The sequence below is a fragment of the Panthera uncia genome (genome assembly GCF_023721935.1).
Source record: "Panthera uncia isolate 11264 chromosome B3 unlocalized genomic scaffold, Puncia_PCG_1.0 HiC_scaffold_1, whole genome shotgun sequence".
NCBI lineage: Eukaryota > Metazoa > Chordata > Mammalia > Carnivora > Felidae > Panthera > Panthera uncia.
In genome coordinates, this window is record NW_026057582.1 from 121,250,503 (window position 1) to 121,312,934 (window position 62,432).

The following is a 62,432-nucleotide window of genomic DNA, read 5'->3' on the forward strand; positions in this document are numbered from 1 at the left end:
ATATTTATTATTTCCCTTATTCTACTGGTTTTGGGCTTTATTTGCTGTTCCTTTTCTAGCTCCCTTAGGTGGAAGATTAGTTTGTTTGAGACATCTCTTCCTTCCTTTGGAAAACCTAGATTGATATGTACTTCCTTCTTATGACCGCCTTTGCTGCATCCCAAAGGTTTTAGACTGTCATATTGTCATTTTCACTGGCTTCCATGTACTTTTTTATTTCCTTTTTTTAAAATAATGTTTTATTTATTTTTGAGAGAGAAAGAGAGAGAGAGAGACAGAGACAGAGATGAGCGGAGGAGGGGCAGAGAGAGTAGGAGACACAGATCTGAAACAGGCTCCATACTCTGAGCTGCCAGCACAGAGCCTGATGTAGAGCTTGAACTTGTGAACCACGAGATCATAACCTGAGCTGAAGTTAGACACTTCAGTTGAGCCACCCAGGCACCCTTTTATTATTTCCTTTTTAATTTCTTGATTAACCTATTCATTCTTTATTGGATGTACCTTATCTCCAAGTATTTGTGGTCTTTCCATATTTTTTTCTTATGGTTGATTTCATGTTTCATAGCATTGTGGTCTGAAAATATGCGTGAAACAATCTTGATCTTTTTGTATTTGTTGAGCACTGATTTGTGACTCAATATGTGATCTATTCTGGAGAATGTTCCATGTGAACTTGAGAAGAATGTGTATTCTGCTGCTTTAGGATGAAATGTTCTAAATATATCTGTTACATCCATTTGGTCCAGTGTGTCATTCAAAGCCATTGTTTCCTTATTGATTTTCTGCTTAGGTAATCTGTCCATTGCTGTAAGCAGAATGTTAAAGTCCCCTGATATTATTGTATTATAATCAATGACTTTCCTTATTTTTCTTGTTACCTGATTTATTTATTTGAGTGCTCCAAGTTAAGGGCATACGTATTTACCATAGTTATATCTTCTTAGTGAATAGACCTCTTAATTATGATATAATGCCTTTCTTCATCTCTTGTTACAGACTTTGGCCTAAAATCTAGTATGCCTGATATAAGTATGGCTACTCCAACTTTCTTTTATTGTCCACTAGCATGATAGATGGTGCTTCATTCCCTCACTTTCAATCTGCACATATCTGCGTCTAAAATGAGTCTCTTATAGGCATCGAAGAGATGTACCTTGTTTTTTGATCTGTTCTGATACCCTACGTCTTGATTGGGGCATTTAGTCCATTTACATTCAGAGTGATTATTGAAAGATACGAATTTAGTGCCACTGTGTTATCTGTAGATTTCATGTTTCTTTGTTCTCTGGTCTTTTGTAGTCTTTGCTGCTTTCCACTCTTAGGGTCTCCCTTAAAATTTCTTGCATGGCTGGTTTAGTGATCATGAATTCCTTTAGGTTTTGTTTGGGAAACTCTTTATCTCTCCTTCTATTCTGAATGACAGTCTTGCTGGATAAAGAATTTCTGGCTGCATAATTTCCCCAGTCAGCACATTGAATATATCCTGCCACTGCTTTCTGGCCTGCCTAGTTTGTGGACAGATCTGATGCAATCTGATTTGTATTCACATGTAAGTTATGTACTTTTCTTTTACCCTTGTGGCTTTTGTGATTTATTCTTTGTCTGTATATTTTGTGAATTTGTCTAAGATATGCCTTGACGATAGTCAGCTTTTGTTGAATTTAATGGGATTTTAATTTAATTTTAATTGAATTTCTCTGTGCTTCTTAGATTTTGATGCCTGTGTCTTTCCCCAGATTAGGGAAGTTTTCATCTATAATTTTCTCACATAAACCTTATCTCCCATTTTATCTCTCTTCATCTTCTGGGATTCATATGATATGAATATTATTCCTCTTTAATAAGTAGCTAAATTCTCTAAGTCTTGTTTCATTATCTTTTCCTTTGTCTCCCTCTTCTTTTCAGCTTTATTATTTTCCATAATTTTATATTTTGTATCACTGATTTGCTGCTCTGCCCATCCTCACTGTCATGACATCCATTCGAGATTACATCTCAGTTATAGCATTTTTAATTTCAGCTTCATTAGATTTTAGCTCTTTTATCTCTGGAGAAAGGGATTCTCTGGTGTCTTCTATGCTTTTTTCAACCCCAGCTAATATTCTTATAATTATCATTTTAAATTCTAGTTTAGACATCTTACTTATAACTGTTGATTAAATCCCTAGCCATCATTTCTTCCTGTTCTCTTTTTTTGGGATGAATTCCTCCATCTTGTCATTTTGGAGGAAGAAAAATTAATAAAATAAAATAATTAAATTTAAAATTAAAAAAAAATGAAATAAAGGAAACTAGATCCTAGGTGTTTTTTGGTCTTCTTGTTAAGAGAAGCTTGACAGAGGGGCACCTGGATGGCTCATTCAGTTAAGCATATGACTTCGACTCAGGTCATGATCTCACAGTCCATGAGTTCGAGCCCCACATAAGGTTCTATGCTGGCAGATCAGAGCCTCGAGCCTGCTTTGGATTCTGTGTCTCCCTCTCTCTCTGCCCCTCCCCTGCTCATGCTCTGTCTCTGTCTCTCTCTCTCTCAAAAATAAATTTAAAAAAAATAAAAAAAATTAAAGAAGAGAAGCTTGATAGAAAAGAGAAAAAAGAGACAAAAAGTAAAAAAGAAATTAAAAATTAATTTTTAAAATGATAAAGAAAATAAAATATAATAAAACATCTTTGCTTTTGCTGTATCCAAGAAATAAAAAGAAAGGTAGGAAAAAAGTCAATACAGAAAAAAACATAAAAATAGAAGCAAAGAAAATGAACAAAGAAAAAGAAACCTAAATTAAGCTAGATCCAGTTTCCGGTAGAGGTGAGACTTTGCAGCACACTATGATCCATGGACTAAGTGGGTGGAAGGGATTTGTCCTGGTTTTCTGAGTAAGGGGCCTGCTCCTCTGGTTCTGAAGCTAATTTGCCTTGCTGAGATGTGCCTGGAACGCAGAAGTGGGTGGTGCTTGGTGTAAGTGACTCAGGCCTCCACTAGGCAGTGCTATGTTTTTTTCTGAAGTCTGACCATGCTGGTGGGCATGGGGTGGGTGGAAAATGGCGTCATCCTGCCCTCTTAATCTTCTGTGATGGAAACTCAGGTCTGTCTCTATTCAGGAGACCCTCACAGAAAAGTATTCCAGGCTTTCATCAGATTCCTGTCCTTAACCTGTCTGTGCCTGAGAGCACGCCGAGTTCCACAGTGCTCCTGTGTTTTATCTCCGGCAAGCATCTCAGATTCAAAATTCCAAATCTCAAAGGGCCCAGGAAAATGCAGACCCACCTCCCTCCTCCAGAGGGAGACTCATGGAGCACCTTTCACCATTCTGTCCCAGAAAAGTAGTTGTATAGTGCACACCCAGTGGTTGGAGTCTATTGTGGCACACAGTGAAAAGCTGTGACTAGGATATCTTCCATCTGCACATGTCTCTGTTCCCTGCTGTTGAATAAGCTACTCAATGTCTCTCAAGGACTTTTGTCCTTGGAGAGGCAAAAATCATTCTTCCAAATGTATACCTGGAAGGGGAATGATCTCTCCCAGTGTGACCCAGGAGATCCCCACACCACGGAGTCTTGCACATATCCTACAGGTCACTCACTCCCTACCACTCTCACTCTCTCCCTGACCACTCTCCTCGAAAAGGTTTCCCTTCTCCCTGCAACACCGCAGCTTTTCTCTCCCTAATCCACAGCTCTGAAGCTTCCATCTGCCACATTCTGTCCCTCCAATCATGCAGGTTGTTTTCTTAATCCTCAGATTGATATCCTAGTTTTTCAAACTGATTTGATGTTGATTTAGCTGTGTTCCAAAGATTAGGCACAGTTCTTTATCCACTCATCAACTGATGGACATTTAGGCTCTTTCCATAATTCGACTATTGTTGATAATGCTGCTATAACAATCAGGGTTAATGTGTCCCATTCAAATATATATTTTTGCATCCTTTGGGTAAATACCTGGCAGTGCAATTGCTGGATCATAGGGGAGTTCTGTTTTTAACTTTATGAGGGACTGGCATACTGTTTTCCAGAGTGGCTGCACCAGGTTATATTTCCATCAATAGTACAAGAGGGTTTCCCTTTCTGCACATCCCTTCCAACACATTGTTTCTTGTGTTGTTGATTTTAGCCATTCTGACAAGTGTGAGGTGGTATCTCACTGTAGCTTTATTTTAATTTCCCTGATTATCAGTGATCTTGAGCATCTTTTTGTGTGTCTGTTAGCTGTATGTATGTCTTCTTTGGTAAAATGTCTATTCATGTCTTCTGCCCATTTTTTAACTGGATTATATTTGGGGGGGTGTTGAGTTTTTTAAGTTCTTTATATATTTTGGATAGTAGCCCTTTATCATATATGTCATTTGCAAATATCTTCTCCCATTCTGTAGGTTGCCTTTTAGTTTTGTTGATAATTTCCTTTGCTATGCAGAAGACTTTTATTTTAATTAAATCCAAAAGTTCAGTTTTGCTTTTTTGGAGACACATCTAGTAAGATGTTGCTACTGCCGAGGTCAAAGAGGATGCTGCATGTGTTTTTCTATAGGATTTTGATGGTTCCTGTCACTTATTCAGGTATTTCATCCATTTTGAATTTGTTTTTATGTATGCTATAGAAAGTGATTCAGTTTCATTCTTTTGCATGTTGCTGTCCAGTTTTCCCAACACCATTTGTTGGAGAGACAGTCTTTTTGCCACTGGATATTCTTTTCTGCTTTGTCAAAGATTGATTGATCATATAGTTGTGGGTCCATTTCAGGGTTTTCTGTTCTGTTCTATTTGTTTGTATGTTTTTGTGGAAGTACCATTCCATCTTGATCAGTATAGTTTTGTTAGGTAACTTGAAGTCAAGAGTTAGGTTATCTCGTGTTTTTGTTTTCTTTTTCTAAAATTTTTTTTAACATTTATTTATTTTTGAGACAGAGAGAGACAGAGCATGAACGGGGGAGGGTCAGAGAGAGAGGGAGACACAGAATCCGAAACAGGCTCCAGGCTCTGATCTGTCAGCACAGAGCCCGACGTGGGGCTCGAACGCACGGACCGCGAGATCATGACCTGAGCCGAAGTCGGCCGCTTAACCGACTGAGCCACCCAGGCGCCCCTGTTTTCTTTTTCAACATTATTTAGCCTCTTGGGGTCTTTTGTGGTCCCATATAAATTTTAGGTTTATTTTTCTATCTCTCTGAAAAAATGATGGTGGTATTTTGATAGAGATTGCATTAAATGTCTACACATTTACTGTATAGTTTTTGTTTTGGGTACTATAGACATTTTTAACAATTATTATTATTCCATTACATGAGCATATAATGTTGTTTCCATTTATTTTTGTCCTCTTCAATTTCCTTCATAAGTGCTCTGCAGTTTTCAGAGCACAAATCTTTTACCTCTTTGGTTAGGTTACCCTAAGTATCTTATGGTTTTTGATGTAACTGTAAATTGGATCACTTCCTTGGTTTCTCTTGCTGCTGTTTCATTATTGGTGTATAGAAATTCAATATATTTCTGTACAGTGATTTTGTGTTCTGCAACTTTACTAAATTTGTATATCAGTTACAGAAGTTTCTTGGTGGAGTCTTTTGGACTTTTCTATTCAGAGTATCATGTCATCTGTGAATAGTGAAAGTTTGACTTCTTTCTGGGTGATTTGGTTATATTTTATTTCTTTTTGCTGTTAGATTGCTGAATCTAGGATTTCCAGTTCTATGTTAAGTAACAGTGGTGAGAGAGGACATGCCTGTCTTTTTCCTTAGAGAAAAATCTCTCAGTTTTTCAAAATTGAGGATAATATTCACTGTGGGTTTTTCATGTATGGCCTTTATTATGTTGAGGTATGTTCACTCTAATCTTACATTGTTAAGATGTCTGGGTGGGTCAGTAAGTTAAGCATCTGACTCTTGATTTCAGCTCAGGTCATGGTCTTACAGTTTGAGAGTTCAAGCCCCACGTTGGGCCCTGCACTGGCAGAGCAGAGCCCGCTTGGGATTCTCTCTCTCTCTCTCTCTCTCTCTCTGTCCCTCCCCTGCTCTCTCTCTTTCAAAATAAATAAACAAACATTAAATTTTTTTAAAAAGTTAAATTGTTGAGGATTTTTATTATGAATGAATGTTGTTCTTTGTCCAATGCTGTTTCTGCTTCTGTTGAGAGGGTCATATGTTTCTTCTCCTTTCTTTTATTAATGTAGTGTACCATGTTGTTTCATTTGCAAATACTGAACCACCCTTGAAACCCAGGAATAAATTCCACTTGATTGTGGTATATAATCCTTTTTTATAGGGTTATTTATTTTTGAGAGAAAGACAAAGTGTGAGCAGGGGAGGAGTAGAGAAAGAGGGAGACACAGAATCTGAAGCAGGCTCCAGGCTCTGAGCTGTTAGCACAGAGCCCAGAATGGCACTCAAACTCACAAGCCATGGGATCACGACCTGAGCCAAAGTCTGATGCTTAATTGACTGAGTTACCCAGGCATCCCCCCCTCCCTTTTGTGAATGATCTTTTAATGTACTGTTAGAATTGATTTGCTAGTATTTTGTTAAGAATTTTTGCGTTCATGTTCCTCCAGGACATTAGCCTCTGGTTCCCTTGTTTTGTGGGAGTCTTTGTCTGGTTTGGGAACCAGGGTAATTATGGCCTCATAGAATGAGTTTGGAAGTTTTCCTTCAGTTTTTCTTTTTAGAATTATTTGAGAAGAATGGATATTAAGTATTCTTTGAATATTTGGTAGTATTCACCTATGAAGCCATCTAGCCCTGGAAGTTTTGTTGTTGGGAGATTTTTTTTTTTATTACTAGTACAATTTCATTGCTGGTTATTGGTCTGTTCAAGATTTTAATTTCCCCATGTTTCAGTTTTGGTAGTTTATATATTTCTAGGAATTTATCCATTTCTTACAGATTGTCCAATTTGTTGGTGTATTGTTTTTAATACTATTCTCATAACTGTTTGTATTTCTGTGGTGTTAGTTGTTATTTCTATTCTTATTTGTGATTTTATTCACAGAATCATTTTTTTGTTGTTTTTGATATGTCTTCCTAGAGGTTTATCAATTTTATTATTTTTTTTTTCAAAGAGCCAGCTCCTGATTTCATTGATCTATTCTGTTTTGGGTTTTTTTTTTCTTTTTTTGGTTTCTATATCATTTATTTATTCTCCAATCTTTATTATTTCCCTTTTTCTGTGGCCTGTAGCCTCCATTTGTTGTTCTTTTTCTAACTCCTTTAGGTGTAAGTTTAGGTTGTTTATTGGAGATTTTCTTGCTTCTTGAGAAAGGCTTGTATTGCTCTCTTATGACTGTTTTTGCTGTATCACAAAGGTTTTTGGTTATTCATGTTTTCTTTTCTTTTTTTTTAATGTTTATTTATTTATTTTGAGAAAGAGTGAGAGAGAGAGCATGAGCAGGGGAGGGGCAGAGAGAAAGAGGAAGAGAATCCCAAGCAGGCTCCACAGTGTCAACACAGACCCTCATGCAGAGCTCAAACACACCAACTGTGAGATTATGACGTGAGCCAAAACCAAGAGTCCACACCTAATTGACTGAGCCACCCAGATGCCCCCATCATGTTTTCATTTTCATTTTTTCCCATGCACTTTTTAAAAATTTATTCTTTAATTTCCTGGTTGACCCATTCTTTAGTAGCACGTTGTTTTACCTCCATGTATTTGTGGTCTTTCCAATTTTTTTTTTCTTGTAGTTAACTTCATGTTTTATAGTGTTGTGATCAGAAAATATTCATGGTATGATCTTGATCTTTTTGTATTTCTTGAGGCCTTATTTGTGACCTAATATGTGATCTATTCTGGAGAATGTCTCATGTGCACTTGAAAAGTGTGTGTATTCTGCTGCTTTAGGATGAAATGTTCTGAATGTCTGTTAAGTCCATCTGATCCAGTGTGTCATTCAAAGCCATTGTTTCTTTGTTGATTTTCTGCTTAGATGATATGTTCCTTGATTTAAGTGGGTGTTATAGTCCCCTACTACCATTGTATTATTATCATCAAATTTCTTTATGTTTGTTATTTATCTATTTGTGTTCTCATATGTTGAGGGTATAAATATTTACAATTATTATATCTGATGGATATATCATGATGGATAGACGCCTTAATTATTATATAGTGCCCTTCTTCATCTCTTGTTACTCTCTTTGGTTTAAAATCTAGTTTGTCTGGGGCACCTGGTGGCTCAGTCAATTAAAGGGTTGACTCTTGATTTTGGCTCAGGTCATGACCTCACAGTTTGTGAGTTCAAGCCCCACATCAGGTTCTGCACTAACAGCATGGAGGCTGCTTGGGAATGTCTGTCATCCTCTCTCTGTCTGTCCCTTCCTGTCTCACTCTCTCTGTCTCAAAATAAATAAATAAGTGATAAAAAATATCTAGTTTGTCTGAGATAAGTATTGCTAATCCAGCCTTTTTTTTAATGTTCATTTTCATGATAAGTGTTTCTCCATTCCCTCACCTTTAATCTGCAGGTGTCTTTATGTCTTAAATAAGTCCCATGTAGGCAGCTTATAGATTTTTTTAATCCATTCTGACATCCTATGTCTTTTGGTTGGAGCATTTAGTCTGTTTACATTCAGAGTAATTATTAACAGATATGTATTTTGTACCATTTATAACTTGTTTTGTTGTTGTCACTGTAGATTTTCTCTGTTCCTTTTTAGTCTTTGCCACTTTGGTCTTTCCTTCCCTTTGAAAGAGTCCCCTTTGACATTTATTACAGGACTGGTTTAGTTGTTATGAATTCCTTTAGCATTTGTCTGTCTGGGAAACTACCTCTCCTTCTATTCTGAATGATAGCTTTGCTGAATAGAGTATTCTTGGCTGCATATTTTTCCCTCCAGCACATGAAATATGTCATGCCACTCCCTTCTGGCTTTCCAAATTTTGCTGAGAAATCTTCAGTTAGTCTTATGGGCCTTCCCTTGTAATTTAGGGACTTACTATGTCTTGTTGCTTTTAGGATTTTTCATTACCACTATATTTGGCAAATGTAACAATAATATGTATTGGTGTTGGCCTGCTTTTGTTAATTTCGATGGGAATTATCTGTGCCTCCTGGATTTGGATTTCTGTTTCCTTCCATAGATTAGGGAAGTTTTCAGTTATTATTTTCTAAAATAAACCTTCTGATCCCTTTTCTCTCTCTTTTTCTTCTGGAGCTCTTATGATACAATGTTATTCATTTGATGGAGTCACTGAGTTCCATAAGTCTACTTCCGTTATCCATCATTCTTTTTTCTGTTTTGTTCAGCTTCATTATTTCCTATTATCCTGCTTCTGGATCACTTACTAATTTTTCTGTTTCTTCCATTCTTGTGGTCATTACAACCAGTCTGTTTCAAATCTCAGTTATTATTATTTTTCATTTCTGCCTGAGTTTTTAACTCTTTTCTCTCTGTTGTAAGTGTACCCATGATGTCTTCCATGATTTTCTAAAGCCCACCTAATACCCTTATGACAGTTGCTTTATTTTCTCCATCAGGCATATTATTTATATCTCTTTCAATTAGATCTCTGGCCATGAGCTTTTCTTGCTCTTTCTTGGGGATGAATTCCCCCTTCTTGGCATTTTGTTTATGTCTCTGTCTTCTGTGTTTTAGAAAGGCCTTTTGTTTTTCCTTCTCCTCAGAGTAATGGCTTTATGAAGAAGAGATCATATAGTGTCCAGGGGCTGGTGCTTCAGGGAGTGTCTGGTGTGTGCTTCATGTGCTCTGCTGCTGTGTTTTGGCTGCTGTGTCCCTCAGGTCAGTCATCTACAGAGCTTCTCCTTGTCTGCAGTGGACAGTGTTTGGATCTTGGCCAGAGTTTGGTGAGTTTTAACTAAGTGTGTTTTGGTCTGCTGTTTAAAAGATACCTGATGCTATTTCCACTAAAACTGAAGCCTTGCAGGACTCTATGGTCAGTAGACATGGTTTGTGTGTGTGTGTGTGGTGGGGCGGGGGGGTGTTCTTCTGGTCTTCTGAGAGAATGTGGCAACTGTGCTGGTCCTTAGGCATAGTTCCTGAGGAAAACATTGTCAGCAGTGTGCAGGTAAGCAGGACTTGGTGTAAGCAAGTTAGTCAGCCAGTGTTGGTGCTGTGGTATTTACTGCAGTTGGTTTATGCTGAGGGGTGGGGGAGGGAAATGGCACCAGACAGCTCTTTCGTCTTCAGAGAGGGTACTTGTGCTTGCTCCTTTCAGGGAAGCACTCCTGGAAGAGCAAATAATTTCCTTTTGTGACTCCCAGTCATTTTTCAGCTCACTGTTTTCACTCTGTCTGTCTCTGCCTTGCTTGCTGCCTGGAGCAGCATAGTACACTTTGGCTTCTATCAAGCCAAGCCTCCCATTTAAAACTCCAAACTTTATAAACCTTGTGAGGCAGGGACCTGTACTGGTTTTCTGGGGGAAAGTCTTCCCCTGTTGGGATCGATGCAGGTTTGACCAGAAAGGGCAGTCATGCCAGAGGGCAGAGGCATGGTATTTGGAGCAAAGCAGGCTAAACAGCCAATGTCAGATTTAGCCACCTTCAGCAGATGTCTCTGTGCCTACGCTAAAGGGTGGGTAATGGAAATGGTGCCTGAAGGCTTTTTTTTGTTATCAGAGAGGGGACTCTGAGAGTGGCACCTGTCATGGATTCCCTCCAAAAAAAGCAAACATTTCTCCCTGTGTGCCTTAGGTGATCCTTAGATTATGCCTTCTGCCCTAGGGTTGCTTGTGGCCCTTTTTTTCTGGAGTAGGGCAGTGCCCTCAGGGCTCTATCCCAGCCAAACTTGCATATCTCTAAAACTCCAGTCTTTGAGTCCTACTAATGGAAAAAAAAAAATCAGCCCCTCTCATTTTCCCAGCCAGTGGCTTTGGATTAAAGTTCTCCTTGTGAGTATTCCTGTGTGCCCTTCTCTCTCACCATTCTCTGTGATCAGGGCTCCCTCCCCTCTGCAACACCTTCAATCCATTTCTCCCCCAAACCACGTCTCTCACTTCCTGCCTTCCTAGATGTGGCCTCTCCTTCCCCTCTACTTGTGCAGTTTGTTCTTTCAGTCCTCAGGTTAATTTCTTGGGTATTCAGAATGATTTTGATAAATATCTACCTGTGTTCAAGGGAGAAGGCAAGCTTAAGGTCCTTGTACTATTCTGCCATCATAGCTTCCCCATAATTCCAATTATTTTAAAATGTTGTGTGCTACATAATGAGCTATCATAAGATGTGTAATCAGTACCATTTTAATTCTTCTGTCATTCATGGACAGTTCTTTTTTTTTTCACTCTGATGCTTTCATGAAAGCTTTTGCAATTGACTACAATCCAAAAGTGCTTCCTATCAAAGAAATTGATGGAAGAGACTCTGACAAGTACTCTAAAGTATAGGTTTCTAATAACTTAAAAACCATACCAGTAGGGGCGCCTGGGTGGCTCAGTCGGTTGAGTGTCCTACTTCGGCTCAGGTCATGATCTCGCAGTCTGTGAGTTCGAGCCCCACATTGGGCTCTGTGCTGACAGCTCAGAGCCTGAAGCCTGCTATGGATTCTATGTCTCCCTCTCTCTCTTCCCCTCCCCCACTCATGTTCTGTCTCTCTCTCTTTCAAAAATAAACATTAAAAATTAAAAAAAAAAAACATACCACTGAACTGAGTAAGAATTTCCAGAATCTTAATGGAAAACTGATAGATTCATAACTCAATACTGCTAACTCAAAATCAAGCAGAGCACAAATTAATTACAGGGGATTAAATGAACTGAGGAGAATGATCCTTAAGAGTTAAGCTAATCTACTCTGTGATATTGCTGTCATGGCATTGGCGTGGTCTATCTGCAAGGGCCTCAGATTTACACTATCCTCTCCTGGATAACAGACTGTATAGTCACAAATAAAGTCCTGATATGACTTTTCCAAACAGCCTTATGATAAGCATTCTTCCTCACCTCTCAGGGCTCTTTGTGAGCCCCTTAGATGAGACCTCTTTGTAGTTTACTAAAACCCCACTCTTTGAATTGAGAGCCCCTAGGAGCCCCAAATCCCTCTACCCATAAACCCTAATAAAAAAATGAGCTGTGGGTTCTGCCTTTCTCTCTGTGCAGCCTGCCTTGACCTTCTAGTGTGGCCCCAGGAGGTATACTGTGTACCCCCTCTGGGATTTATAAGTAATACACTTGTGTTTTAATCCCCTGTGGTCCTTTGTTGAACCACAGCTCACAACCCAACATGTGGGGGATTGCAGGTGCTGTAGAGTGGAGGGAGCCCTGATCACAGAGAAAGTTGGGGAAGGAGACTCTCCTTCCCTGACTGCTGTTTTTCTAAAGGCATGAGGACTCTGGATCCTGGTCAGTATTATTAGGGCACCCTCACTTGAAGAATCGTGGATGCTGGGAAAGGCAAACATGTGGGGGCTTTACTTAACAAATATTAATTTAACAAAGTCACGAATGATGTCAGGAACATGATGGATTGAATCACACTTGAGGTCAACTATGGGAAATGCCTTTTTAGCTGCAAATGGGTTACAGACTGGCTTTCACAGGTGGGTAATTCTGTCTGGGAGGGGTACCCTGCCTTCTGCCAATTAGTTACACTGGCTTACACTACTGCATACTGCCTATTCAGAGCTCTGCCACAGCTTTCTATCCCAAAGTTCAATCAAGCTCTAAAAAAGCAACCAGAGTTCTCCCAAACCTCAGAGCATTGTTCATTGGGTCTAGTTTGAGGTTCTAGAGATATATCTTCTGACTGTTAACACCCGGGGAAGGGTGAATTTCTCCAGCAGGTGTTAGACTTTCCATGTGTTTCCAACTCTAAGCATGGACCCAACTGCCAACTGTTCGGTGAACTGGCTAAGATTTTCACAAACTCCCATGGTGTTAGTTAAGGGAATAGACAAATGAGTGTCAACCCCTCTCTCAGTATAGGCTACCATATAAAGGTACAGGAAAGGAAAGGAGAAGATAAAGATGTCTTTGGAAGTTGGGGAAGGAGACTCTCCTTTCCCTGAATGCTGTTTTTTCAAAAGGCATGAGGACTCTGGATCCTAGCCAGTGTGATTAGGGCACCCTAACTTGAAGAATCATGGATTCTGGGAAAGGCATATGCAGCCAAAGCCTGTGGACCCTCTGTTGCTGTATATTGTTCTGCTGTTGCACCTTATCCCCAGATTCTATGGGATACATGGGCCCCACCTCTGGCACATGGTGGTACAAGATCTAATGGACCTACATAAGCAGCCTGAGAACCTGGTGTCTGCACTGCTTAAAATACTGGAAAAAGTTAGTAGCCTCCTCACTAAATACAAATGTCCCATAGAAGCAGCCTGTTCATTACTCAGTGCTGCTGCACACCAACATGCCAAGGTGTGCTCTGTGCCAGCCCCAGTGATCCTGATAACCACTGTGTTAGTGGAGGCTGACCCCAATCCCAGTGAGGTCTGTTCAAATCCCCTGGCAAAAAGAAGAGGCTGTGTTTGAGTCTGGCCACAGGGGATGTCCATGACAGAATTTCCTGGTAACAATTTGTAAGGTCAAATCAGTAGGGATAATAGAAAATTAGAAACTGAAACTCAAAATTGTATACATCTTAACATTCAAAATGGTTTAAAAGACTTTGTACAGCAGTAGGGAGAAAAATGGGATGACTGGTTGTTAAGGGTGTTTGATACTGGCTCTGAACTATTACCACTGCAGATATAAGGCAACTAGCTGGTATTTATAAGTATCCCAAAATGTACAAACTTTTAAAAGACTCTCAGAACCTAAAAAATAAAATAAACAAGTAAAAAATCCCCGGAAACAAAGGGCCAAATTCTTGAGGGGTATGGGTGACTCAAACATTCACCCAGGAGGGTCTGCCCATGATTAAGTCAACCAGAACTAGAGCAGAGGCTGAAGATCTCAATACCATAATGGAGGCTTCCAATGATGAGATAGATGGAGTCCAAACCCAAAGGAAAAGTCTCAAAGCAAAAGAATCTCTTGTCCTGCATACTTGGATTTTTATGGTTTGGTATCAATCCTACTCCTCCTATCTCATTATTACCCTAAAGGCTTAAATCCAGTGGAAAATATTAAATGAATCCTGACACTTTTTTCATAAGATTGGTATGATCCAACGGGTCTATTACTTCTTTTGAATATAGCAACCTAGATGACCTGGATTTTATCTTTAAAAGTTGACCTGGTCCAGATAATTCTTCTTAAAAGGAGCTCCCCCTGAATTACAGAGCTGCAATTCTCCACTGTGATGGGACTACCCATAAACTTTAGGAAGCCCTGGAAGGAATACATCCTCCCTTCCTTCAATCACGAAGGAGATGCTCATCCAGATTCTCAGACTTCAGAATACAAAGGTAGCCCACAACCTCCAGGCCAGCCCTCAGGTGGCAGGTCCACATTCCACCTAGCAGAGCACCTTTTGCACTTCCTGATTCCAGAGCCATGTAATCCTCATCAGAAAACAGCTGTCAGGATGATTCTAAACAGCAGAGCATTTTAGAACTGGCAGCTCTGCCAGTGGGGTTTTTCCAATGAGTTTATATCTGGAGCAGTGGTATAAGCTCCTCTCTTTAAAACAAGTGATCACCTCACCATGGAGTCCAATTCCAATGGTTCAGAGGCCTTGAGAGGTTCCTGAGGCTTCTTCTGCCCCAAACAAGCCCCTTTGAGCTTGGCAGCCACCTAGAGCTTTACCCTAGGGAGTCAGTGACTCCCTGGAGTTTGTCCCAACTCCTGGGGACAATCACTGACTTATGAACTCTGGTGGCTTACTTAGACAAAGACAATTACCAGACTTTTCTGGATCTATTAGACACAGTAATTCCAAGTAGCCCTTATACATTCCCCAAAGGAACTATGTACAGTGTACAAAACAGAAGGTACAACTATAAAGAGAGAACAAATTAAGCTGAATGTGTACGTCAGCACCATATTTCTAAGATAGGTGCCTGTGGTGGTAGCCCCCATGGATCTCTCTTTTCCTGTCATAGGTATGGATGCCCTCATCCAGTGACACATCTGGTAAAATAAACCCCAATTTCTGGCCTTTCTCATGAGAGCTGCCAAATAAAACCTACCCGACTAAACGTCTTTGGTAAAAACAGTAAATACAACAATAACTGACTTCAGCCCATAATGAGAGATACACATGAGACTAGGGTCATTAGCCCTACCATCTTCCCTTTAATAGCTGCATCTGACCAGTCTTCAAATTGGCCACCAGAGGTGCCTGGGTGGCTCAGTGTGTTAAGTGTCAGACTTCAGCTCAGATCATTATCTTGTGATCTGTGAGTTCTAGTCCTGTGTCAGACTCTGTGCTGATAGCTCAGAGTCTGGAGCCTGCTTCAGATTCTGTGTGTCCCTCTCTTTTTCAGTTCCTCCCCTGCTCTTGCTCTCTCTCTCTCTCTCTCTCTCTCTCTCAAAAATAAACATTGAAAAAAACTGGCCACTACTACCCAAAGGAACCTACACATTCAATGCAATCCCAATCAAAATTGCACCAGCATTCTTCTCGAAGCTAGAACAAGCAATCCTAAAATTTGTATGGAACCACAAAAGACCCCGAATAGCCAAAGTCATATTGAAGAAGTAGAAGACCAAAGCGGGAGGCATCACAATCCCAGACTTTAGCCTCTACTACAAAGCTGTAATCATCAAGACAGCATGGTATTGGCACAAAAACAGACACATAGACCAATGGAATAGAATAGAGACTCCAGAATTGGACCCACAAATGTATGGCCAGCAGGAAAGAGTATCCAATGAAAAAGACAGTCTCTTTAACAAATGGTGCTGGGAGAACTGGACAGCAACATGCAGAAGAATGAAACTAGACCACTTTCTTACGCCATTCACAAAAATAAACTCAAAATGGATAAAGGACTTGAATGTGAGACAGGAAACCATCAAAACCCTAGAGGAGAAAGCAGGAAAAAACCTCTCTGACCTCAGCCACAGCAATTTCTTACTTGACACATCTCCAAAGACAAGGGAATTAAAAGCAAAAATGAACTATCGGGACCTCATGAAGATAAAAAGCTTCTGCACAGCAAAGGAAACAATCAACAAAACTAAAAGCCAACTGACAGAACGGGAAGAGATATTTGCAAATGACTTATCGGACAAAGGTCTAGTATCCAAAATCAATAAAGAACTCACCAAAGTCCACACCCGAAAAACAAATAATCCACTGAAGAAATGGGCAGAAAACATGAATAGACACTTCTCTAAAGAAGACATCCAGATGGCCAACAGGCACATGAAAAGATGTTCAGCGTCGCTCCTCATTAGGGAAATACAAATCAAAACCACACTCAGATACCACCTCATGCCAGTCAGAGTGGCTAAAATGAACAAATCAGGAGACTATAGATGCTGGCGAGGATGTGGAGAAACCGGAACCCTCTTGTACTGTTGGTGGGAATGCCAACTGGTGCAGCTGCTCTGGAAAACAGTGTGGAGGTTCCTCAAAAAATTAAAATTAGATCTACCCTATGACCCAACAATAACACTGCTAGGAGTTTACCCAAGGGATTCAGGAGTGCTGAAGAATGGGGGCACTTGTACCCCGATGTTTATAACAGCACTTTCAACAATAGCCAAATTATGAAAAGAGCCTAAATATCCATCAACTGATGAATGGATAAAGAAATTGTGGTTTATATACACAATGGAATACTACTTGGCAATGAGAAAGAATGAAATATGGCCATTTGTAGCAACGTGGATGGAACTGGAGAGTGTTATGCTAAGTGAAATAAGTCATACAGAGAAAGACAGATACCATATGTTTTCACTCTTATGTGGATCCTGAGAAACTTAACAGAAGACCATGGGGGAGGAGAAGGAAAAAAAAAAAAAAGTTCTAGAGGGAGGGAGCCAAACCATAAGAGACTCTTAAAAACTGAGAATAAACTGAGGGTTGATGTGGAGTGGGAGGGAGTAAAGGGTGGGTGATGGGCATTGAGGAGGGCACCTGTTGGGAGGAGCACTGGGTGTTGTATGGAAACCAATTTGACAATTTCATATTAAAAAAAAAACTAAAACAATAAAGTATTTTATATCCTCTTGGAAAAAAAAAAAACAAAAAAACAAAACAAAACAAACTGGCCAACAAACTGGCCACCAATTAATGGAGATGAACAATTGGCTATCACAATGTAAGTGTGTAATTTTTTTCCATTAAAGCTCTCATTTCCAATATATAGAGATGATAGATGACATTAAAAATCTCAGGGCCTCAGAGCGCCTGGATGGCTCAGTCGGATGAGGGTCCGACTTCAGCTCATGTCATGATCTCGCGGTCTGTGGGTTTGAGCCCCATGTCAGGCTCTGTGCTGACAGCTCAGAGCCTGGAGCCTGCTATGGATTCTGTGTCTCCCTCTGTCTCTGTCCCTCCCCTGGTTATGCTCTGTCTCTCTCTCTCTGTCAAAAATAAGTAAACATTAAAAAAAGTCTCAGAGCCTCTACTTTGCTATCCTATTTAGTCAACATGTTGTACTTACAGCCTCAATTTGTTTTTAGTTTCAAGGGCACTCAGTATACCTTTAACTTGGCTGACCATGGATTATCTAAAGAGTTCTGCCACTGCACATAACCTATACAGACAAGATCTAAATTTACTCAAATTAATTCATTGCCACCTTTGACATTATATAGATGGCATTGTACCATGGGGACCTTCTAAGGATGCCATGCAGGAAAATTTACACCTAGTAACAACTTATTGTCCCAAATAGGTTACAAGGACCAGACTTCCGTCAAGTTTTCTTGGCATAGTGTGGTCAGCTAAAGGCTAAGAAATTAGTCTCACTGTAAGACATCAACTCCTTACAATCAAGTTTCCCACTACAGTACAGCAGGCACAGCACATATTAGGTCTCTTTACCTTTTGGAGGAAACACATTCTACACTTACTTATTCCAGTTAAGCCTTCTTATGGTTTTATACACAAATCAGCTTCTTTTTTCCACTGGGGAGAACCTTGACAAACTGCTTTGTGGCTGGCCCAGTGACCCATATGGCAGCTCCTCCACTTAGTACTGCAGGCTCAGATTTCTGAGTTGAATCACTGGACACTTCTGATTCTGTCTCACAGATTTCTGGACTAAGCACTGCTCTACTTGGCTGCCCATGGGTTTCTGAACCAAATGTCTTCTCCAAAGAGCAGGCCAGCATATACCACTAGAATGCCAAATTTTGGCAGCCTGCTAAGCCTTTTAGAAAAAAGAGGTATTAATGGGCTCATAGCCTGTGCTGCTTTGCACACAAGTTTCCTTTGTGCCTTGGTTCAGGAATTCAACCCAGAAGAGGCTTGGTTGGCATGGCCACTGAGGCTCCACTGAGGCTTCACTGCTAAAATGGAACTGATACCTCAGGAAAGGGCTAAACCCAATGTCAAGGGCCTCTCAGATTATAGGAGAATGTGGCTTCTCCCATACTCAGCCCATTGCCACTGGCATTGAGGTGCAGCTAATGGCACCTCCACTGCCAGCCCCTCAGCATTTGGGGGGTACTTGGGACCAATTTTCTGACATGGAAAAGTTTTTCTTTTTTTAAAAAAAATAATGTTTATTTATTTTTGAGAGAGAGAGAGAGAGAGCATGAGCAGGGGAGGGGAAGAGAGAGAGGGAGACACAGAATCCAAAGCAGGCTCCAGTCTCTGAGCTGTCAGCACAGAGCCCAATGCGGAACTTGAACCCATGAACTATGAGATCATGAGCCAAAGTCAGATACTTAACTGACTGAGCCACCCATGTGCCCCTGAAAAGGAGTTATTCTTGATGATGGCAGGACAGCCACTTTACACAGTGCAGCCCTGCTGGAAGGCCATGGCATATCATCCTGCTAGTGTGACTCTCCTAGCTCTGCCCAACTTAGGAGAATTAGTGGTAATGTGACTGGCTCTACAAAAGTCTTTTTGACTCCTGAGGACACATATTTTTACTGCCTTCTTGGAAGTAGCCAATGAGCTCACAGTCTGATTGGAACAACGGCAAAAGGATAATTCCATGATTGGAGGAAAACCTTTCTGGGGTGCCATCATTTGGAAAAAAAAAATCCAACTCACACATGCCAATTATGGTCACTCATGTCTGTGCATACATATGTCAACAAGTACCAAGAGCACACTATAACATTGCAGATTGCTTATTCAAATTACATACTTGTTCCAAAGACCCACAGGACCCACTTCTCAGAGTACTAAACACAACTATTCCTCCAGAGATGCCATCCCCACTAGCAGAAATGGGCCCATTTTACATCAGGCCATAGGAGAACAACTGCATTCACAGATAGGGCATACAGGTGTGCATCCCCTTCATCCTGACTGTAGCCAAAGTTGTGTTCAATAGTTACCCACTTTGTTCTCAAAGTCTGGAAGGCACCCAGTTGGGGACATGTTGCCCAGGGCAACAGACCCTAGTCTAGATGGCAAATTGATTTTATCAGTTCTCTGCTGCCCTCTGCTGGAATTAGTAGGTATGCAACCACTATCATCAATGGCTGTCACTGAATTCCAGCAGGACACTCTCTCCAGAAGTGCTATTTCTCATCATGTAATCTCTTTTTTTTTTAAGTTTTATTATTTGTTTTGATACATATATAGAGAGAACACTAGTGGGTGAGGTACAGAGAGAGAGGGAGACAGAGAATCCCAAACAGGCTCTGGCTTAAACCCACCAACCTGGAGATCATGACCTGAGCAGATATCAAGAGTCAGAGGCTTAACAGACTGAGTCCTCCAGACACCCCTCGTCATGTAACTTCCTTCTTAACCAGATATGTGCTGATCCCCTTTGGCTCACCAGATATTATAGATTCAGATCAAGGTACCCATTTCACTTCCCAAGAAGTTTAATCAAGGGCCTTAGAATATGGCACCTTGTGGAGTTTCCACCTAACTTACCAGCCCCAAGTAGCTGGCCTCATAGAGAGGCACAATGGCTTACTCAAGGAATGCTCCTCAAGCTTTTAAACAGTAAGTCATCCCCCAAATGGACAGAAATTTTATCCCAATACTGCTTAACTCCTTACTACTACACACAAACTACCAGTATTCTCCAAATACTTCCCTGCTGGTATTTATAGTGAAGACCTATTCCTCTGACCTTAAATAGGATGCCATTCACATCTCCTCACCAAGTGGATGTTTCCTTTGTCATTTTGATTTTTTTATCATCTCAGTACCTTCCACATATTGAGGACCCATTTGAGGGCAGACTGTGCAATATAACCCCCTTATAATAAAGAGCCCAAGAAACAAACCCCTGCAAAATTGCTTAGAGATCATGATTATTATACAGATTTTCTTGGCCCATATATGATGGCTCAGTACCAGCAGTGCTAACATCACCAACTCTGCCTCATTATCTACGTCATAAAATCTGGTTAATTAAACCAAATTTGTCAAAAATTTTATAGGAGATGGAAATTATATCTTCAGGACCCACTAATGGAACTGTGTGAATCTCAGAGAACAGAAAAGAAGCCCTCCACCTAGTGGATGCCAGTCACATTAAGACATGAAATCCACAGAGGAACCCTGGAATCCAGTGACAATCAGAGGATGTCCAGGTCTCTAACCACCTTAGAGAAGGAGGTGAAAAATCTCTTGATCCAAAGCAACAAGAATCTGCCTTTGTCCAGCTTCCAGATTTTTTGGTCCAAAGAGGCCCCTTCAAGGTAGTCAAATGTATCTGCCCTCTTTTGTTGTGGTAGCTACTCTTACAGTGTAAAGCTTGAATAACAGGGTTTCTAGTAGATAACTTGCGCCTAACCCTGTATCAGGAGATGTGCTGGAATAAAATCAGCCAGGTGCACTTCTGTACCACAGGATGGCTAAGCACCAGGTGCTGGCAGGCCCTGTTAGGAGCTCACTTCTATCTACATTAAAGGGTTCCAATGGACGTAATGCTCAAATGAGTCACTCCCTCCTCATTCTACACCTGAAATTATATCCTGGCAAAATGGCCCTCCCAATGTTACCAAATCCTTTCCATCTAGATGGCAGGTTTGTACTCTAATGATCTTACTGTACTTTAATGGGGGCATTCTGAGCGTAACACTGCCATCCACAAAATGTATCTACAATGAGACATCAATGTGCACAAAATCTATATGCATTATGGATGGAGTCCCCACAAAACTCACTTGCAAGCACCACCTGCTCCTTTGCAAGGTGTACCCCTGGTAATCTGATGGATCTCACTGAGATCTGCTCAACAGGCTATAGATATTATACTTTTATCTCCATTCTGAGCCAGGCCTCTAGCAAACATTCAGAATTTACAACCAATCAGTCACTCCTACCCTTCATAGGTCTCCACCTGGGCAGTCCACCTTTCCTCAGCCTGGCCTCCCTTACCTCTAAGCACACTAACTCTTCAGACAATGTTGTCCTGGCTCAAGTGAGTGACAAAAGATAATGCACTCCAACCTCACTGGACATTAGAATTTCCACCCTCAGATTGTTTTGTACCAGGAGGGAAATTACTGTCAACTTTAAGACCAAATGGCAAAAGTGGCTCCGGTTGATCAATTCTGGTAACCCTATAGAGTCCTATATTTCTAAAATAGCTAACTGTTGCATGAACAGTACCTCTGTCAAAATGATTACTAAACTGTAATTTCCCTGCTGACTTCTGGGAAGCACTAAAAATCATTTCACCTTTATGGCAAGATGAACAATGTATTCTAACCTACACTAGTCACAATAAGATACTTCTTTATAACATCCTTAGCTTGACCTTCCTACACCTTATGGTCAGGGACCTCTTGCTACAGTGCTTGCTGTTCAGACTATTAGATTCTAGATTACAGCTTTTTGTTTTCTGCCCCATGTATCCATGACAGACCCTCTCCCTCATTATTTCCATCACCACTGCCAGTGCCACCTTCATACCCCAAAGTTCCACCTCTGCTCTTCTCCACATCTTATTCATAAGTCTTTCCCTGTTGTACACCATGACCCTGCCTCACACCACAGGCAAGTAGGCCAGATGGGACATGGAAAATATATTAATACAAACCTTTGAGATAGCAGCCTAAGCCTTACAAGTAAAATTATGTTGGATCTATTCCCATGCAGTGCCAGACCTACAGCCCCATGTCACTGTCTGTCCCACTGCTCTTAGTGATGATCCCTTGTGCTAATGCCTTCCAAAGCACACCAAGCCTCATTTAGACTAGACCAAATCTCTATTCAATACTCCAAAAATAGGGCACCTGTGGGTGAGCATAAAACTAACCACCCATGGAGGAAATTTCTACCAACTATAATTGAGTACAAAGACTTGACCTCACTATGTGCACTCACTGACCCTTACTGGTAAATAATGTCTTATTTGATTCTACTGGGGACCTGACTCGGGGAAAGGAGCAAGTGCACATAACCCTGCCCCATTCACAAGGTATCCACAAAGATGACACTTATTACACTATTTTGCTTTTACTATTCTCACTACCCATTAGCCTCCTGTTACCTCACCTGGAGACATTTCATGACCATTCAAAAAGGGATTTTTTTTTTTTACATCCTTTTGCTATTGGCACTGGTCATCATTACTGGACAGGCAAGCATAGGAAGAAGTGCTACCATCATAGCTCAATAAGATCAAATATTAAAAGCTATTCAGAAATCATCAGCCACTCTAACCTACCACATGTAGACACTATGCTATACTCTGAGTCTGACACAGCAATAGCATGACTCACTAGCACAAACAGTGATGGATAAGTATCTGGTGTTGGATTTCCTATTGAATGGGGTGAAATCTGCTCTATATAGAGTCCCTCTTGCTGCATGTACATTAACAATTCAAAACAGGTACAGGCCAGCCTCCAGAAAATATCTCAAGTTATAGAGGTCATGCATAAGATACCTAAAATACATCAACAAATTCCCACACTCTCTGGGGTTCCCAATTTGTTTTCATGGCTCTTGCCATCCACCTGGGGCCAATGATGAGAATGGGATTTGAAGTAGTAGTGAGTCTATTCATCAGAGGCTTCATCATTATCACTTTGGTCAATTGTGCTTTACAATGGCTTCAGAAAACAATGTATTATATCCTTTAACTCATCTGCTACACAAGCGGTTGCTATTCCTGATCGCAAGGCATCATAGGGTAGACTGTAGACGATTTACCTTGGCTACTCCATGGTATTGCTGCCTTGGCATCCATTTTGTGTGGCCTGGAGTGTTGTGAGCTGACACTATCCCCTTTCATGCAAGCGTGTGACTGAACTGCCTGTAGAGTCATGAGTAAATGTAAGGTCCCTAAATGACTTTCCCAACAGCCCTTGTGATAAATAGTCTCCTTTGCCTCCCTGGGCCTTCCTCTTTTGTAGCTCTTGGATAAGACCTCTGGGGAGCTTACTAAAACCCTGCTTTTTTGTTTGTTTGTTTGTTTGTTTGTTTGTTTGAATTGACCAATCCAGCTTTAGCCCAGAAAACCAAGGACCCTAATAGAATGATGAGCCCCAGATCTTGGCATTTTCTCTCTCTACCAACGCCCTGCCTCGACCTCCCCACAGCATCCTTGAGGTATGCTGTGTGTAACTCCTCCAAGACCCATGAGTAATAAATTTTATATTTTTGTTTCTTTCACGGCCTTTTGTTAAACCATGGATCACCATCAGATACCGCAGAGCTCTACTTAACCAACGCTGTATTAGCAAAGTCACAGCAACGATTACAGTTTTTAATAACTTTTTGCTTGAAATATTGCTAGTCCTTTAATATTTTGTTTTTCATATTTAAGAAAACATTTGCACTCTTGAGATATCTATATCTTATAGCAATGTTATAGACCACATCTTTATAAGCAAAAATTGAATCATGTATCTTTTTCTTCCTGACCCCTTCAGAACTCGGAAACTCTTATTAAATATTCTTATTTCTGTGACAGTACTGATGTTCTATAATTTCAAAAAGAATTTGTCTTCCAGGGTGCCTGGGTGGCTGAGGTGGTTAAGTGTCTGTCTTCAGCTCAGGTCATGATCTCATAGTTTGTGGGTTTGAGCCCCAAACCCCAACTCTATGTGGAGTTGAGCTCTGTGCTGACAGCTCAGAACCTGGAGCCTGTTTCAGGTTCTGTGTCTCCCTCTCTCTCTGCCCCTCTCCCTCTCACACTCTGCCTCTCTGTCTCTCTCTGTCTCTCTCTCAAAAATAAATACACATTAAAAAGAAGAATTTTTCTTCCTTGTATCAGGCACAATTGGAAATATTTGTTATTTCCCATGACTTGACTAGAATGTCATATTTGAGCATGGTGTGCATGAAATCAGATATGATCAGACAGCTTTCAAGAACTAAGGCTGAACTTATGGAAATAATGCTTACAAAGCCTCTTGGAAAACCTGGCCTGGTGCATGGTTTACAGGGTTCCTAGCTATACAGGGGAGTAAGGAATTTCACTTCCAGACAGGCCCAGGAAACACAATATATTGGGGACCTCCAGGTGAGAGTGATTCATCCATATCTATAAGCACCAAAATTGAAGCCTGATGGTGAGTTATTGACTTGGCTCTCTGGCTGCTCAGGCTTTTTTTTTAATTTTTTTTAATGTTTATTTATTTTTGAGACAGAGAGAGACAGAGCATGAACGGGGGAGGGTCAGAGAGAGAGGGAGACACAGAATCTGAAGCAGGCTCCAGGCTCTGAGCTGTCAGCACAGAGCTGCTCAGGCTTTTAAATATCTAATCTGAGATTCCTCATGAAAAGTTCCAGGATAGCAAACTCCAAAAGACATATGTGTTTAATTAGCATTCTTGTTGCATTTATGTAAATAATCAGTCCAAATCTAGTGAAACTGAAATTTTGTAAATGAAAATCAAAAGAAGAGTGATTGTAGAGATAAATTCTTGGTTTAAATGGAAAACTGTAGCATACTCTTCTGTGTGCTCAATTCTTGGTTTCTCAAATATTTTATTACAATTCTCCAAATTGACATTTCCAGTTTTTCTCCCACCCTTCTGATATGCCATCACTGATGGTTACAACTACCCCTTTCTCCAAGACCTACAAGCTGAGCTGGATGACTTGATATAATCTTCAAATAAATCACAACAGATCATATATGAAAAACTCTCATGACTACTCCAGGGTGGGCCCTGCAGAAAGTTGGAATACCTGATGCCATCACCACAGACAGGCTGCAAACCAGGAAATTCATCAGATTACCACTGCTGTTCTTACTCCATCATCTAAATATCCTTAAAGTTTAATGTATAGAAATCTTTCAACTGGCTGCCCTCTGGATTCACAAATAGGTTTCCTAACCATTAATCTTTTTTTTTTTTCTTTTTATCATTTGTTATCATTTCTTTTTATCATTTATCTGGCTACTTGCACCATCCAGCAAATATGCTTTATATATCCTGAAATAGGGGCTGGATCAAAAATGTATAAAGAACAGAAGATTCTATGAATGGGTCATACAAAGTAAGTCTTTAAATACATGAAAGTGTGATATCTCTCTCTTTAAATGTTAAAAAAAAAAAAAAACAGACAAAAAAGCTTTAAACAAGTTACTGCAAGGTGTGAGTCCAGACAAGGGGCTTTGAGAAATTAAGGACTGGGGTAAGATAGACCCTCATGTATGGATCCATTTGCTGGACTGGAATCTGAAAAAAAGAAAAAAAAAAGTTGTTTGAGGAGAACATTGTGTTCCACAATTAAACTGGCTATCTGGAACCTATCAGAAATATAACATTTCTATTGAATATTTTTTAATGTTTATTTTTGAGAGAGGCAGAGACAGAGCACGAGTGGGGGAGGGGCAGGGAGAGAGGGAGACACAGAATTCGAAGCAGGCTCCAGACTCTGAGCTGTCAGCACAGAGCCTGATGCGGGGCTCGAACCTGCCAACCGTGAGATCATGACCTGACCTGAAGTCAGACGTTTAACCAACTGATCCACCCAGGTGCCCCATCTATTGAATATTTTTCCAAGGGCCCAGAATTGTGTATTCTGAGAAGTATATGTGTGCCCTTTGTTACTGTTATGGGCTGAATGTTTGTGTTCCCCCCAAATTCATATGTTGAAGCACTAACTCCCTAGTGTGATAGTATCCGGAACTGATAGTAGCAGGATGGTATACTGGAATTTGATAGATAATTGGGTTTAGATAAGGTCATGAGAGTGGGAACATCAGGATGGAATCATTGCTTTTATAAACAAAGGAAGAGACATGACATCACTCATCTTTTCCATGTGTAAGAACTGAGGAAATACCATGTCAGCACCCAATTAGAAGGCAGTCTGCACACCAGTAAGCAGGCTCTCACCAGATACTAAATCAGGTAATGCTTTGGTCGTGGACTCCCCAGCCTACAGAACTTTGAGAAATAAATAAATGTCTGTTGCTTAACTCAGTCTATGGTATTTTTTTATGGCAGCCCATGGCCTTAGTACATGTAAAGTCATGTGTGACCTTGATTTATATTTTGTGTATCTGTGAGGCAACAGATTCCCAGAGTATTTTTTTTGTTTGTTTTTTGTTTTTTGTTATTTTCCTTTTCTTCTCTTTCCTTTCCTTTCTCCTTCTCCTTCTTCTCCTTCTCCTTCTCCTTCTCCTTCTCCTTCTCCTTCTCCTTCTTCTTCTCCTTCTCCTTCAAGTAGGCTTCATGTCTAGCACAGAGCCCAGGGTGGGGCCTGAAATCATGACCCTGAAATCAAGACCTAAACTGAGATCAACAGTCAGATGTTTAACCAACTGAGCTACCCAGGCACCCTTTGGTGTTTTCTTTTTTAACCTTGAAGGGAACAACTCTTCCGCAATGGCCCACCAACTTATAATAAATATGAAGATGGAGTCATTAGGAGGCGAGGGCATCCAGTGCTGAGATAACTGCCTAAAATTTGGCCCAGTGTGTTGGCTTTTTGTTCTCAACTTTTATCAGGGAGATCCTAGCTAAGTGATGGAAAGCAGAAACATTCCACTGAGTCCCATCACTTTTATGATGATTGGAAGTGCTGTGTGTATCATCTATGAACTCCCATTGCTGTTCACTCAGTTAATCCCATGGGGCTCCCTCTATAGCCAAGGAACCTATGGGAGAGAAACTCCTGCTCTGGAACCATGGCATTTTGCAAGGAATTGGGGACAAAGGTGGTTACTCACTCCTAGAGGTGTAATATTCCAGAAGTCCCAGGTTTGGCTCTATTAAGGAGATTTTGATAGCTGTGCTGATCTGTGAAGTATTATTTCCATGACCCAAACATGAGACAGGGCAGAGATTAGACTCAGGTCTCCTGACTATAAAAACCAGCATTTTCCTTGACAGCTGTATCTCCAGGCCTCTTGAGTAGCATATCTTGCAGGAATGCAGAACCAGGATACTTACCAGAGGAGGGACTCAACTACAAAGACTGGTGAGGACTAGACCAAACCAGTTTGTGTCAAGTTGGGCCCCAGTGCTGATCTTTTTCTGACTTTCTCTCTCATTACAGGACTAAAAGTTACAACCAGGGATGGAGATTTAACACATTAATGAGACATGTGATCCATGACAAATTGTGTTCTGTCCACTGTGCCTGTACGCCCAACTTTCTGTGTCTCTCCCTGCCTTTACATGCTTGGACATCACTCCTTTATCACCTCAGTCTTTTAAAAAACTTTCCCTGGTAGGGGCACCTGGGTAGTTTAGTCAGTTAAGTGTCTAACTTCGGCCCAGGTCATGACCTCATGGTTCATGAGCTTGAGCCCTGCATCAGGGTGTGTGCTGACAGCTCAGAGCCTGAAGTCTGCTTTGGATTCTGTGTGTCACTCTCTCTCTCTGCTCCCCCACCACTCTTGTTTTGTCTCTATCTCTCTCTCTCTCTCTCATAAATAAATAAACATTTAAAAAAATTTAAAAAAAAATACTTTCCCCAGACTTTGTTCAGAGATCCATCATGAAGGACCTTTTCCTTTGTGCTGTCTCCCTGGTGCTCAAGCAGAAGACTGAATAAAATCCTTGCCTGGAAATTCCCATTTGGCCCAAGTCAATTTCTACTGCATGGAGAGCCCAAGAACCCAAGTCAGTAACAAATATAATGGGTGACTGGATATGGAGGGTCACAGGCTTTGGACTAGCAATTTTTTATTTTATTTTTTTTTAATGCTTCTTCATTTTTGAGAGATAGAGCATGAGCAGGGGAGGGGCAGAGAGAGAGGGAGACACAGAATTCAAAGCAGGCTCCAGGCTCTGAGCTGTCAGCACAGAGCCTGATGCAGGGCTCAAACTCATGAATGGTGAGATCTTGACCAGAGCTGAACTCCGAGGCTTAACCCACTGAGCTACCCAGGCGCCCCAAGCAGTTTTTGTTTTAATGGTGTATAGCATGAGGCCAAGAGGAGCTTTAAAGCCTTTGGGCAATTTATGGCCATCATAGGTAGCTCAGAGATTCCAGGAAACACAAGAAAGGTTCATAAAGCTTCTATAGTGAAGGAGCTTCTGAAGGTGCTGAGGGGAATACCTATTGATTTTAATTTGGACGGATTTTAGAGACTTTTGTTGGAGGTGGCCCCATTAAAGTTGGGCTGATTTGTAAGGAGCAGTATCAGTGAGATGAAGCAAACTTTGTAAATGAGGAATATATTGCCACTAGAACCCAAAAAGGACTAAAACATGTTTGACTTATAATATATGTGATTAGTGTGTCAAATGAGTACTCGTCTCAGAAGAGTATGTCACGAATGCAATGTCATACCTGTGCTCCCGGAGAAAGGTGGATGCAATTAAGATCTTGTCTGCAATGTTTGGGTACAATGGCAAAGCTGTTGAGGTACCCCATGAATGAGGTACCCCATGAATCCAGGTGAAGGCAGATTGTATCCATTTCAAAGAGGAAGGCAAAATGAGGCCAAGAGGCTGTTGAAATAGACACATATAATGTAAATGCCTGACAATAAGCTTTTTTATTATAATGTAAGTGCCTTATGTTAAGTTTTTGATTGCCAAGGCATCCATTTCATAGACATTCACCTCAAACATATTGACAGCTCTGTGACAGAGTTACTAGCTATATAACTAGATAAGAAGCCTGGCAACCCCACTCATAAAAGCTTCCTTTTCAAAAACACTGTGTGCCCAAATAAAAGCAAAACCCCAGGTACAATTTCTCTCCCCGCCTCCTCTCTCTCTCTCTCTCTCATTCTCTTCACTTCAGGCCTTGATGTGTGGCCTGTAGAGGCTGCTTTTAGGTAGTAAACTTGAAAAATGGAAACCTGAGTAAGGTAGAAAGGCCCACAGTGACCACCTGGCTGAATACAAAGAAGCCCATTTAGGTGATGCACTTCAAAATATCCATAAGTCCTAGCTGATTAATGAGTTACTTACACCTGGACATATAGTTAACAAAAAAGGAAAATTCCATACATTTCCATATGTCCTCACCTTCCCCCTTTAACTATGGAACCCCCCCCCATCACTGTTTTGTGGCAGGCAGTCTCTGTTTTTGCTGTCCTGCCCACCACTTCAAGGAAGTATTCAACAATAAATTTCTATTTCCTTTGTTTTGCCTTGGGGAGTTCTTTCACTACCCATACCACTAACCTCCACCAGATTGGGTTGCCCCATATTTGGTGGTCCCATCTGATCAGGAGACTCCACATTTTATGGCCCATATGGAGAACATTTGCCTGCCCAGGGCTCTCCCCATATTCTCTGGAAATTTCTTGGGACTGTCCTTCAGTGGACTAACTCTACAACTCCTTGGGAAACTGATAACCTCCAGCAGAGATGTTACTCCTTAGTGAAGATTGAAAGCTCCAGGGAAAACCAGCTGGACCACCTTTTCCTGAAAGGGTGAGGGATTCCTCTTTGCCCTTTGGAGGGATCTTTCCCTCCCTCTCCTTTCTCTTTCAAGCCCTGCAGCAACTTAAACCTAGTACTTCCCAGACAACTGGCCAAGGCAGCTCCCTGGTATGGTCTGGAGGTCTGACATTGAATGGATTGGACTGCCTGCCCCTGTGAGGGCAAAGAATCCCTTTCCTCTGCTATCTCACTCTACCCCTCAAGGTCTGTTCCCAACAAATGGCATATCTAGAAGGGGAAGTTTAACCAGGACGAATCTGAAAATGTTACAGATTTGGTTGGGAGGCTTTCCTGACAATGGCTAATTCTCAGCCACCACCTTATATCTGTTGGTTCCCTTCCCTTTTTCCTTTGTTCCCATCGATCCAGGAGCCACTTGATCTATGGACAAACACATTCCTACACATCATAGTGGTGAGTTCTCCCCCTCCTTTTTCTGACCTGGTTCAGCCAATCTGTGTCTGCCTTTTGCTATTGCAGAAGACACCCCAACAGGAAGTGCCCCGAGGATTTGCCAGATCCCTCTTAAGGTCCAGTCCTTTTTCAGGTCAGTGGGCTGTCCTGACTGAAATCATGATCATGAGTAGGAACCCCATTCCCTTTGGAAGGACACGGCTTTGGGAATTGACAGCTGGTTTTTCTCACTGTGGGACAAACCCCCTGTACTCATTGGACTCACCCTTGAGATGCATTCTTAAAAACTGGATTGGATCCCTGAAGCCTGAAGAAAAAAAAAATCTCATCTTTTTATGTAATGTTTCCTGGCCTCAATACAAACTACAAGATCAAGATTTATGGTCCCTCCGTGGAACTCTTTCTTATAATACTATTTGCCAGGTTGAGTTTTGCCAGAACTCCTCCAAATAACCAGAGGTCTCATATGTGCAAGACTTCATGGCATTTTCCCCAAACCCTGACCTTCAAAAAAAAAAAAACTTTAGAATGTGTCTTGCTCTGTTTCATAGCCCATCTATCTGACCCTGTGGACATTCTAGATGACCCTTCTTTTATTCTGCGCCAGCATCTTCCCCTTCCTCCTGAAGACACAGAGACTCCCCTGGATTCTATTAACACCTTAGGACCATTGCCACCACCACAACACCACCCTACCAAGGCCTCCTGTCTCCATCCCATACTCAATCTGGCATTAAGCACGAGCCTAAAGACCTGACTTTGTTTCTCCACAAAACGTCAGGCCCTTCCAGAGGTAGTGAATGGGATGTGGGGACAATTAGAGTACACATTCCCTTTCCAATGTCTGATCTGTTTCACATAGAAACAAAACTTCATTCCTTTAGCCAGCATTCTTCCCATTTCATTAAGGAATTCAAAAGCCTCACAATTGCTATCTCACCTGTCATGATGTTCAGATCATCGTTACTATGTACAGCAACCATGAGGGAAAAACCCATATCTGGTCTTTGGCTTAGAGCTGGGATGATGAGGCCCATACCTGTAATCCTGACCTTGCTCCAGTGACAGTACAGGCAGTGCCAAATGCTGGCCATAGATTAAATTATCAGGCAAGAGACCCTGATAGAGTTAATCAGGATTACATGATAACCTGCCTAATTTAGGGTATGCAATAAGCAGTCATAAAACCTGTACATTATGCAAGACTTAAAGAAATAATCCAAGACCCAAATGAAAACCCTGTATTTCATTCCTGCCTAATAGAGGCCATGAGAAAATACACCAACCTAGATCCTAAAAGCCCAGAGGGCACAGCAATGTTAGCAATGAATTTTATCATCCAGGCCTCCCCTGATATCAAACAAACTTTCAAAAGCTCAATCAGGGACCTCAGACCTACATCCTCACACTTCTGGGTATGGTCTTCAAGGTCTTCAATAACTGAGAGGTAGTCTGAAGGGCTGAAAGGGAATAGGAAAACAAATAGTAAAGCACAACATATAGCTGCAGCTATCGCTAGCTCCCCAACATTCTCTGCATCCACCCAGGGCAAAAGCCATTAAAGGTACAAGCTGCTAAGCATCCCTGTGCCCAAGGGGCTCATCAAACCTCCTTTCTTTGTCGCCAATTGGGACATCTGGCCCAGGAGTGTCAAATGCTCCCTCTCTCAGAGACTTGTCTGGCCTTCAAACAATCAGGGCATTGGAGGTGGGATTTCACCTTCTTGTTATGTGTGGGAGGGTCATCCTGAGCCCCAAAGTCCCAAGCACAGTCCATCCTAGGTAATCGACAGCCTCAGGCAAAGGCCACTCTGTGCAAAAGCAGCTGCAATTAGCTTTCTACCTTGATTATGAGGAGCCCAATGGAGCAGGAGCAGATGATCTCCTCTCCTTTGGCTGATGGGGCCCACAGGCTGTGCAAGCACCCATGTCCTCCATCTCTTTGGCAGAGGATTGGGTAACCCTGGGTGTGGGAAGAGACAAAATTGAATATCTAATAGAAATGGGAGCCCTTATTCTTCCCTTATAAAATACTCAGGTGTCATTCTCCAGTCCTTGATTCTCACCACTGGCATAGATAGGCACCCAAAGAGGGGACGTTTCATTTCCCCTTTAATTTTTTCTTTGGGTAACAATAACTTTACCCACTCCTTCCTTTTTTTACTTGATTACCCCACACCATTACTTGAAGGGACATACTATAAAAGGTGAAAACTAATCTTTGTGTTTTTGAAATTGACCACCTCCTGCTGGCATTTTTGTCTTCTTGAGCCCTCCACCCCTTCAAACAGCAAGGTCTTTATTTTTCGATAGGTGCCCCTCAGTTATGGAATACCTCCATTCTGGGGTGCTCCATCAGAAACCCTTGTAAAGATACAACGTGAAGATTCTCATTTCTTCCATAGTAAATCCCACGACTCCTTACGTCCATAGGCCAGACAGTAATTACAGTCCCTCGTACAAAAATTCTTAGTGATAGAACTTTTGCATCTCTGAAATTCACATTATAATACCCCTATCTTGGCAATTAAAAAGTCTAATGGTTCATGTAGAATATTTCAGGACCTAAGGTCTATCAACAAGGCTATAATTCCTATTTACCCAATTGTTCCTACACTTATAGCCTCCTAGGACAGATCCCTTAAGACAGTTTTATTTGTTTGATTTTTGTTTTTTGATTTTTTTGAAACTTTTACTATAATTAGTGAACATATAGCACAACATTGGTTTCAGGAGAAATCAGTGATTCATCACTTACACACACACCCAGTGCTCATCATTACAAGTGCCTTCCACAACCATCTAGCCCATCCCCAACCCAACTCCCTCCATCAACTCTCAGTTTGTTCTTTAAGAGTCTCTCATGGTTTGTTTCCCTCCCTCGTCCCCCTCCATATGTTTATCTGTTTCATTTCTTAAATTCCACATATGAATGAAATTATATGGTATCTCTCTCTGACAGATTAAATTCTCTTATGAAATACACTCTAGCTCCATTGACATCCTTGCAAATGGTAAGATTTTATGGCTTTTTTATGGCTGAGTAATATTCCATTGTGTGTGTGTGTGTGTGTGTGTGTGTGTGTTCTATTCTTTATCCATTCATCACTTGAAGGAAATTTGGGTTTTCTCCATAGTCTGGCTATTTGTTGATAATGCTGCAATAAAATATAAACATTGGGGTACATGTACGCCTTTAAATTTGTATTTTTTAATCATTTTATTTTATTTAAGTTTATTTTGAGAGAGAGAGAGGCAAACAGAAAAGAAGAGAGAGAGAGGGAGAGAGAAAGGGAGAGAGAGAATCCCAAGCATGTTCTGTGCTGTCAGCACAAAGCCTGACATGGATCTGGAACTCATGAAACATAAAATCATTACCTGAGCCAAAATCTAGAGTTGGAATATTTAATCAACTGAGCCACTCAGGTGCCCCAGAATTTTATTTTATTTTATAGAAACAGAGAGAGAGCACAAGCAGAGGAGGGCTAGAGGGAGAGGGAGAGAGAGAGAGAGAGAGAGAGAGAGAGAATCCCAATCAGGCTCTGTCAGTGCAGAGCCTGATGCAGGGTTCAGTCCCACGACTGTGAGATCATAACCTGAGCCGACACCAAGAGTTGGACACTTAACTGACTGAGCCACCCAGGCGCCCTTTTTGCTTTGTATCTTTTGGGTATATACACCTAGTAGTGTAATTGTTGGATCATAGAGTGTTCTATTTTTAACTTTTTGAGGAACCTTCATACTATTCTCCAGAGTGGCTGAACCAGTTTGCATTCCCACTAAGAGTGCAAGAAGGTTCCCTTTTCTCCACATCCTCACCAACACCTGTTGTTTCTTGTGCTGTTAATTTTAGACATTCTGACAGGCATAAGGTAGTATCACATCAAGGATTTTGAGTGATGTTGAGCATATCGTCATGTTTGTGTTAGCTATCTGGACGTCTTCTGTGTAAAAGTGTCTATTCATGTCTTCTGACTATTCCTTAACTGATTATCTAGGGGATTTTTGTTGTCAAGTTTGATAAGTTATTTATAGATTTTGGATACTAACCATTGATCAGATATATCATTTACAAATATCTTCTCCCATTCTGTAGGTTGCCTTTTGGTTTTGTTGATTGTTTTCTTTGCTGTGTAGAAGCTATTTGTCTTGATGAAGTCCCAATCATTCTTGTTTCATTTTCTTTCCCTTGCCTTCTGGGACCTGTCTAGTAAGAAGTGGCTGCAGCCAATGCAAAGAGTTTGCTGTCTGTGTTCTCCTCTAGGAATTTGATGTGTTCTTATCTCACATTTAGATATTTTATCCATTTTGAATTTATTTTGTGTATAGTATAAGAAAGTGGTCCAGTTTCATTCTTATGCATGTTGCTTTCCAGTTTTCCCAACACCATTTGTTGCATAGACTGCCTTTTTTCCATTGGATATTCATTCTTCCCTGCTTTGTTGAAGATTAGTTGACCATAGAGTTGTGGGTCCATTTCCATGTTTTCTATTCTGCTCCAATGATCTCTGTGTCTGTTTTTGTGCCAGTACCACACTATCTTTATGACTACACCTTTGTAATATAGCTTGAAATCCAAAATCATGAGGCCTCCAGTTTTTTGTTTGTTTGTTTGTTTTTCAGAATTTCTTTGGCTATTTGGGGTCTCTTGTGGTTCCATACATATGTTAGGATTGTTTGTTCTAGTTCTGTTAAAAATGCTGGTGGTATTTTGATGAGCATTGCAATAAACGTATAGATTGCTTTGGAAATTATAGACATTTTAACAATGTTTGTTCTTCCAATCAATGAGCCTGGAGTGCTTTTCCATTTGTGTGTGTGTGTGTGTGTGTGTGTGTGTGTGTATGTGTGTGTGTGTTCTCTTCAATTTCTTTCATAAGTGTTCTATAGTTTACAGAGTGGGGATTTTTCATCTCTCTGCTTAGGTTTATTCCTAGATATCTATTTTTTTGGTGCAATTGCAAATCGATTGTATCTTTCTGTATCTTGATTATTTCTGTATCTTGATTTTATATGCTGCCATTTTGCTGAATTTGTGTATTAGTTCCAGCAATTTTTATGTCTTTTAGGTTTCCTACATAGAGTATCATGCCATCTGGAATTAGTGAAAGTTTGACTTTTTCCTTGCCAATTTGAATGTCTTTTATTTATTTTTGTTGTCTTGTTTCTAAGGCTCAGACTTTCAGTACTGTTAAATAGTAATGATGACAGTGGGCATCTTTGTCTTGTTCCTAACTGTAGGGGAAAGGCTTTTATGTTTTCCCCATTGATGATGATATAACTGTGGGTCTTTCATATATAGCCTTTATTATGTTGAGGTATGTTCCATCTACCCATACTTTGTGAAAGGTTTATATCAAAAATGGATGTTGTATTTTGTCAAATACTTTCATTCATTTATTGAGAGAATCATATGGTTCTTATCCTTTCCTTTATTAATGTGGTGTATCACATTGATTGATTTGAAAATATTGAACCAGCCCTGAATCCCAGGAATAAATCCAACTTCATTGTGGTAAATAATTCTTTAAATATACTGTTGGATTTGATTTGCTAGTATCTTGTTGAGAATTTTTGCATCCATGTTCATCAGGGATATTCTTCTATAATTCTTCTATTGAGTGGGGTCTTTGTCTGATTTTGGAATCAAGGTAATGTTGGCCTTGTAGAATAGTTTTGGAAGTTTTCCTTCCATTTCTATTTTTTATAACACTTTGAGAAGAATAGGTATTAGATCTTCTTTAAATTTCTGGTAGAATTAACCAGGGAAGCCATCTGGCCCTGGACTTTTGTTTGTTGGGAAATTTTTGATTACTGTTTCAATTTCTTTACTGGTTATGGGTCTGTTCAGATTTTTTTATTTCTTCCTGTTTTTAGGTTTCTAGTTTAGGTCATTTATATGATTCTAGGAATTTATTCATTTCTTCCAGATTTCCTAGTTTGATGGCATATAATTTTTGTATAGTATTCTCTTACAGTTGTTTGTATTTCCATGGTGGTGGTTGTGATCTCTCCTCTTTCACTTGTTATTTAATTTATTCAGATCTTTTCTCTTATTTTTGATAAGTCTGGATAGGGGTTTATCAATTGTATTAATTTTTTTGAAGAACCAGCTCTTAGTTTCATCAATCTGTTCTACTGGTTTTTGTTTGTTTGTTTCTATGTCATTTATTTCTGCTCTAGTCTTTATTAGTTTCCTTCTTCTGCTGGCTTTCGGCTTTATTTGCTGTTTCTTTTCTAATTCCTCTAGGTATAAAGTTAGTTTGTGTATTTGAGGCCTTTCTTGCTTCTTGAAGTAGGTCTGTGTTGCAATGTAGTTCCCTCTTAGGACTGCCTTTGCTGCATCCCAAACATTTTGGAGTGGCATGTTTTCATTTTAATTTGCTTCCTTGTATTTTTTTATTACTTCTTTACTTTAATGGTTAACCCATTCATTCTTTAGTAGGATGTTCTTTAACATCCATCTTTTGTGGGTTTTTTTTTTTCTAATTTTTTCTGTGGTTGACTTCAAATTTTATAGCATTCTGGTCTAAAAATATTCATGGTATAATCTTAATCTTTTTGTACTTATTTAGGGCTAATTTGTGACTGAGTACATGACCCATTCTGGAGAATGTTCTGTGTACACTCAAAAAGAATGTATATTCTGCTGCTTTAGGATGGAATGCTCTAAATATATATATTAAGTCTATCTGGTCCAGTGTGTCATTCAAAGCCATTATTTTCTTGTTGATTTTCTGCATAGATGATCTGTCCATTGCTGTAAGTTGGATGTTGAAGTCCAGTATTACTACTATATTATCATCAATGAGTTCCTTTATGTTTATTATTAACTGATTTATATATTTGGGTGTTTTCAAATTTGGGACATAACTATTTATAATCATTAGATCTTCTTGATAGATAGACCCCTTAATTTTGATACAATGCCCTTCTTCATCCCTTGTTACAGTCTTTGGTTTTAAATTTAGTTTGTCTGCTATACATATGGCCACTGCAGCTTTCTTTTGGCATACATTAGCATAATAGATGATTCTCTATTCCCTCAATTTCTTTTTTTTAATGTTTATTTTATTTATTTTGAGAGGGAGAGAGAGAGAGAACATGGAAGGGCCAGAGAGAGGAAGAGAGAGAGAATCCCAATGAGGCTCAGCACTGACAGCTTGAACTCACAAACTGTGGGATTATGACCTGAGCCAAAACTAAGAATAAGACACTTAACCGACTGAGCCACCCAGGTACCCCATCCATCCCCTAACTTTCAATCTGCTGATGTCTTTAGGTTTATAATGAGTCTCCTGTAGGCAGCATATGCATGGATCTTGGTGTTTTGTTTTTATTTTTTATTTTTTATTTATTTTTTTGGGGGGGGTTAATCCATCCTGATACCCTATATCATTTGATTGGAGTATTTAGTCCATTTTTGTCAGGGTAATTATTCAAAGATATAAATTTAGTGTTTTGTGTTACTATGCAGTTGGTGTTTTTGTGATGTTCTTTGTTCCTTTCTACTCTTTTTTGCTTTTAATCTCCCCATCCCACTCAAAGTGCCCCCCTTAACATTTCTTGTAGGGCTGGTTTAGTGGTCACAAACTCTTTATGTTATTCTCTGGGAAAGTTTTTACCTCTCCTTATATTATGAATAACAGCCTTCCTTGCTTGATAAAGTATTCTTGGCTATATATATCTTCCCATTCAGCACGTTGAATATATCCTGCCATTTCCTTCTCACAAGTTTTTGTGGACAGATCTGCTCCAAACCTGATGATTTGTCTTCCTTTGTTCCCTTGTTCCTTTTTTTTTCCCCTTGCTGTTTTCAGTATTCTTTCCTTGTCTGTATTTTGTCAGTTTGACTGTGATATGCATTGACAGTGGCTGGCTTTTGTTGAATTTAATGGGTGTTCTCTGTGCTTCGTTTTTGTTCACATAACACTTCTGCTCCGTTTTCTCTCTCTTCATCTGCTTTGACTCCTGTTATACAAATGTTTTTATGTTTTAGTAAGTCATTGAGTTCCCTAAGTGTACCTTCAGGACCTATTGCCTTTGTTTCCCTCTTTTCAGCTTCATTATTCTCCATAATTTTATTTTATATATCACTCACTCATTCTCCTGCTTCACCCATCTTATCTGTGATGACCTCCTTTCAGGTTTGCATCTATGTTATAGTACTTTTAATTTAAATCTAGATTTAAGCTCTTTTATCTCTGCCGTAAGGGATTCTCTAGTGTCTTCTATGCTTTTTTCAATCCCGGTTAGAATCCTTATAATTGTTGCTTTAAATTCTAGTTTCGACATTGTGCTTATATCTATGTTGATTAAATCCCTGGTCATCATTTCTTCCTGTTTTTTGTTTGTTTGTTTGTTTGTTTGTTTACCTTTTGGGTGAATTCCTCTGTTTTGTCATTTTCATGGGAAATAATAAAAATGTAAATTTAAAATATTTAAAAGAATAAAGGAAGCTAGATCTTAGGTGTATTTTGGTCTGCTGTTAGGAGCATCTTGGGAGAAAAAAAATTAAAAATAAATAAATTAATTAAATGTATAAAAAAAATTGCTATCTCTGTATTCAAGAAAACAAAGAAATAAAAACCAAAACAGAAAGAAAACAAACCCAAAGGAAGCTAGGTCCAGTTTTCCTTAGAGATGAAGCTTGGCAGCACCCTGTGAACAGTAGACTGTGGGTGGAAGGGATTTGTTCTGGTCTTCTGTGGGTGGGGCCTGCTGGTCTGATTTTCAGGCTGCCTTGTCCTAGTAGAAATGTGCTTGGAGAGTGCATGGGGGCTAGGTTTGGTGTAATGACTCTATTCTCCACTTGGTGGTGCTGTTTAGCTCACTGAGGTGGATCAGTGCTGGTGGGCTAGGGGTGAAAATGGTTTCACGTTGCTCTCTAGTCTCTGGAGTGTCAAGTTCACACCGTCACAGAAGTGCAATCACCCTGTGTCAGAACTGTCCACCTGCCAGGTGGTGCTGCCCTCTTGGGTTTTATCTCAGGCACAGCTATGTTTCAAAACTCCAAACTTCAGAGACCCCTGCAACTTGGACACACGCTGATCCCTTGGGGGGAGGGTTTTTCTGTGCCTTGGCTGGTGTCAGCTTGTCACAGGAAACAGTCACAAAACCACGCAGTGGCATTGGCTTGGAGTTTACGATAAACCACTACACACATCTGTCACCAGGGTTTGCTGCCCTCAACTGATGTCTTTGTTCCTGTACTGGTAAACAGAGTCTCTCAATGGTGCCCACAGGGTCTTTTGCCTGTGGACAGGCTGTGTCACCTCTACCAAGTGCACTCCAAGCAAGGGAACTGCTTCTCCCCATGTGACCCAGGGGATCCTCAGACAGTGCTACTGTTTCCGGGGGCTCTGCCTTGCTTCCTCACTGGAGCACCACCAGGAGCTGATCACTGAAACTTCAGATTCTATGCTCTGCTGTCAATAAAAAAACGTGGGGTGTGGAAACCATCCCCTTTTCCCCCATTAATTGCTTTGGGAAACAGTGTTCTTGTGAAGTCCCTTGTGTGTGTTTCACTCTCTCTCTTTAGCTCACCTCTCTGCAATAAGGATCCCTCCCCACCATTGCACCCCAGATTCTTTTCTCCTAGAAATCAACTCTCTGCATTTCCTACTATCCAGTGGTCATTTTTTTTTCTGTTTGTAGACATGCAGCTTTGTTCTCTAAGACCTCTGATTGACTTCTTGGATGTTCAGAATGATTTTATATTCATCTAGCTATTAAGGGGATGAGGTGAGTTTAGGGTGACCCTAACCCTCTGCCATCTTAAATCTCTCCTCTTGGACATTCTTAGGTACACTGTGCTATATGTAAAATGTGCTTTCTTCTGCATCCCACTGAACCCAGATTCCCAGGTCCTTTTTGCCTTTGAGTAGCAGGACCCTCCACCCAGGTTACTAATAGCTAACTTCAACTGTCCTCCCTCAGGGCTTTAGGGACAGTCCACATTTATTTGGACAGGCCCTATCCAAGCATATGTCCACTCTTCAGCTCTCCAGAGGCTGTGACTTACTTCAATATGTTGATGATTTGCTTATCAGCATCCCTAATGAGAATACCTCCAACACAAATTGTTCTTTGGACCTTGGCTTCCTGGGACTATAAGCTCTCCCCTTCAAAGGCCCAAATTTCGTCTCAGAAAGATCAGTTCCTGAGACTAATATTGACTCTTGGGACTAAGAGCTTCTTTGACCACCATAAGTCTCATTTTAAATATGAAAGCTCACTCTCCAAAACTGCAGCTGAATTCCTTTTTGGGTATGGCTGGGTTTTGTCAAATATAGATACCGCAATTTGGATTAATAACAAAGTCTCTTTGTGAGTCCCTGAGGAGACCTGAGGAGAAGCCTTTTGAGTGGGACCCTGAAATGACAAAAGCTTTTGGGGCCCTAAAACAGGCACTTACAATGGCTCCAGTTTCAGCTCTGCCAGACCTCCTGAAGCCCTTCTCCTTATAAGTGCATGAAAGGAGGGGAATGGCCTTTGGAGTCTTGATACAAATGCTGGGATCCTCTGAATGTCCTGTTACATACATATCTAAGAATCTAGATCCTATAGCATAAGTATGGCTTCCCTGCCTCTGAGCACTGGGGTCTGTGGCCCTACTGGTTGAAGAAGGCTCAGAAAAGGCATAACTGTTCATATACCCCATCAGGTATTGGACACCCTCAATTCTAGGGCATTTCATTGGATCGCCAATAGTAGAACTACAAAACCCTTTTATTAGAAATACCTGAACCAAATATCTGGCCATGTCAGACCCTATATCCTGCCACCTTACTGCCAGATCCCACAAGAAATCCCCCCTTGGAACATTCTTGTCTAGAAAACCTAGATTTAACTTGCAGTGACAGGCCAGATCTTCAGGATATGCCTCTATATAACCTAGAGGCTATATGGTTCAGGGATGGCAGCAGCTTCATAGTTGGAGTATGGGTCTCTGGTACGCTATTGTTAGCTTAACCAAAGTCATTGAGTCTGGACCTCTGACAATTGCCACTACCTCAGCACAAAAATCAGAACTAATTGCTCTTACCCAAGCCTTCCAACTGGGCACAAAAATGAAACTAAACAATATACCTATTCAACTTATTCCTTCCACATTGTCCATGCCATGATTCTACTTGGAGAAAGAGCCCTCCACTCCTCCCCGCCAGCCCAAAATACCCTGGTTAAACATGCCTCTGAGATTTTGGCCTTGCTAGAGGCAGTTATGCTCCATGCCCAAATAACTATTATTCATTTCAAGGCCCATATAAAATATAATGATTTGGTCTCTGTTGGAAACAACAGAGCTGACAGATATGCAAAGGCAGCCTCTAGGCTGCTCCTTCAAGCATCTCTGGTTCCCAATGTAAGTCCCTTTTCTCCACAATATATTCAGGAAGAAACCCAAAGGGCACTGAACAGGCTTTTCCTTCACTTCAGAGTGTTGACTGCAAGACCCCAATTGCAAACTGGTACTGCCAGGAATGTTACAATGGAAATTTCTTAATAACTTACATTAGGCAACCCATCTCAGGGGCAAGGCCCTTCAGTACCTAGTGGGACCTCTTTTCATTGGCAAGGACATTCCCCAAACCCCGTTGGCTGTCTCCCATGTGTGTTCTACCTATCATGACATTTACCCGGAGGGGGCCCATAAACCTCCTCCACTTCTTCAACCTATCCAAGAATGAAGGACTCTGCCATAGGAAGACTGTCAGATAGATTTTATGCACATGCCTCCTTGTAAGGGGTTCAGGAATCTATTGGTCTTTGTAGACACCTTTATGGGATGGATTGAAGCCCACTTGGCTTTCTCCTGAAGAGGGAAAAATCAAGAAACTGGAAAGGCTGACTGGATATAGAGGTTATGGAGGCATCTACTGAATTTAAAGAGGGGAGAAAGTGTTGCCAGTTGAACTGGGGAGAACCTGAGGCCCTGAGACCTCCACCCAACCTGTCTCTGAGATGTCCCAGGAGGATAATGGTCTCCTGGGAAGAAAGAATTTAAGGATGGACCAGACACAAAGGTTGAACAGTGCAAGTGGGGAGGTTTGTTAAAGTGAATGCACACTCTGGAGATGTGAAAACAGGTGAGCACAAGGGAAAGCTACACCCAAGGCATGGGTCTCTAGCCTTTATTGACAGTTGTTAACTTAGGAATTGGAGTGGGATATTTATTACTTGGTGAGGGGATTTCTTTGGAAGATAGGTTTCTTTCTTTTTCTTCCTTACTTGGTCAGTGTTTCTGGCTTTCTTTGTCTTGGGCATGTCTGGTTTGATCTGGCTTCTTGTGGCTTTGTTTTTGGAGTGCTGCCAGGATAGATCTCTAACTTTCCCAGTAGTTGGCCATGACTCCCTTTTTTCTGGTCTCCAGGAATCCTGTTAAAGCCTAACTAACCACCATTCCCCATAAAATACTTTAGGCCCTTAAAATATTTTAGGGAAAAAGGGGTGATGGTCCATCTTCCATAACAAATTCATCCTGGTGTAGGACATTGACCCTGCCTGAGGTCTTCAGAAGTACTTGCTATCTAAGTTTTAGGAAATCTGGATGGACAGATAGGAGTAAAGGGAAGTCGTGGATTGGTCCAGGGAGTGTTGGTAAGTTTCATCTTCACAGGGGATAGGTTATAATCCCTGGAATATCATAATTGTAAATGAATTTGTTGGAGTATGGAAGAGATAAATTTGACAAGAAAATTAAACAAACAAGGTTCAAAAAACAAAAGTAACAATATAGCCAATATTGGACCTAAAAGCAGCAACAACCAGGTTACAGATGGAAGTGCCTCACACACAGCCTTCAAAATACTATTAGTAAGGTCAGTCCCTTTGGTATTTGATGGAGCCATTTGGCTTGGTCATAATTTTTAGATGTTTTCTTCCACCTGTCCTGTGGTGTTGATATAGGTGCAACATGTTCTGTTAATCAGCACAAGCTTCACCTTGTTCAGCCAATAAGTAATCCAAAGCCAGCTAATTGTCCATAACCACACTGGTCAAAGATTGGTGTGACTTAGAGAGATCTGAGAAAGTGGATGTGGTAAAAGTGAAAACTAGTCTATCTTACACTGCTGTCAGATTTTGTAGCGTGATTTCATTATGTGCAAACCCTTCCAAGGTGCTAACACAGCATGGTACCTGGTATTGCAGACATTAAGGCTTATTGCCCTCCAGGCTTTAGGGTGAGGTCAGGTAGAATTATTTATGCATGCTCCTGGGGGAACTACATGCCTCAGGGTGCAACTGCCCAATGTTCAAGGTTATCAATGCATAAAAACCCTCAAGCCAGTGGGTAAACACTGGCCCCTGTATGTTGTGAGAAGGATGTCTACAAATAAGAATATGGTTGAGAGGGGCACATAGGATCATGGGATAAGTCACTGTTTCCAGTTTCTTGATCTTCTGGGCCCACCTGGAAGGGTTATTATGTGTTAAATTGGGGTGCAGAGGTCCTCATTTTATTCTGGAGAGTTTATGAGTATGCTTAAGGAAGGTAAAATCAGAGTAATTGTCAATGTGGAGTGGTGTTCACCTGGGCCATGATCCAAAACATGGGTATATTATTGGGGTTCCATGTGGATAGCTAGATCTGGCTATCTTCCACCAATGGGTAGTATTACAGTCTGTGCTATTTCTGTTTTCTAAGTAGGCACATCACATTTTGTACTTAGCGCAACACTGATTGGAGAATTGTTTGGTGGTCCAAGAATCTTGACTTGCTCCATGAGGAGGTGTTATTTGGCATCTGAACATTTTTTATTTTTTATTTGTTTTGTTTTTTTGTCTTTGGTGTTATTTAGCAGCCTGGACTTAAGTATAATTGGGCACTAATTCCCGAGATATCTCAAGTGGTGGGAATGAACAAGTCTACACTTGCCCAAGTTGTGTCAATAAGCATTCCTTCTAGGGCAGGGAAACTAGGTTCAGTATAGTTTTTGTTTTGTATTGTTTAGTAAAGCTATACTTGGAGAATGAGCAGGAGAAAATAAGGGTTAAAAAGGGGTAAGAAGTGTCTGCTTGAGGATGTAAATGATGGATCCAACAGCTAGACAAGTTATTATCCTGGGAGATTATGTTGGAAAGATTTGTAAGATAGCTTTCCCTCCACTCCTGCCTAGGTTGAGAAGTGATGAGAAAATGAGAAAATATGACTTTGATGACTAGGTTTGAGGAATAAGAAATTAGTAAGAAATGAAGAAGAAGAAGAAGAAGAAGAAGAAGAAGAAGAAGAAGAAGAAGAAATAATTTCTTATTAATAAGAAAGCCAATTTAAAGGTCCAAATATGCAAAGGTTTGCAAGGAGGAGAAGCAGTATAATAAAAAACCCAAGAAATGGCTAACAATACAAAACAAATATTCACAGTGAGACATCAATCACTTATCTTTTTGAAGATGCAGTTTAGATCTTTCACAGAATCAAAGAAATAAGGTGGAATTTCCTCAGCGTTTAGTTGTGGGGAGTTTGGACCCACTGTTGTTGTTGTTGTTGTTGTTGTTGTTGTTGTTGTTTTTCCCTAGACAAATGAACCCAGCCTATACCTTGAAGCTTAACTGCTATTGGGGTGCTAACAAGAATCTGATAGGGTCCTTTCCATTTGGGGTCTAATTTATCTGAAGCTGATCACTCCTTACAGCTTTCTAATAAAACCGTGTCCCCCCCTGGCTTGATCTTGGGACAGGATCTTTCTCCAGCACAAGCAAATTTTGTTGCCATGGTCCATGATAAGCTTCTGTGCCTGTCCTAGATTGACTAAAATTTTTATAAGTTAATGGGTTTCTGAATCAAGCAGCAAATCTGCTGTTAAGAAAGCATCCCATATAGGATTTCCAAAGAGCTGAGTTGGAGGTCTCTTTTAGGGGTCATTCTAATTCTCAACAGGACTATAGGCATAAGTTTTATTCAGGATTCTGCAGTTTCCCAGCAAAGTTTGGCCAAGAGTTTTGTTTTTGTTTTTGTTTTTTGTTGTTGTTGTTTGTTTGTTTTTAAGGCTTTGATTAGCTCTCATGACCTTTCCTGATGGTGGGGGTCTCCAGGCAGCATGGAGGTAGTGGTTACTCCCCAGGACAGAAGACATATGTTGAGTAAACTTTTCAATAAATGATGGACTATTATCTCTATGCAAAGACATTGAAAACATGGGATACTTTCTTTTAGTAGGATTTTACCTACTTGAGTTTTGTTTTGTTTTGTTTTTCTGTTCTAGAAGGATAAACCCTATGTAACTAGTGAAGGTATCTACAAAGACAAGGGAGGTATTTATATCCTTGAGATGGGGACATCTGAGTGAAGTCTATCTGCCAGTCATCTCCAGGGTATGTGCCTCACTTCAGGGTGGGCTGGAGGAGTGGTCTATGCCCTTCCCCAGAGGTGTTTTTGTAATGTAAATCACAGGCCCTGGTGACTTCTTTGATCACACATTACAGGCCAATTCCTGAAAAGACTTTATCAACTAACAAGGTTAATGCTTTTCTTTCCAAATGAGAGTTGTGTGTTCCTCTGATGATTTTCCATCAGGATGCCTGGGGAAGCATCACCTTTTGATATTGTTTTCATCATCCATCAGGATCTAGTTGGTAGCCTTTCTGCAGAGCTCAGTTTGTTTCCCTTTCTGTATGCTGGGGCCTTGTTGGAGGCCTGTCTTAAGAGAGAATAAATATGTTGTATTGAGAGTGCTGTCAGGGATGAATTTTTAGCCACATTGTCTGCTAAATTGTTTCCTGCAATACTTAAATATCAGTATTTCCCTACTGATGGTCTCTGAAATGGATTACAGCCACTTCTGTAGGCTCCTGTACTGCTTGTAAGAGATCAAGGATCTCTTGGCTATGTTTTATGGGGAGTTTGGGGCAGTTAAAAGTCCCTTTTATCTCCAAATGCAGCATGGGTGTAGAGTCAGTGTACATATTACCTCTTTTGCCTTTTCCTAGTTTTAAAGCTCTAGTTAAAGCAATAATCTCAGCCTTTTGTGCTGATGTATTGAGAACAGACCTCCTGCCACTATGACCTGGTGAAGGTCTACCATGGCATATCCAGCTCTTTTAACCCTTTCTTTTATACTACTGCTGCCATTGGTAAATATTATATTGTCTGGGTTATCCAAAGGTTGGTCTTTTAAATCTGTATTACTGGAGTAGACTTGTTCTATGGTTTCTACACAGGGGTGAGCTAAGTTTTCATCTCCTTTGGATCGCAGAAGGGTAGCCAGACCAAGAATTTGGCACACTTTAAGGATCTCTTCTGGACACTCTAGGAATAGAGCCTGATACTTAGTAAGGTGCCCTTCTGTTAGCCATACATGTCCTTTAATTCCTAGACTCTCTGTAGCTAGTGTGGAGTTCGTATTTCCAAGGACTGACCTAGGTTTACTTTGGTGCCTTCTTCCATCAAAAGTGCAGTGGCAGCGACTCCCCTCAAATATCCCAGCCATCTGGCTGCCAGTGTGTCCAGTTGTTTAGAAAAATAGGCCATTGACTCTTAGGCCAGTACTGATTTTTTAATAACTACCCATCCCCCAGGACTACCCCTTGCCTTTTAGCCACAAATAATGTGCAGGGCTTTTCAAAATTAGGAATTCCCAGTACAGGGACGTTTGTGAGCAGGTTCTTAATTCTTTGAAAAGTCTCTTGTTGTTTTCCCATCCATTCAAGCAGGTCGTTGTCTGGGCCTCTCAAAACTTTATTCAGGGGTTTGGCTATCAATCCAAACCCTGGAATACAGATTCTGTAAGAGTCTACCATACCTAGAAACATCTTAAGCTACTCTTTCATTTGTGGTAAGCCTACATGTGGTATGACTTCTTTGAGCTTCACAGGAAGTTCCCATTTTCTTGGGATCAGAATATACCCCAAATAAGTTAATTCCTGTTTGGAAATTTGGGCCTGTGTTGGGGCAACCCTATGCACTTATTCTCCCAGGAGGTTTAGAATCAGGATGGTGTTTTTATCTGATTCTTCCTTGGAGGGGCTATGGATTGAGTATATCATCTACATATTGTTAGAGAACTCCAGTGGCTAAAGTGAACTTTCTGAGTTTTCTGGCAAGAGCATTACCAGATAGGAGGGTACTATCCTTAAAGCTCTGTGGTGGGACTTTCCAGGCATACTATTGAGTTACATTGATAGATAGGTCAGTCCATTCAAAAGCAAACAAGTATTGAGATTCTAGATATAAGGGTATGCAAAAGTAGGCATCTTTAAGATCCAGGACTGTGAAACAAGTGGTACCTTCAGGTATCTGGTCAAGAGAGTGTAGGTATTAGGCACAATAGGGTATATGGGAATGACAGCCTCATTTATAGCTTGGAGGTCGTGGACCCTCTGGTACTCCCTACTTGGTTTTAAAAGTGGTAGGGTTGGATAATTACAGAGAGACTGACATGGAACTAGGAGGCTATGTTTTAGGAACTTTTCTATTAAGGGCTGGAAACCTTGTTGGGCTTGAGGTTTAATGAGGTACTGGTGTTTGCAGGTGTAAGTAGTTTTGTCCTTTAAGGTAATTTTTGCAAATGTTGCAAATACTGCTTTCCCTGGAATTCCTTTGTCCCACATGTAGGGATTGACTCAGTCTTAGATTTATGGTGCAATATTATCAGAAGGGTCTTCCTGGTGTGGGGGCACAAGCTAACTAGGAAGAGGCCCTTTGTTTCTGGGAAGTTGATAGTATCTCCAAGGGTGGATAAGAAATCCTTTTCCAACAGAGGGCTTGTGCATGTTGACATGGCCAGGAATTTTGAGTTATGAGACAATTTACCCATAAAGAAGGTAGGGTTTCAGTGAGATATTTTGATTTTGGCTTTCCCTCTCCCCTAACAATAGAACATGATTCAGAGTTCAAGGATCCAGAATGGGAAGTAAGGACTGAATATGCGGCTCGCTCCCATGTTATTCAGAAATCTGACAAGTTTACTTGCCACATCAAGAGTTACCTATGGTTCCTCCCCAAAATGGTGATGCTTTTCGTGGGAGCCAGCAGGAAACTCAGGCCCCATCAGTCATTCAGGGCAATAACTGGTAAGGAATCAGATCTTGATTGCCTTCAGACATGAGGTCAGTCCCTCTTCCAATGCCCTTTGCACCCAAATAGAGGGCAGGACACTTTACTGGAGGATAATTTGGAGGGCATTCTTGTCTACAGTGGGCTGGGGTCCCACAGGAGAAACAAGCTCCTTTACCTTGTGCTCTTCTTTGGGGTTGGTTTGAGTGGCCATGAGGTGGTCAGGCAGCCTAATGGCAGTGGCTAAAAGCCTTAGTCTGTCTTCATTCCCTTTGTTCCTTCCTTTCTTCTTCAGCCTGATCTCGATTTGAAGACAGAGAAAGTCACATATACAAGCTGGTTAAAGGGAGTTGGGGCCCTAAAGCCATCTTTTGGAGCTTTCTAAAAATATCTGGGCTGATGGGCTTATGAAGAGGGTCCCCAGGATAATTGCTTTTCTGGAGTGTCTGGGTCTACATTAGTGGATTTTTGTAGTCTTTCCACCAAGCAAGACTAGAAAAGGACAGGATTATTGCATGGGTTGTTATGTCCAGAATTTGTGATCCCCAAAGACCACCAGGGAGCCAAGTCTGATGCAAAAGCAAAGAGCCTTTATTCGAGCTAGCTCGAGCTCAATCCCCTACCTGCACCGATGCAGCGGTGAGATGCCAGAGAGAGCCAGCGAGTTTCAAAAGCACAAAGGTTTTATAGGGGTCTAGGGGCAGTTGGTGAGGTAATGGCTGTGGCCTCAGCCGATTGTCTGGGGAAGGGTCGGAGTCCCATTACGCAGGTTGCCGGGCGTGTTTTGATCAGGAAGTTTGAACGAGTGAGCGGGAGGTTACTCAAGGGGAGGAGGCGTGGTCTGAGGTTTCTGTGATTTTCCTGGAAAAGGGCCATGTCGGGGACATAGTCACTCAACGTGGACACAGAACAAGATGGAGTCGGCCGGCGTAAGTCCGCTCTTTCATTCCCCCCTTGTCATCTAGCTTGCGGACCCAATCATGGGATGGCTGCATTTCTATTTTGTCCTCTTCTGTTATTAGGTGCTTGCACTGAGCACGGAGGACCATTAGTTGGATGGCCCCCACGCAGTCCCTGACAAACTGGACCAGTCTGTTGATTATACAGGGTCCAAGGGTTACTAGTAGGAGCAGGATGGCGAGGGGTCCGGCAAGGGCTGAGATGAGGGTAGTTAACCAGGGAGACCAGTTGAACAAAGACTCGTACCAAGACTGAGATTGTTCTCTCTCTAACTTCCGTTTTTGCAGCCCTTCCCTTATGAGGGCCATAGATTCTTTTACGACCCCCAGTGATCAACATAGAAGCAACATTCTTCCCTTAGGGCTGCACATAGTCCTCCTTGCTGCAGGAATAATAAATTTAATCCCCTTCTGTTTTGGACTACTACTTCTGATAAGGAAGTAAGGGATTCCTGTAAATGAGAAATTGATTTTTCAATTCTTTCTATGTCTAAGTCAATGGCTGCCCTTAGCGTTCCGTAGTTTTTGTCCTGAATGACGACTGAGGATATTCCGGTCCCCGCCCCCGCTAATCCCAATCCCAAGAGCACAGCCAGAGTTAAGGTTGTAATAGGCTCTCTTTTACTTCGGGGGTTAGCAGAGCCTAAACTGTTAAGTATTTCTCCCCCCAAATGGCATACTAACTTGGGGATCAACTGAACGAGTATGCAGAAGCTTTCTTTCGAGGAGTTAAGGACCTGGGAGTGGACGCAGGGAGTAAGGCCGCTGGAACAGGCCCACCATGCATTTTTGGGAGGGAGTAGATACACTGTATTCCTGGGAACTGTTTGGGTTTCGTTACAGAGATGTGACTGCTCAGGGGGTACGTGGCCTATAAAAGTGCCTTGCCCTGTTACCGCCTGGAGGGTTAGTCTTGCAGTAGCCTGCTGCCATCTGCAGGAGCTAGAGTTGGAGGCTGTTTTATAATTGCCTGTAATGTCAATACCTTCGTAATATGGGGGCCGGACATCTAGACAGAGCCAACAGGACTTGGTCAGGTTGGGCCTAGAAGTGTTTAGTACGTGGTATGCTCCGACAACCTTGCTCCACAGGAGGTTTGCATCAGATAGTAAGTTGTGACCCGGGGCAGGAGATGCGGGTGACGCTCTGGTAGGGACAGGGGATGTGGAGGGTGGTATGGCTGGGGCCTGGGTGTTTCTGGGCGTGGCTGTCCAGGTAGGGGCAGGACGGGGAACTAGTACTTGGTTGGGTCCTACCCTTGTGGGGGACTGCTGGGTAAGGGGAGTCATTTGCATTCAGAGAGTAAATAACACTCCCTTGTCTTTGGCTCCTGGCCTAACCCGGTCGTATATCCTGAGTCCCCAGGTTTTTCCACTCTCCCATCCTGTTGTTTTTTTACCTTGGCTTGTAAAGGATATAACTATGGGATTACCATGCCCCCAGACATATGGTGGTCGGGGCCACTGGACCGCTTTACCACAATGAGATCTCTGGTGCGTGGTGGGGTCCACCAGATGTGCCCCGTGAGACACATGACCAGGAGGCGCCAAAAGTAGTCAGCTGCGTCCCCGCATGTGCTCGAGCAAGAGTGGCCAGGGCAGACATAGAAATAAAGGTTCTACGCATGGAATCCGGGGGCATATGGTGACAAGGGAAACAGAGTTTGGAGGTCTACGCAAAATTCTGGGAACCAAGTGTCCCTGGGGTGGCTCTGGGAAGTCTGATTAAGTATTGTCCCCGAGCTGGTGTCTATGATCTGCCAGGTGATGTTTTGGGGGGCATGGGGACTCTCAGCAGCATGAGCAGTGACAAGCAGAGCTAACAGAGTTACCAATATTAGGTGGGTCGAATGCTCTGTAGCTTGAGTTTGAGCAGGTTGTGTTGGTCCCGATTGATGGCCCATTGCATGACGAAGTCCTTCTGGATCCAGGAACGGTCCACTGGCTGAACATCGGTGTGGACCCAGGTCACGATGCCGTCTACTTTGAGAGCGGTGGGGGTTGTCAGCACCACGATGTAGGGTCCCTCGTGGCTCGAGGGTCTCTCGGTGGTGCCTCTTGACGTAGACCCAGTCTCCCGGCCTGTACTGATGAGGAGTCAGCGTTGGCCAAATGTCCTTGTGCACCCTCTGGAGCCCTCTCAAGGAAAGAAAATGTTCTTGATCTTTAAACTCAGCAAGAAGTTCAGCTCGAAGGTTGGGAATAATAAGGCATGGCCTGCCAAACATGATCTCATAGGGAGTAAAACCCAACGTGTAAGGAGTGTTCCTAACCCGGTAAAGGGTGTATGGTAGGAGAGTCACCCAGTCCCCGCCAGTCTCCATGGTTAATTTGGTAAGGGTCTCTTTTAGGATTCTATTCATTCTTTCTACCTGTCCTGAGCTCTGGGGCCTATAAGCACAATGTAATTTCCAGTTTGCCCCCACTGCCTTGGCTACTGCCTGCGTTACCCGCGAGATAAAAGCTGGTCCATTGTCTGATCCTATCATGGCAGGAAAACCATACCTGGGTAAGATGTCTTCTAGTAGCTTCTTAGCCACCGTCTGAGCCATTTCATACTTGGGTATGCTTCCACCCAGCCAGAGAAGGTGTCGGTAAATACTAAAAGATATTTATAACCGTACTTTCCTGGTTTGACTTCAGTGAAGTCAACCTCCCATTGGGCTCCTGGTCTGGTGCCTCTGAGCCTGGTTCCTTTTTTATTTGATGTGGCTCTCACGTTGGTGAGTTGGCAGGTCTTGCAGGCAGATACAACTTGCTCTATTTTGGTGTCCTGTTGGTGAATCTTGATTCTGGCATGTCGGATTAAGTCTTTTAATTTTCGGGCCCCCATGTGAGTAGACCAATGCATGTGCTCTAATACTGAGACTCCGAGCCGGTCTGGCAGCACGAGCTCCTTGTTAGGTGTATACCACCATCCCTTTATCTCCTGGGCCATGGGAAGTTTCTTGATCTGCTGTAACTCCTTCAGGGAGTATTTGGGCTGGTCTGGTAAAACTGGGTCTCCCGGATCTGGTAGTTGTATGGTCATGGTGGGGACTGAAGTAAGGGCTACTGCCTTGGCTGCCTGGTCAGCTTTTTGATTACCTCTAGCTACCGGGTTATCAGCTTTCTGGTGCCCTTGACAGTGGATAATGGCTAGCCTGGCAGGAAGCCATAAGGCCGTAAGAAGGTCAAGTATCTCCTGCTTATTTTTTACAGTCCGTCCTTCTGCCGTCAGTAACCCCCTCTCCTGATAAATTGTCTCATGAATATGAGCTGTGGCAAACGCATAACGGCTGTCTGTGTAGATGTTAAGCCATTTTCCAGCTTCCAGCATCAGCGCCTTGGTGAGGATTATGAGCTCTGCTCGCTGGGCTGACATTCTGGAGGGTAGAGCCTCCACCCATACGGTGTCCTTTTCGGTGACCACCGCTGTACCCGGATACCTGTGTCCATCCCACACAAAGCTGCTGCCATCAGTGAACCAAGTAGCCTCGGCATCGGGGAGGGGCTGGTCGGTCGGTCTGTCCGTAATCCTTGTACTTGCTCCAGTATTCCAACAGTCATGTAGTGGAGCACCTAGGTCGGGTCGGGCAGCAGGGTTGCAGGATTGAGGGCCACACTGGGGTGGAACCGCACTCATGGAAGGTTGAGTAGGAGGCTCTTGTAATGAGTCATACGTGTGTTGCTCATCCATCTATCAGGAGGCTGTTTCAGGACCACTTCAATGGCGTGTGGGGTCGTGATCCAGATCTCCTGTCCTAGGTAGGGTCAGTTTGTCTGTGTCCTTGACTAGGAGTGCTGTCGCTGCAAAAATTTTTAGGCATGGTGGCCCGTCGGCAGCCACTGGGTCTAGGTTCTTGGACAGGTAAGCCACCGGGCTGTTCCAGGGGCCTAAGGCTTGAGTTAGAACCCCTTTTGCTATTCCCTTATGTTCATCTACAAAGAGGTGGAAGGGCTTCATAATGTCTGGCAGGCCCAGGGCTGGGGCACTTAGAAGGGCCTTTTTTAACTGATTAAAGGCAGTTTCTTCTTTTTCAGCCCATTTAAATGTTTTCCCCTCTTTGGTAGCTTCATATAGGGGCCTGGCGATCTCAGCAAAACCTGGAACCCAGAGGCAGCAGTAGCCAGCTCATCCTAGGAATTCCCTTACTTCTCTTCGGAAGGTGGGAGTAGGGATCTTTAGAACAGTTTGTTTTCTGGCATCTGATAACCGCCACTGTCCACCCTCCAGGATATATCCCAGGTAGCTTACCTTCTCCCTGCATATCTGAGCCTTCTTCGCGGATACCTGGTACCCTAAGGCCCCCAGGGTACCCAGCAGGTCCTGGGTCCCTCGCTCAGTCTTTGGCCATGTCGGCAGCAATCAGGATGTCATCTATGTACTGTAGGAGGGTGAGGCCAGGGTGCTCCCTTCTGTACTCACCCAGGTCCTCATGTAGTGCCTCATCGAAGATGGTGGGCGAATTTTTGAATCCCTGAGGCAGCCTTGTCCAGGTGAGTTGCCCACTGTGGCCCTCCTCCGGATCATGCCACTCGAAGGCGAACAAGGGCTGGCTCTGGGGTGCCAGCGGCAGACTGAAGACGTCCTTTAAATGTAGTACAGTATACCAGACCCTGGAGGGTGCCAAGGAGCTCAAGAGAGTATATGGGTTGGGAACAGTTTGGTGTATGTCCGTGACCCTCTTATTTACTTCCCGGAGGTCTTGTACCAGTCGGTAGTCATTTGTGTGAGGCTTTTTGACCAGCAGTAGGGGGGTTGTTCCAGGGAGACTGGCAAGGAACTAGTACCCTTAGGCTTCGTAGTCTCTGGATGTGTGGCTGGATCCCCTTCCGGGCCTCCTGAGACATGGGGTATTGTTTGATCCTTACCAGACTCTCTCGTGGCTTGAGCTCTACCAGGACCGGGGTTCTGTGAGTGGCTAGTCCTATCCTCACCCCCGTCTCTGCCCAAACCGAGGGGAATTCTTGTAGCCATCTGTCTATATTATCCTCTCTTGGGAGCGCCTCCTGGTGGAGGCGGTATTCATCCTCCAGTTTCATGGTCAGGACCTGGATGGGGTAGCCCTTGCCATCGGTGACCTGAGGCCCCCCCTTGTCTGAAAGTTATCTGAGCTCCAATCTTGGTCAGTAAGTCCCGTCCTAACAGCAGGTAGGGGCATTTTGGTATTACCATAAAGGAGTGGGATACCCGGCCTGGCCCCAAATCTACCTTTCTTCAGGTAGTCCATGAATACTGGCTCATACCAGTTGCCCCTTGTACCCAGGACTTCTTGCTGGATAGTTTTCCTTGTGGGGTGCGGAGGACCGAATGTTGCACTCTGGTGTCGACGAGGAAATCAACAGGGGTCCCCTCCACTTTAAGAGTTACCCTGGGCTTGGGGGGAGGGTCTGAATCCCGACTCCCCTAATCACTCAGTTCATTTAACTCTAGTACTTTTACTCAATCAGTCTTGCTTCCCTTCCCGCTGGCCTTTTTCGGACAATCTCGGGCCCAATGCCCTATCTCCTTGCAGTATGCGCACTGATCTTTCTGCAGCCTCTTCTTCCCCCCCTTGGTGGTTCCTTTACCTTTTCTTACATCGTCCGCCAGCTGCGGGAGACGGCGGTCTTGTTCCTTGGGGGAGTCAGCAGCGGTAGCTACTAGTATTCTGGCCAGGTCTCGAATCTGCTTACTGCTGGCAGCCGCCATGGCGTGAGCCTGCTTGTCCTCAGGAGGCTCCCGGTTATTATATACCTTTTTGCTACCACCAGTAAGTCCTGCAGACTTTTTTTCTCCTAGTCTATCTATTTTCTGTAATTTTCTCCTAATGTCTATGACCAATTGGTTTACAAGGGCCATGATAACAGCTGCCTTGCTTTCCAGAGCCTCTGGATCCATGGGGGTATAGGTACGGAATGCCTCCATGATCCATTCTAAAAAGGCAGCCGGAGATTCATCTTTTTCCTGTTGCACATTTCCTACCTTGGCCAAATTGGTGGCTTCCTAGCATCCATTCAGAGACCCCCCCATTAGAGTCTGGCGGTAGACCCGGAGCCTCTCCTTACCTTCTGCCATGTTGAAATCCCACTGGGGCCGAGTTAAGGGGAAGGAGGCATCTCTCTGAGCCTGGTTGGTGGTGGGATTCCCATCTGCGCCCAGAACTAGTTTTCGGGCTTCATTGAGGATTCTTTCTCTTTCTTCAGTCGTGAACAGGACCTGCAAAAGCTGCTGGCAATCGTCCCACGTAGGCTGATGAGTAAAAAGAACAGAGTCTAATAAATCAATAAGCCCTGCTGGTTTCTCAGAAAACTTAGGATTCTGAGCTTTCCAATTGTAGTGGTCACTAGTGGTGAAAGGCCAATAGTGATGGGCTGATTCCCCTCCGCGTCTGGGGGTCCGGTGGCTCGCAGGAGCAGAATAGTGGAGTTGGTGGCAGAGGTGGATTGCTCCCTCTGAGCCCTTTGTCTGCTAAAGGGCGGGCTTCCCACTGGAGTGTTTCTGCCTCCTGCTCTCAGAACAGCGTCTGCCTCCCCCCGGAGGGGGAGGATGGTGTTCTTCTGGCATCCTAGGAGGATTATACGGGGGGGGAATAATTCTTCTTCAGCCCCCCCCCATAAGACAGGGTAGAGGGGTGTTGAAGGCTGGGTAAGACTTTTCTTGTTCTCCTTCTTCTCTGTCCCCTGAAAAGCAAGAATGCGTTTTGGCTCCGGAGGGAGTGGGGCTAGGAAGGGCTTAAGCCAAGAGGGTGGGTCTTCTACAAGGTCCTGCCAAGTGATAATGTAAGGGAGCTGATCAGGATGGCCTGTCTTAGGCCGAGAGATTATACCCCTGACTCGGTGGATACCTCTGGTGGCCATCCGACATTGAAAGCTGGCCACTCGCTAGAAAAAAACACCTGCCACCGACCCTTTCAGACTTCCACACTGAGGTTGTTAGTTCTTCCCCTGACATCCTTAAAGTGATCAATCATAATACTTAGAGGAGTAGTCTGAGTCTGTCTCATAATGTCCGTCCAGTAAGTCCACAGAACAAAACAGAGAAACACAGAAACAGACAAATAGAGGGCCCCTAGAAACAGTCTTCCAACTCCGTGGAAGCAAAACTGAAAGCTAGATGATGGCCTCGCGCCGACCGGCGGGAGCAACCCGCTTCGTGTCAGACCTTTGAGGGGAATCCACGTCCCTCCAGAAGGGAGGATCAGAATGTCTTCCGAAACTCCTGGCCCATGGTCCTCCAGTGTGTCCACTTAGACCGCGCCGGGCACTACCAGAATTTCAGAAATGAGCTCACACAGAACAGATGGAATGAACATACACTAACCGTGGCCAGTCAGGCTCTCCAGGTCAGGGTTCCCTCGGGGGTCTTGGGGATCCTGGGACAAGCCCTCAAATGTTATGCCCAGAATTCACAATCCCCAAAGACCACCAGGGAGCCGAGGCCAATGCAAAAACAAAGAGCCTTTATTCGAGCTAGCTCGAGCTCAATCCCCTACCTGCACCAACGGAGCGGTGAGATGCCAAGGAGAGCCAGCGAGTTTCAAAAGCACAAAGGTTTTATAGGGGTCTAGGGGAAGTTGGTGAGGTAATGGCTGTGGCCTTAGCTGATTGGCTGGGGAAGGGTCGTGGCCTCAGCTGATTGGCTGGGGAAGGGTCAGAGTCCGGGTATGCAAGTTGCCTGGCGTGTTTTGATCAGGAAGTTTGAATGGTGAGCGGGAGGTTACTCAAGGGGAGGAGGCGTGGTCTGAGGTTTCTGTGATTTTCCCAGAAAGGGGGCATGTTGGGAACATAGTCACTCAAGGTGGAAGGCACAGAACAAGATGGAGTCGGCCGGCGTAGGTCTGCTGTTTCAGGGTCTTGGGTGATTTCCCTAACCTTGTAATAATTCACTGGCTTGATTATTGCTGGGAATGGCCAGCAAACACTGAAACAGTGGATGAAAGATTACTCCACACTTTGCTATGAAAGAGAGGAGAAGGCATGGGGGTCAACGTTTGCAGATGAAGAAGACCCATTAGCCTCACTCATATTCTCACTTATTGCAGTGCTGGGCCAGTCACAAATCTCAGTTGGCTTGTTGTGTACAGAGGGCATATAACTTTTTAAGCATGCAAAAACAAAGGGTGTATGACTTAAAGGTGAGAAATTACAAGAAACTAATCAAATCAGAGCCAAAGGCAAGTGTCTATATGTCCTATTGTTTTGCTAAACTTTGTACACAATGTATAGATAACCGAGTTCCCCAAGGACTGCAGAAACTTCTGGGAGGGCTGGCCCCTGGGCATTCTGCAATCAGGGCAGTTACAAGCCTCTGACATTCCAAGAGACCCAAGCCCCTCCCAAACTTAAATGTAGCCCATCAGAAATCTCTGTGTTACATTTTAGCTAGCCAAGCATTGTGTATAAGCTCGTCATCCTCAGTAATAACCCCAACAGATGATAACATCTTTCATGCCCTCCAAAAGGCATAGACCATGTGGTCCCTGCTGCCCAAGCTGGTAATTCAAATAGGGGTATATTTGAGGTACTTCCATCATTCCTATTGGATAGGCTAGGAATCACGAAGGGCATCTGCAAGGTTCGTGCTTCTGCCAGGATGTGGAATTGCTCCTCTGTGTTGGCAGCAATGAAAGAGATTGACCATAAGGTCCTTCCAGATTAATTCAAAAGACTGCGTCAGGTTCCTGAATTCCTAGTACATTTGCTGGGATCCTCAGAAAGCTGGCTTAAGTGCTCACGGCACTCCCTGAAATCTGACATTGAAAATGGAACATATACTCTTGTGGTCCCCTAAGGTCCACCCACCACTCCATGTAGGGGGCAGAAGAGGTCTTTCTCTTGGCATGAATCTGGTAAAGGAGAATAGAGTGGTTGATGTGGTTGATGTGAGTAGTTGCTTCTGATGGAGCTGATGGATCTGGGGTGTCACTCTGGGTCTTGGGTTGTTCCCTGTGGGGAGCAACTGTGAGAATTCCTTTCTTGGGACCAATTTCTAAATGACCCCTCCTCACTGTGCATGTTTTATACTTGTTAGGGTCATCCCTGAGGACCATAAAGGCCTGGTCATAAGTGATTTCTACCCATTTTTCTAGTTTCTTACAGAAAAGATCAGGTTGCAATATAGTGTCATAGTTAAGACTACAATTTTCCAGCCAGATTTCCCCATTCCCTAACTTATACTGAAGCCAAACAGTGTTACAAAAGAAGATAAGAATTTTCCATTTTAGGCTTTTTAATCAGAGCTGATCCTAGTATGTCAAAATGTATCCCGGGAGTCTTTGGGGATAGAGGTGGAAATTCCCATTGTCTTCAGGGAGAGAGTTGACTCCTATAATGAGAAAAGGAGCAAGTGAATAAGGGCTCCCATTATTAGAAGACTTGAGTTCTATTCTTCCAAAGAGAGTTATCTCTCTCTTTATCATGAACTTGGTAGGATCTCAGGTGGGATCTCTTTCAGAGAGTTCCAATGATGAGTGGACCATGGCTGTCCTTAACCTGCTGTCCACACATCACCCTGTAATCACAGCGGTGGTTAGCATGCTGTGTGATGGCCCTGCCGGTCCTGGAATCCCAAAGCCTGTGCTTTATCTTAAGCACAGCCTTAAGTGGCAGCCTTCTGGCCCTGAGAGAAGAAGGCTTCCTGAAGACCTCAGTATAGATGATGCTAAACAATTATCCCTGACATGCTGGGGTAAATCCCTCAGGAATGGGCATCATCATGACTCTAAGATCTCTTAATGTCCCATTCTCCTTGTTCTGATCAGGTGTTCAGCAATTGGTGGCAGACAACTGCCACCAAAAGGCAAGGGTCTTTTTGATTGTTTAAATATTTCTTGTCTATAGGTATCTGTTGATCTCTCCCACTTTTCAGTCAGTTCTGGTGAAATTAACCTCTATTTTCCAATTCTCTTTTTATCCCTGAATTATTTGGGTTGCATTACATTTAATTAAGTGCCAACTAAGACAGACCCACAGGGATAAATCTCAATAAGTGGGGTCCTTTTCCAGGGAGTAAAACAGTTTATAGTCTGTTTTACATTATATTACACAGATACAACAGTCTGACTTGGCCCTCTTGCAAGACCTTTGTTATAGGTGGCAAAACATCTCACAGGTCCTAGTGCCCCACCTTCAACAAAGGATAGTTCAGAAAGGTATGAGAGGAAATGGCTGAAGCTAGACCCAGGGCCGGGGCCTAGGTGGTCAGAGTGTCCCATAACTAAGAGAGATTTTTGCAGAGATAGAGATAGACTGGGAATATCAAGAGTCACCTAGGGATCAATGTGATGGATCTCAGGGTGCTGTTTGTAAGCATCACTCATATGAATAGCCATGAATCACTCTTTTATGTGTCTCAGTTTCTCCTACTGGAAGTCTGAAATAAGCAGGGGGGCTTGGAGTACTGGAGTACTCAGAGTGTGTGTGCATGCCTGGGTCACCAGAAATTAATTACCATAAGAGGGAGTTCCCCATGGTACTAATGCTCTTCTGGAGGAATGACCTTAGATACTTCCCCTAGGTTCTTAGTTGCTCAAGAAAACCTTTCTGTGGGAAGGAACAGGTGCCCCTTATTCTTTAGGAGTGAAAATAAGTGTCCCATAAATACTAACAGACTACTACTGTTCCCAGTAGATCAGGAAGAGAGAGTAGAACAAAGAAAATATGGTTCCTAAGCAACTCTCAGCACAAGGGAGGCAAGAGTTGAAGACTCACCAATGAAGAGTGCTGCTCAACATACGGTTATCTGGTCCCTTTGTGGTCACAAAAAAGATATTGCTGGGTGGACTGGGGAGACTCCCAGGCCCTGAGCTCTCCACCCAATCTGTCCCCTGGGACAGAGTATATACACATACATATACATATACATATACGTATACATATACATATACATATACATATATATGTATGTATATGTATACGTATATGTATATACATGTATACATCACACACACATATATATCACATCTATCTATCTATCTATCTATCATCTATATAATATAGATAATGAAGATGTGATCTATCTATATATCTATATCTATATCTATCTATCTATCTATCTATATCTTACTATTTTCAATAACATGGATGGAGCTAGAGAGTATTATGACAAGCAAAATATATCAATCAGAGAAGCAACAAATACCATATGATCTCACTCATACACGAAATTTAAGAAAAAAAGGAAATGAGCAAAGGGAGAGAGAGAGAGTTAAGACTCTTAACTATTGAGAATAAGTGGCTGGTTACCAGAAGGGAGGTTGGTGGGGTAATGGCTTAAATAGGTGATGCAGATTAAAGAGTGCACTTGTTGTATGGAACAACATATTGTTGTTGTATGGAACATACATATGGAAGTGTTGTATGGAAGTGTGGAATCATTATATTGTACACTTGAAACTAATATTACACTGTTTGTTAACAGGAATTAAAAACTTGAAAAAAAAAACAAAGATGTGGCACACACACACACACACACACACTGGAATATTAATTATCCATAAAAATAATAAAATCTTGACATTTGCAATGACAAGGATATAACTAGAGAGCATAATGCTAAATGAAATAAGTCAATCAGAGAAAGACAAATAACATACAATTTCACTCATATCTAGAATTTAAGAAACAAAGAAATGAGGGGTATCTGGGTGGCTCAGTCATTTAAGCATCTGACTCTTGATTTTGTCTCAAGTCATGATCTCACAGTTCATGGGATTGAGCCCAGCATTGGGCTCTGCACTGACAGTGTGTATCTTGCTTGGGATTCTCTCCCCCCCCCACCCCTCTCTCTGCCCCTCCCCAGCTCACCCTTTCTCTACATCTCTCAAAATAAAGAAATAAACTTAACAAAAGAGAAACAAATGAGACAAGGGTATTAAAGAGAGAGAGAGAGAGAGAGAAACCAAGAGACAGACTCTTAATTATAGAGAACAAACTGATCATTACCAGAGGGGAGGGGGTGCAGGTTGTGTTAAATAGGTGATGGGAATTAAGGAGTACACTTATGTTGAGGACTGGGTGATTTATGGAAGTGTTGAATCACTATATTGTACACCTGAAACTAATAAAACACTGGCAGTTAACTGGATATAAAAGAAAAATTAAAAATAGAGAGGATCTTTGGGTCACTATGGCCATAGAAGTGATAAACTCATTGGACCATGCCAAATTTGCCAATAGGAGATATCCAAATCTAATGTTTTCCATTCTCTGTGAGCCTTAGCAGGAATCGCTGTGATGGAAGGATGGGCTCAGTGGCAGGCAATAAATACCCAGGTAAGGGGAGAGTGAACCCTGGTACAAATATATGGCTCTACAGGATTTTCCTTCCTGTCATTAAAGCAAGAAGTTAATTAGGCTTTAACAGGACGCCTGAGGCCATCAAAAGGTCGGTCAAGGCCTATTATTAGGAAAGTTAGCAACCTGTGTTTGCCACATTCCACAAACAATCCTACAAAAAAGCCAGATGAAACTACCCAGGCCAATTCAAAGAAGGGCAGAAACCCTGACCAAGTAATGGAGAAAAGGAAAGAAACCTTGCTCTCAAAGTAATCTTCTCCCCAAATAATAACTGTTTTACCTCTGAGTTAACACCTGTAATACAAGATAGAAGACCCAAACCCCGGGCACACCTCTCCCTTGAGCTCGCCTGCTCTCACATCTCTAAGTGTACCCTCACTTTAATAAACTTTCTCACTTGCACTGCTCAACCATTGTCTGGTCCATTCTTGCATTCTTTCTTGCCAGGAGACCACAATCTTCCAGTGAAGTCCCAGGGGGCAGATTGGGTGGAGAGCTCAGGGCCTGAGAGTCTCCCCAGTCCACCCAGCAATATCTTTTTTGTGACCACAAGGGACCAGATAACTGTATGTTGAGCAGCACCCTTCATTGGTGAGTCTTCAACTCTTTCTTCTCTTGTGCTGAAGAGTTGCTTAGGAACCATACTTTCCTTGTTCTACTCTCTCTTCCTGATCTATGGGGAACCAGGCTGGTAGCATTTATGAGAGACTGATTTTCACTTCTAAAGAATAAGGGACACTTGTTCCTTCCCACAGAAAGGTCTTCTTGGGCAACTAAGAACCTAGGGGAAGTATCTAAGGCCATTCCTCAAGAAGTGCTCTCAGCACTTGCAATGATATCAAGGGACAAGATGACCTTTTCTTCTATCTTGTAGGAGATAACAGACCTAAACAGATTAAAGATGATATACTCCACCAAATTCATATCTGGAATTTAGTAATTCAAGGGCAATGACAGATGCATCTCCAATCACAGGAAGTTTTCTTCCCACTTCTTTGAAGGTCACCACAAACTGAAATGCCCAGAGTCTAAGAGACCCCCAAAAACGAACCACCAGAGT

The 62,432-nt window shown here is 42.3% G+C and overlaps 1 long non-coding RNA gene across 1 annotated transcript; it reads right to left on the reverse strand.

Moving 5' to 3' along the window:
• Positions 1-28,645: 28,645 nt before the first annotated feature.
• LOC125909038 (uncharacterized) lies at positions 28,646-48,445 on the reverse strand. Its single transcript, XR_007453528.1, has 3 exons — positions 48,332-48,445; positions 31,526-31,619; positions 28,646-28,800 (listed from the first exon to the last, which is right to left on the reverse strand). It is a non-coding gene; the product is annotated as an uncharacterized LOC125909038 (long non-coding RNA).
• Between the last annotated feature and the right edge of the window lie 13,987 nt (positions 48,446-62,432).